Source organism: Vulpes lagopus, chromosome 3 (assembly GCF_018345385.1).
Source record: "Vulpes lagopus strain Blue_001 chromosome 3, ASM1834538v1, whole genome shotgun sequence".
Classification (NCBI taxonomy): Eukaryota; Metazoa; Chordata; class Mammalia; order Carnivora; family Canidae; genus Vulpes; species Vulpes lagopus.
In genome coordinates, this window is record NC_054826.1 from 12,095,111 (window position 1) to 12,167,199 (window position 72,089).

The window sequence follows — 72,089 nt, forward strand, 5'->3', positions numbered from 1 at the left end:
GTTTTAAAAATACAAGTCTAATTTAATCTGCAAACTCTTTTCAAAAACAGTGAATTTCTGAGGAAGAAAGCACGGCAATTTGTAGATAGTTATCACACCAAAAGGAACATCAATTGCAAATGCCATGTTAAACAAATGAAATACAGTAAATTAAATGAAACTACTTTCTGTAACACTTTATGCCTCTATCTGTTAATTTTGAAGAAGGCACCATAGTGAGGTTCATTTTAGTACAAAGTCATACTGCAGATGTACTACATTTATTTATTTTTCTTTATGAAAAAAATATATAAAACTTTACAGCCTGCCCCAGTTCTACATTAGGAATAGCATGAAAAGCTTTTCTATGTCTAACTTCCCCAACCCCTCAGATGTCTCTTCACATTTCCTCTCCTTCACACTACCCGTGTTTCAAACCTGTGTCTGAACCCTGGAAACCAGGGTCAAGGAACAAGGTGTCCTTCCTTCTGCCCTACTTTATACCTTTGACCCGTCTCCTCCAACATCCTCTAAGACATTCTCTCAATTATGCTCCTCTTCACCATCTTCAGTGGCTCCTTCCCCTCAGCCTTTCTATATAAACAAAATGATGAATCTCTTTTCTATCTTAAGAAAAAAACGAAATGTCTCTAATCTCTTTGTCTTCTGGTTATCGACCTGTGCATCTCCTCCTCATCACTGATTTCCTCAGTATCTCCTCCCTTCAGGCGGCTACGAACTAGTTCCACTCAATTCACTCCTTATCCTTTGTCCTCAGTTTGCTACCCCACCACCCTGCTAACAGTGCATAGAACAAGCTTCTAAAGGCCAAATTCAAGGCTCCTTTCATCCTCAAATAACCTGACCTCTCACAGTCTGGGGCACTGCCTAGCAAGCCATTCTTTTTTTTTTTTTCCCCCAAAACTCTTTCCTGTTTTCTTCCCATTCTCCTTCTAGATGTCTGAGAACTTATAAGTCCTCTGCTGGGCCCCTCTTCATGCCCACCCCCACAAATGCTGTTGTTTATCCCAGGATTCTGTCCTGAGCCTCTTTTTCTTCCCAAAGATTCTCTCCTTAATTTTACCCATTCTCTTATCCCTCTTCCCATACCCACCGCAGAAAATGTGTTCCTTCTCAAGATTCCTTGCACGGACCTCCCTTGTTTCCTCAACTACAAAACAGCATTAATAAGAACAACTATTCATCAAGTTGTTAACTTATCAAGTTGTTAGATGATTAGATTAGATGGTGCAAGTAAGGCACTGAGTGTGATGCATGCCACAATGCCAATAATCATTGGCTTTTTTTTTTTATTTATTTCAAGGTAAAAATCTGGCAATCATCCTCTGCTCTTTGCTAACATGGGAATAAGAAAAGTGGTCAATAAATGGGACAGAAAAGAAATCAAGCCCCGAGATACTGCTTTTTAATAACTCTTGAAACCCATCCATTCTTCTTTGGTACTGCTTTGACTGCTTTATATCAGCAACCCCTCTTCTATTTGTCCATTGTGTCATTTTCTAACATACAAATCTAATCCATTTTCTCCCTTACTTAATGTTGTTCAGTAGATCTCTACCAGCCACATTTTTAAAAAAAATTAATCTGTAGATGGCAAAGAAGAACTAATTTTGTATTTCCAGTTTCATCTGACCCACATATGTTTTATGCTCCATACCAAAAAAAAATCAATTCCTTGGAAACACCAACAACTCATCACTTCTCAGTGCCCTTCTAGATACTCTGGTAAATCTTTCTTTTCTCAGGAGGAGTAGGAGTGGTCTGCCCTTTATGCCAGGCAAATCACTACTAGCAGTGGTTTGGTGTTTAGAGAATCAAAAAAGGATTTCAGAGAGAACAGCAAGCCAGAATAGGGTCTACATAGACAACAACAAGTCTGTCACAAAATCCAGAATAAGTTGATGAGGATATTGTAGCCTGACAATGATAAAGTTCACAAGTGGTGATGGATTCCAGGGTAACTAACAAGATGCTTGTGGGTATTTATAACTCATCTTTAAAAAAAAAAAATTAGCTAGTATCTGACATGTGGATGGATTAGGTGGTCTTATGAAAGAAGCAGCATAGCATTCACACTTACCTTATGTCTAGGAAAATATTACTGCTCTTTTATACATCTTCTTATCCATCCCTTTTTTGTAAATACATCCTTAAATTTTCCTCATTCTTCTAGACAAGAGTTCATTCTGTCATAGGTGCTTCAGGCTCTACAAAGTTTTTAGTTCTTATCCAATTGTATGTATGATTGTTCATTAGTTTCATGTTTATCTTCCCAATTTGACTATACATTTCAAATAGTAGACACACCACATTGTTCATAATAGACATCCCATAAATCTCCATTGAAGGGATAAATTAATAAGCACATAAACAAATACTGTTCTCTCTCTGTGGAAAGGGTTAATGTTGAGTAGAGTATTGCAATAGATCATCCATGAACATCCTTTCTGCACTTGAGAGAACTGAGATATAAGTGCATGCCTACTTTGGGGACCGGATGTTTGACAATAAGCCTACCTCCATGACTTGTCATACCAGCTATGCCTTAAGAGTGCCAACATGTCTTCCTTCTCAGCCTAACATAAACAGGACTTCTGAGGTGAGGAGTTCCCTTAATTAAAAACTGTAAAGCTTTCTGGTTTCATCATTATAAATAAAAATGTAAAGAAAATGCATTTTGAATTTGAAGGTAAATGTCTAAAAGTTAACTGTTGTGTGAGTTTTGTTGTTGTTGTATATAATTTCTTTTCCCCTTCTCACAAATTTATGAACCTCCAAAGAATAGTTAGCTCTTGGTTACAAAACTGCAATCACTTCTCAGCCTTTCACACATGCTTTGGGTATTCATTTACCGATCTTGATGATATCGTGTGAAACAACTGTGCTAAATTAGACTCGATTCTTCCACAGAACTTCAGTAGGGAATTGTAACGCATCTGCATAATATGATGTTGGGACTGAATTGGGCCATCCTGCAATACCTTTTTTAAAATTATAAGCAACAGGAACAAACTGTTAGGGAAATGTCCTCTCAATTCCCTCAACTACGCATTTAGCAGATTTCCACTATATGGCCTTATGTTCATTAACATTCATGCCATTGTCTGTAACCTCATTTGTTTCAGTGTTTGCTTTGAATTTTCTTTGCTGAAATATTTGCCTTTGTTCTTTTTTCTTACTGATTCTTCTGGAGCTTTGACTATTCCTTTTGGTTTTAGCAGAATATTCTAGGAGGATAATTACTAAAAATTTACAAACACAATTTACAGATTTTGTTTTCTAAAAAGAGATATACATAGAAGGCCACTTTTCATTGTTTAGGAAAATTTTGTGAAAAATACACCTATTGAATTCAGAGCCCCTCCCCCAATCTCCCAAGTAGAGAATCTACTGTCAATATCTGTATTTCCTGTTGGAATTATTTCCTAATTAAAAGTCTTCTTTTTCAGTCTAAGTATAATCCCAGTGATTAGTCAGTAGGACATGGACTATAGGGTTGGACTTTTTCTATTAAAGATGATTGATTTGCACAGAAATATCTGCAATCTTATTTGGTTCTCCCTTGTTATTGTACAAATTTCTGAGAGCTCACATATATTGGCTGTGGGGATATGAGGCAAAGTGTTTCTGTCTTTTCTTGAGCAGATTTGTTTGACCCATAGGTATATGTTATTCATACACTTGGTTTCACCACTATCATGTTGCAAATAGATGAACAGATACCATAAAGTATCATTTTTATTCCATTTTGACGTTTTGGTGTTTTTATCTATACAGATCACCTAATACATAAGAGATGCACAACTGTTTTGATTGAAAGGACAAAGGATGGATAGATGAATGGAAGGAAGAGAGGGAGGAAAGGGGGGAAAGGGAGGAAGGACAGACTTCGATGAAATGAGGGGAAGGAGGAAAGAAGAATCTCTCATCTTCCTTCTACTTCTTTTCTTACTATTTTTAAAAGTCACCAGAGACTGCTCCACTGATACCTCCATATAAGTAATGTCCCAGATTTCTTCCAGACTCTTCTAAAAGAAGATAAAGATGCATCAGGTGGTTTACCATGACTATTACTGCTAGGACCTTATGGATTATAGTGCTTCTGGTTACAAATTATGAATTTATGCTGTGTTAAACAACATTTGCTAAAGTCTATATGATGACAGGATGAGGACCTAGTCCTCTGTATCAGGGTTTCTCAATAGTGGCACTATTGACTTTTTGAAACATAACATTTTTTGTTGGCTGGGGGGTTGTGGATCCTGTCTCGTGAATTGTCAAATGTTTAGCAGCATCCCTGAACTCTACTTTCTAGATCCCAGTAGTACCTCCTCTCACCAGTCATGACAATTAAAAATGTCTCCAGACACTGCCAGATGCTACCCAGGGGTGAGGTGAAATTGCCCCCAGTTGAAAACCACTGTCCTGTATATATACGTATCTTATAAAACAGCCATAATAGGTCACAGATTTTCTAGTAGACTAAGAAACCACTCTTTAAATTTCTCCCCAAGGGTCAATCATAGATCTCTCTGAACCTGCTAAGGAATCAACCCTTAAGGCAGACTCTGTGATAAAACCCATTTCTACCCTTCCTCAATTCCCAGATTCCTTCACATACATAGCTCTGGGCAGCTCTCCCTTCTCTAGTCATCTACTTCCCATGCAGTGACCTTTCATCAACCACTCATCCACAGTTGAATTTAATTTTGAAAATGTCAATAAACAGGCAAAGTGTATTGGCCAAGCATATATTACTTCCCTGATAATAGAGTTATATTCTAGACTCTGTTGTTGATGATTCTTCCTGACTGGCTCATAGCATTACTATTATCAAGGATCATGATGAAATTCTCATGAGGTGCAAGAGAAGCATGTTGAGGCTGACTTTAGGCTCTAAATTGGGACATCCTGGATCAGAATCCTAGCTTTGAAGCTTATTAGATATTTGTAACGCTGGGCAAATAACTGCTCTTTGCCTTAGTCATGGCTGTTTGTAAAATGGGCATAATAATAGTACCTCCTGCATGAAATTATTATAAAGTTTAAATAAGAGTATATCTGGGAAATCATTTAGAAGAATATTTAATATAGGTTAGCTCATTTTCTTATACCCATGATAATAGTATATCGTACCGTAGTATCTACCCCACACGAGCAGACATACAACACAACACGAACACACACAAGACAATCAAAAACTATCAACAGATTGTAGTCATTAAGTTTGTTATTAAATAACATGTCATATTACATACTGCTTGTCTTACATTGGTGAATGTTTATACTAGCATTCTTGATTTGCTCTAATTTCCATGTCAATTAGTAAATACTTAAGCAGAATGCTACTACTCTTTTCCAAATCTGTTCTTCAAATCTGTTTTTAAAAATAAAATACTTATTCTTTTTGTTATGATTAGCACTGACTTTAGGCTATACTATCGATGGTCATTTCAGTGGCTTTGATTCTCCCACTCCATAGCATCTTACCCAAGACACATTACTCCTCATATCCATTCAAAATTTTGAAAAGAAATATATATGTAATATATATGTGTAAGTAATAAGAGAAAGAAGAAACCAGTGGTTTTTAAAGGTTTATAGATTATAAGCAAAGAGGAAGAAAGAATAAGCTCACAGGAAGAATTTCATGATGACTCTGGTTTCCACCCTATAATGAGTATGAAACAGGAACTTCTGAAGAAGGAAGGAAGCATTTTTGGAGGAAAGATGGCAAATCCAATTTAGACATGTGTAGAGGGAGAAGAGTAGTTGAGTAGGAAGGAGCTCGATGCTATTTTGACCTCGGCTCACAGTAAACACTATGAGCGTTCTCTACATGATTTCAAAAGGCTTTGAAGAAAATCTGCGGAGTCCAACTCAAATAAAGCTTTTAGAGAAAGCCCAGAAAAAAATATTTGGATATTTTTGTTATAGCACAAATAAGTTCCCTTTGATAATTCCGGGTTTCCTAAGGAAAGGTGCAGAGGCAACTTTCTACAACATCGTTTAAATTAAAAAGACTAACAGCCTCATTGCTCATGCAAAACCAGAACAGGTTACCATCACCCCTTTATCTAGTTTCACGCCTAAATATCACCATCAATTTGTTGATAAAAATCAATAAGACAAATGGCATCTATAGTTTTCAAAAGCAGATGAGATAGTAGTAGCTTCATTTAATAGATGAGGAAACAAAATCTCAGTTACTTTAAATAATGTATCACAGGGCAGAGGCCTATAAATGGTAAAGCAGGAAGTAAAAGTCAGGGTTTTAAAATTCTACTTCAATGTTCACCCATTTTCCTTCCTATCATTCATTGCAGTACTGAATATATATTTCCATAAAAAATAAAGAAGTTAACCTCTATGCCCACTACATCAAAACAAGTATAATCTCAAGGAGCAACTTTCTATCATCAGAAAAGTGTTAAAATCCTGCTTTTATCAAAGGCTTTTGTAATAGGACATTTGACAAACTGCGCAAGGGCTCTTGTCCATCAAAATCACAAAATGTCACTTAGGCAAGAATAGTGGATAATATTACAAGTAGTCTAACATAAGCTGAAAGAGAAGAAAAGAAAAGGGAGCACACAGCTGTGCCTCTTCTCATGAGCGAGAGCTGTTTGGAGGTTTTATCATAGACTATTCCTAAGAGACAGGTAGGGAAAGAAAAGCAGCATTATTCCTGTTTCACTGAAAAGAAAACAAAAATCAGAAAACGATAAAGGGATTTACCTAAAATCACACAGCCTGTTGAGGAACAAATAGAACTCAATTGCTTTTGGCTATCCTTTCCAATAGGTTATGCTACCACCTATTATATAAATGTGAACAATTAAATTGGGGAATGGCTCAAAACCAAATGAAATCTCCTTTAATTTGCTACTCTAACTATAAAAAGGACCCATGTTGGGGCTTCACTATAATGGGCTCACTGTGGTGCAGAATTTAATACACTAAGTTCATCTTCAGAATTAACTTCGTTCGGGAGTTTGTCCATTAGAATTCTTGAAGAAGCTGCTTCTAACACAGATTTGACTCACCACTGAGATTAAGTCTAAGAGAACTGCCACAGAGAGAAATAACAGCTTTTCAAAAGAAGCTGGTGATCAACATTTTACTTCAAACCCATATACAGAATTTGAACATTTTATCATTTCCCATATAATGATATTATTTAATATCTAATAATGGCTGCAGATGTAGTCACATCTATAAAACAGGATAATAATAGAATTCGGCCTCACAGTCTTACTCTAAGGATTAAATAAGCTAATATTTTAAGGCACTTAACATACAAGTGTTTGTTGAATTTAAAAAATAAAACAAATAGTTTATTTTCATCCATACTGTGCTTTTAGTGTGCCTCACTATAAAATTTGCCTCTCTTCAGACAGGTTTTTTTTTTTTTTTTACCAACAGAAAAGTAAAAGAAAACATCAAGATAGAAAAGTATTTTTAACAAAGGTCAGTTAAGGATCTGATTGTATGAAAAAGAAAAGCTTTCCTGTGCTGAAGGGATTTTTTTTTTTTACACAAAGGGGGAAGATTTTCTCTATAAATTTCCAGAAATGTAAAGAGACATAATGAGTAATTAACTAGAATTCCTAATTAAGTGTATACAGAGCAGAGGATGATTCTTGCTTTACTTTATCATCCAGTAGCATTTCCAAGAAGTGACATCCTCTTATACAAGGGTCTAAAATGCAAATTTAATTGTAATTATGATGGCCTTGAATCTGAGCAGAGAATGACACAAAAGTGTGAAGTTTCCTTGAATGTCCCTGAGGGCTTAAAGGTGTAGAAGTATTGAATGTGTATAAATAGTACAAGGAAGTTACTGCATCCCATTTTCCTAAATTAGAAATTGACAGGACAAACCCAAGAAGTAGCCCTTGGCGCTAGTTGATATTCAGGGTATATGGTGAGCTAAGGAGGCATGACTCAGAGCTGAAAAATACTAGACCTACTGAAATGCATTCAGGTAAGGAGATAAGAGGAAAAAGCAGGTCTTCATGCTTGAAAACTTTTGAGATTTCAGGGTCTCAGTCCATTTGGGCTGCAACTGCAAAATACCACAGACTGAGAAGTTTATAAAACAACAGAAATTTGGAATCTCACAGTTTTGGAGGCTGGAAGTCTGAGATCATGGTGCCAGCATGGTCAGGTGAGCTCCCTTTTCCTGATGGAAGATTTCTCACAGTGTCCTCACATGGAGGCCAGGGATTCTCTGGGATCTTTTTATAAGGACATTAATCCAATTCATGAAAGGTTCTACTTCCATAGCTAAGAACCTCCCAGAGGATTCACTTACTCATACTTTTTCTTTGGATGTTAGGATTTCAACATATTCATTTTGAAGGGACACACAAACTCAGACCATAGACCTCAGTCTAAAGTAAAGTATTTATTTAAACTATGGTACTAAGCTTCATTTGAATTCTAAATGGCTGAACCATGCTACATAAAGATTGTCCTAAATATAAGGGGCAATTCACAATTATACTACTTTGTGAACAGAAACAAGAGTAGTATAAGGAAAGGAAGATAGCTAAGTTAATCAGACTAAAAAGCAAGTAGAACTCTTTCAATTCATGGTTTTGCTTCATTTCTAACTGACAGTTACATTCACCAAATTAGGGATCTGAAAAAGTCACCTGAAATTTACAAACTAAACCTTTCTTAATTCAGTTTGCATCAAGATATTATGCCTGTGAACCTCACAAATTCAGTATTAAAAGATCCCGATTAATAAGATATTGCTGAAGATGCAGCCAAAACCAATGCCAATGTAGATTTCAGGTACACTTTAAAATACCATCCCACAGAAGATCCTAAGATAATGCATCACAGTAATTACAATATTGGAAATAGTTCAAATTTTGAATTCATACTAACCTGGATCCAAACACTAACTCATTTAACTGCTTATAATTTGGGAAACGTGTTTGAACATCTTTAGCCACAGCTTCCTCACCTGTAAAATGAATGTAATTATATCAACCCATAAGCTTGGGGAAAAAATAAGATAATTTACGCAAAGCATTTATAAACATTCAATAAATGGAAGCTATTTTTATTGACCTAATACAGGGAAAACCCACTTTCCATTAATCAAGTTAGGCTCATCACAATGTGTATGAAATGATGAAAGCATTTCACAGGTTCTTTTAAAATTAAATGAAAGTATTCATCCTCTTTAATTAAAGAAAGATGACATAAAGCCCTTGCTTAGGGACTCCTACCTCCAGATAGCTGTGTTTAATGCCCATAAATACTTCTGGTGGGATTTTCTCTATTATCATCTCTACTGAATATTACACAGTGTTGACTTCACTATAGTATAAAAGCCCTTTTGAGTTGCTTTTGTCTTACCATTTTCATAACAGGCATTTCCTTTCTTATTTGAGTATAGTTAGTTTTAAGTTCAGGAAGCAATGATTTGCCCTTGACCTTTTATCACCCGAGCTATCAAGTTAAGGACAGGTTATCCAGTTTTCTGAAAAGACCAGAAGGCTGGGATGGTCGTAGTGAATCAGGGTCTTCTTCTACTTGGCCGAAGTAATATTCTCAGTATATACACTGATACCTCCAATGGCCTAACTAAGTGTCTCAAAGTACAATTGACACAATGAAAGAAAACTCGTTTCATTTTGGTGTTTTGTTGTTTTACAGGTAACTATGCTACAGATTTTTGTATTGGAAACTGAATTAGGGACCTAATTCTTAGGTATGATGTTGGCTTAATTAGAGCATTGTCCATTACAGTTTGACATATAGAGACCACTGATATAGCTTCTGAAACACAAGCACACAATTTCTTCAAGACAAATGTGGATGCTGCAATAAACTATAAATTGTATATAATTTTTCTGACCTAACTTTTTGTTGTCCTAATCAGGTTCTCCATGAATTTGGCTCTCCAAATTTCCATCTATGTGATCTTATGTATCAAATGGACAGAAAGCTAAATAAGGGGCAATGAATTAAAAGCATTAGCCTCTGTACCTCTGTACTTCTTTCTAATTAAGAAAGATGTTAATTGAAATTAGAGTGACACAGACTCTGTGCAGAAATCCCCAGAGTACTATAATTGGTTTGTGGAGCTGTCGCTCCAGGGTCATTCACTGGAGTGATTCCTGGTTGGGATGGGAGTGATTGAAAATGCTCACCTAAAAAGTAACCTCAAGCTTATGAAATAGGATTGCCAGTGTAAAAGCAAATATATCCACATCCAAATTAGATTTTCTTTAAACATTTACGGAGAAAGTATTTGAGGTCAGATGCTTTTACTAACCCATTCGCTTCAGTGGTTCTCCCCCCACCCTCCCATGCAATTTCCTTTAACTCAGTTTGATCACCCTAGACCTTTTAATGGCTTCACATCACCTACAGAACAAAGCAGAATATTTCAAGACGTCGACACCAGGCTCCACTACCTTTCTTATTCTTCCCCTTAGCTCACAGGACATTTCAACCAAACTCTTTCCCCTGTATGTGCATATCACTCTGCTTTCCCACCACGGTATATGTACATTGTTACCTTCACTGGACAACTCTTCTGCTTCCTTCTTTACTCTGGAATAACGAATGTTTACCAAATCAAACCAAACTTATCCTGCAAGACCCAGCCCAAATGTCATGTCCCCCAATAAATCCTTTACTGTTCCTCTTGGCTAAAAATAAGATCACCCTTTTGAGCTCTTCTATCTCTTTATCTGTTTCCCCCACTGACTCCTCCCTCTCTACCTAGTAGATGCCAAACTTCTTGAGGATGAAGATTATGTCTTGTTAATCCTTGTAGCCCCAGTGTTATCCCATATCAGGCACCAATTGAATAGTCATGAAATAAATCTTAGATTCAAAATAAGTTATAAATTAACAAGTATGAATATGTATTTTAAAATTTTTATTTAAGGTGCTTTGGGGGACAGTGTGTATAATAGCTTCCGTTTGCATTAATTTGAAAAGAGTTTAAGCAAGGATAATTGAAAAGAAACAAGATAAAAGTAGGTATTAACATGACAAAATCAACACTAGAAATGAAAGTTAGTGTTTCACATGTAATACATATAAAACAAAGCATTGGGTATATCTTGTAAAATATATTAATAAATATATGACATAATATAATAAAACTAAATGCCAAATTTAACACACATTTGTCTTGGCTTAATAATATCAAAATAGCTGACAAAGTAATTCTTTTTTCTTGAGTCTAATTAACGGCACTGAATATCAGCTTACTCCAAGCAAGGCTGAAAGTTAGAACTTAAAGTGAAAAAAATATATGATGTAATCCTTACCCTCAAGGATTCCATAAACAAGACACATTCAAACAAACTAGTATTTAAAAAAATGTCCAGATTCCAAGAGGGTGTACAACAAAGACATGAGGGTCTAAAGTCAGGAGAAGAAATATGCTTAGTCTGTTTGGGCTGCTATAACGGAGATAGCATGACTTATAAACAACATCTATTTCTTGAAGCCTTAGAAGCCAGGAAGTCTAAATCACGGCACAGGCAGATTCTGATCTGATGAGGCACATCTTCTGGTTCATAGACGACTCCTTTTCACAGAGTCCTCACTCGGCGAGAAGGGCAATCTAGCTCTCTCGGGTCTCTTCCTAAGGACACTAATCCCATTCATGAACTCCATCCACACGACCTAATCACTCTCAAAGTCCCCACTTCCTACCATATCAATTTGAGCATTCAACATACACATTTGGGTAGTACACAAACATTTAATCCATTTTAGATGTCCTCTTTCGAGAATCTGTGGAACTGACAACAGAATTTGAAGAATAGGGAGAATGGATCTAGATAGAAACTGGGATAGAGAATCCCATGCAAAAATGAACATATGCAAATATACTGAGGCAGGACATTTTCCAGAATTTTTCCAGCTGGCCAGAAATGTAAGATATAATTAGCTAATAATAACGATAATAATACCTAACATCTTTTGAGCAGTTCCCATATGTTGGGTATTATTTTATAAGCACTTTACATGTCTAAATTCATTTAATTTTTCCAAGAGCCATATGAATGGAGGACTATATTTCCATTTAGTAGAGGAGGGAAATGAGAATTACAATTTTTTTTTTGAGAATTACAATTTAAAAGATAGGTTGGAATCATGTTGCATACTGGGTGAAGGAGACACCGCCATAGACCTACTCAGAAAGAATTGGAATGTACTAGCTAGAGGAAGATGAAGAGGGCGGATGCAGTTGAGGGAAAGGAGACACCCCTGTAAAAGGCATGAGAGGCATGTGTATGGGTGCAAAGGGACAGGGGCAAGAGAGAACCGCAAGAAGCTTATTGGAGAGTGCCTTGTGACTAAGTTAGAGAGTTTGGCAGACAGAACATGAAGAGCTTGTACACCAGGCTGAGGGCCTTCCTTTTAGAAGGAGCTTTTGAGGATTTGGAACAGTGTGAAGAAAGATTTACATTTTAGATAGATCATTCTTACAGCTGTGTAAGGAGTAGATTTGAAGAGAATTAGAGCACTGGCAGAAAGACCAACAGATAAGATGCCATTGGCCTGAAGTTTCTAGCAAAAGATGGTCAGACACAGACCTAAAATAGTGATTGTAGGTGAGGAGAAGAGGGAAAATGTGGCAGATTATAGCATCCAAAAGTGGCTGCCACGATGTGACTTGGAGACTTCTCCCATCAAGAGGTAGGGTCAATACTCCCTCCCCTTCCATTACAGCATAAGGGACACTATGTGGTCTTTGAGCTTAGTGATGTGATGCAGATTCTATGTGGCCCTCTTAGGGTACTTGCTCTTGGAATCCAACCGTCTTCCCATAAGAAAACCCAAACTAGCTCCACACAGAGAAACCACAAGGCAAAGCCACAGAGAAATACCAGCTGAACACCCAACTGAGGTCCCAGCCATGATACTCCATCAACTGCCAAATGTGGGAGTGAAGCTGCCTTCTGATGATTCTACAGTCGGCCTTTAAGTCTTCCCAGTTGGGGTTCAAGTGGAGATTCACTGTTCCTACTACTGCTGTTAAGCCCACTAAGTTTGGGGATGGTTTGCTACTAGAAAAGGAGAAAATAGATAAATATTAGAAGGTAAAATAAAAAAACTGTTGATGGTTCCTGAAAACTACAGCTTGACTGGCTGAAGGCTCTGTAGCTGGTAGACGACTAGGGCCAGGGAAGCAAGGGATTTTAAGTAAATGTCTTCAAGTCCTTGTCAAGTTGAATTCCTAATAAAATGGCCCAAAGGGAAAATGAGAAATCTGATCTCCTTTAAAATATAAGAAATCTGGGATGCCTGAGGGGTTCAGTGGTTGAATGAGCCTTTGGCTCAGGGTGTGATCCCCAGAATCCTGGGATCGAGTCCTGCATCAGGCTCCCTGTAGGGAACCTGCTTCTCCCTCTGCCTATGTTTCTCTCTCTCTCCCTCTCTCTCTCTCTCTCTCTCCCACGAATAAATAAAATCTTTCAAAAATAAAATATAAGAAGTCATATTCAAACATATCATATATCTGATAGTAAGTCCCATTCTAATCTAAGTACCTGGCATGTTCCAAAATAGCACTGCAGTAATTATCATTTCAAGCAGGTAACATGATTTTTTTTTCCCCAGGGAACTATGAATATTTGAAAATATTTGGAATTTAATTTGGGGCAGTTTAATGGAAGATTATTTTGTGCTTTGTTTTCCTCATTTTTCATGACTCCTATTTATTATGTAGAAGTATATGTCATGTTTCCAAGAACTCTGTCCAAACTGACTACAGCCAGATTTTTATGATATATGACTCAGTAGCAATATGGTTGGACACCTGAAGATTTTTTTTTTTACCTGGAAGATTTTTAAAATGTATTCCTCAGGATAGAAATTTTAAACAAATGGGCCCAACTGCTAAAATTGCAAAAGAAAGAAACAACTTTTTAAAATAAGAGATTTCATAAATCTTGATTTATTCTTAATGTTTGATTTTTTTTTGTTTGGGGGAGGGGGGAGTCAGTTCTCCTACCTCATTTCTCTTCTTTCAATCAAAAGGTAACATATAATTGTTTTTCCTTAAGAAATTAAGAAAACTGGGGGCATCTGGTTGGCTCAGTTGGTTAGGTGTCTGACTCTTGATTTCAGCTCAAGTTATGATCTCAGGGCCCCACGTCAGGCTCTGCACTCAGTGGGACATCTGCTCGAGACTCTCTTCCTTTCCCTCTGCCCCTCCACTCCACGCTCGCTCACTTTCTCTCTCATTAATTAATTAATTAATTAATTAATTTTTTAAAAAGAAATTACGAAAACTGAAGGAGTATTTTCTCCTTGGTGCCAAACTATCTTCATGTGATAGCCAGCACATGACAAGCATTTTACTGAAAAGCTCTCAGAATTTTCCCTGCACAATAAATCTAATTAAAACCAAATGTAAAACAAAACAAAACAGAAAGAACACCATGGAGGGTGGCTTATCATACAGATCCATGGCACATCAGTTGCTTCAGACTCTGATTCTTATATGCCTTCTCCCCATCTCCCAGAGTAGGGTTTATGACTGTTAAAGCTGCATTTAGTAATCAGTTATTGCCAATAACTTCTGAGGAACAAAATGGATACATACTTAGCAAACATAGAGGATATTACGCTTGCTCACTCCAGGAAGCCTCCTGGGTGAGATACCATACTGAACAATAAGAAGGAATTACATTAAAAAAATCTTTCTCTAACTACTAGACATACAGCAGCAGCAGCAGCACAGTTTCTGCCTCACTCTCCCAGACTTCCTCCTTGCCTAAAACTATCTTGTAACAAATTAACTGACATAATTTAGAGATTAAGTTGATGGGTAATAGTCAAAGCAGTGTACTCATAAAAGTGGTGCGACTCACATGTCCATAAAAAACAGGAAGGTCATTATATGCCACACATAAAATAAAAACTGCGGGGCGTCTGGGTCACTCAGTGTTTGAGTGTCTGCCTTTAGCTCATCTTGGGGTCCTGGGATCGAATCCCACATCAGGCTCTCCGCAGGGAGCCTGTTTCTCCCTCTATGTCTCTGCCTCTCTTCTCTGTGTGTCTCTCATAAATGAATAAATAAAATCTTTAAAAATAAAATAAAAACTGCTTTAATTATACATATTTTTACGTAGGAGGCTCAATATATACCTGTATACATACTCTGTGTGTGTAGGTGTGTGCATCAGGACCTACCTTTTATTTTTACTACTGTATGGCAAAAGGGTAGGATATTGTAGTTTCTATTTGCCTGCTTATTCAAAATCGTGTGCAGCACCCTTTTTAAAAGTAATTGATGGCCAATATTGTACAATGTAACAGGAAACACTTCTTTGTTGCTAAGCTAAATGGACAATTTAGGGCATACATATTCATAAGGCTTTGGAACGTTTCCAATAAATGCTGTATCATGTAGGAGGAAGAATGGGCTTGCATTAAGCATATTTTGGTAATTGGTAATGCAACCTCCCAGGTCCCCTGGGTGTACAGCTCTTGAGTGATCATCTTCCAAGCCATGATGATTTCACAAGCCCTAATGCACTGGTTTTACATAATTAAATTTTAAAGTAAATTTAATGAAATGTTCAAGAATCTCAGAAAATAGGTGTTATGACTGCAAACAGGGTAGCAAAATGAACTTTCCCATGTCCCTTCTTCTTTTAGCCAAACTTAACGTGTACTTATAGCAAACATATATATATATACTCAATTCCACAGAAAGTGACTTCTTTTGTAAATAAAAGAAAACAAGAAAAGAAAGAAAGAAAGAAATGGCAAGGAAAAATAAAATATGTTAGTTTTCTCAAACACATTGAAACTACAGTTTACTGTGGGGAAACACAGTTCAAACTAAAACTTACTTTGGGGGCTTCTACACACAAAAAGATTTAATCTGATACTCCTTTCCTTCCGGAAAAGAAATGAATTGGAAGTCTCATTTAAACTCTTACAAATAGCTAGACATTCAAGTAGTTTAACCAAACTGTCCTGCCAGTTCAATCAAATTACTCTTAAAAAATAATGTTTTGAGAATTTCATGCAAAAAAAAATTTCATGTAAAAAAATGAGTTAAGAATTACATTTTTATTGTATTCACTCATTCAATACTGTGCTAAGCAAAGGATTATCAAAAAATGATTATGACTCTGTACATCGTAACAGCACAGTGTTCTTTGAGGGAAGGGAATGCAAATGACTAAACTTTTTATTCCTGTCCTTGAATTCTCTGATAAACTTTAACACAGCCAGCCTATTGGTCAGTGTTCATCCTCCAGTATATACAAAATCTGTATTATCTTTAATACAAATCTATTTTTTTCCAAAATTTTTAAAAGTTTATTTAAAAATAAATGATGATGGTATTTATGCTCTTTTCATCATATTGGAAGCTATCAAGTTATCAGTATACAAAAATTATCTATTCTAATTAGAGTGATGGAGGATATTTACCCCCCTCCTTATTTACCAGAGATGTTTCCTTCCATAAGAGATGCAATCTTGAGATAGCAGCAGGATTATATAATGGGCAATATTTTTGATGACATATATATATTCAAAGGAAAATTTGCACAGGTAGTTGAAAACAGAGTGCAAAGCATAGGTCTGGGAGCCAGAGATTCATCTCTGAAATCTTTACACTATGGGTTATGTGACTTTACACATAGGTTATTTTATTTGGTTCAGTTCTTTCATTTATAAGTACAGAATATAATATGCCTCTATGGAAGGAACACTGTGAAGATTAAAGAAAATGTATGTTACTGCCAACTATATAATAGATGCTGGCTATTTTTGTTCATTATTGTAGAGAGAGGGGAGAAAAAGTGTGTTGTAACACTGCAACATTGGCAACAGTATTTTTAATCTTTCAATTCAATGCTCATGGTGCAGGAGTGAAGAGAGTCGAGAGGCAAGTAACTAGATATTTTACTTCAGAGTGATAATAAATGAGCCACTAATGAGTTCTGTAAATGATTACTTACCCACCTAGCATCTAGTATCCTCCCCAATATTTGCCCACAGAATATCGTGAGAACGAATATAGGTAATATTTTGAAGTAATGTCTAATATCCAAAAAAAAAAAAAAAAAAGGAAAGTGGAGTTTTTTATTTTGTGCAAACAACAGTAGTTTCCAGTGATCAATGTGTTTTCATAGTTCTCACTATTTCTACCGATCCGTACTAACACCTTTCTTGGGATAGATGTCAAAAATTGGACAACCTATGTAAAAGGAACAAAACCTATTTAAATTATTCCTGTTGTTGGGATCCCTGGGTGGCGCAGCGGTTTGGCGCCTGCCTTTGGCCCAGGGCGCGATCCTGGAGACCTGGGATCGAGTCCCACATCGGACTCCCGGTGCATGGATCCTGCTTCTCCCTCTGCCTGTGTCTCTGCCTCTCTCTCTCTCTCTCTCTCTGTGTGACTATCATAAATAAATAAGAATTTTTAAAAATTAAAAAAAAGTATTCCTGTCGTTAATAATAATATATTGAGTATCATTCAAACAGAAGGACAAAACTGAGTTAGTTATACACTTCAGTTCACACATAAATGACCCTTTAACTAATTTGAAGAGCAAATGTGATAGAGATGGGAGCACAGAATGAAGACCATCGGGCCATGTTGAAGCTACTTGTTCATCTCACACACTCACTTTTTCTAAATCCCCTGCATGGAAAAATTTTGGCCTTTCCTCTACAGGCACTTAGTGGACTCTGAGGTCATCATTTCTTCAGGTTTCAGCTCCACGGTTTCATTATCAAGGATGGATTATCTGCAGAACCAGACTCCACTCTGCCCGGATGCCTTTGTCAGGTGTGAGCAACTTGCAGGTGGAGGCTGTTTCAAAAAGTCAGGGTCTAGCATTAGCAAAGAATCTTTCTGGCCAATCTATCCTGAGATGCTGCAAGACACAGGTGAAACCTCCAGCACTGATTCTTGCTTACTGGAGAATTATATCCCATCTTACCAATAGTTCCTTTTGTGATTTATTTTCTTCTAAGAATTTCATTCTCTACTCCTTTTATACCTCCAAGCATTAGAGACAATCTTGACGCAATATAAGAATATGCAAGATATCTCCCCCCACTAAATAAAATAGGTATCTATGTACATACTGCACATCCATGATGACAAAGTAAATTTAATTAAAGTAATTCCTTCTCTCCCAAGATTACTCCATCAATTTATGGTTAATTTCACCAATTTCAGTTCGTTCTTCAAATGGACATGGAATGAAATATCTGTAGGGAAAATGTCCAGGCATGCTTAGTTGGGGGAACTCCTTCGTATTCTGCGTGAGCCCATGCTTTCTTCACTGAGACTCTTCCAGCCTTGCACAGGAAATAAAAGAGGGTGGGGAAAACCAGAACCAGGGCAGGCTTTTAAAGAATCTAGTGGGTCATGGTTGTGCTGGCCTTCTTGGAATGACATATTCTTAGTTTGAAAGGGATATGAGCTGGGGGTAATTTGCAAATGAATTCATCTGCAAATGAATGAATGCATCAAGCACAATGAAAACACTGTGTCTGAGATTATACCATATTGCTCACTGTGGCCACTTCCACAGAATTTGTTTCTCCACCATCTGCACCAGTTCCATTCCACTATCCAACACGAGGCCCAGAAAAATGCAAGCCACTAAGAATAACTTGTGAAAGGGGCTGTGTGAACAGTTATTATGCTTGTGTTACTTCCTTAATACCCCTTTTTAATGAAAAGAAGAAACCTACATCAGAAGCAGCACTTAAAATTCAGTTTGGAGAGGCTTCTGGCCTCTACTAAGTAGCTTTTCCCCCTAATCTCTTTCTTCTTTTCTTCTTTGCTGTGTAATAATGTGTTTGAACTGAAGGAAAGCTAAGTTCTCACACCCATGTCTGGGGTAAACTGATTACTTTTTTAAGGGAGTAAATGGATAACTTCTTTATCTAGATTTTACAAAAGATGTTTTGTAAGCATGATCGAGTAATACTATTTTATACATATACTATCCAAAATCCACTTTTTTTCACTCCAACAAATTATTCCCCTTCTCATAGCTATCTTGTTTATGAGCAATTTAATTTCACCTGTACTCATAACTAACTGTATTTCTCTTACTATACATATCTAATTTGACAACTGTATATCAAAACTAGCCCAAATGAAGCCAACTAAAATAAGACTGAATGTCTATCTAGTTTGCATTTGGACCCAGGTGAACTACATCAATAAAATGGGAGCAAAGCACCACTAGATTTCACCATGCCTCTCATTTTCAGAACACTTAATGTTAGTTTGCTACAGAACCATGGATCTTACCTCAACGGAGGTCTGGGCTTCAAACCCTGAACTTATATCCTGGGCCTTAAAGCTGTATTTGTGATGACATCTGTGTGCTTCTGTAATTAGATCCACAGCACCTGCAACAAGTATTTTCACCTTTGAAATGTGTCTTCAGAAAAATAAATAATACGTTGAAAATTAGAGAAAGTATACAAGCATGTGTTGCTGTTTCTTTGAAAAAAAAATTCCTCCAGGAGTCTGGGAAATGGACCTAACCAACATATCACACTCTCCAAATTAAGTCCATGGAAAAACTGAATTTCTAGCAAATCTTAAATATTTCAAGGGTTTAATGACTTCTAATCAATGTTCCAAGTATCCCCCAGTACCATTCATTTATTCATTCATTCATTCCTTGATGCTATTAGAAAAATAGTTATGCAGTAGTCTAACCAACACAAAGCTATCTATAGCTATCACACTTTCCAAATACTGTGACCAGAGAGTATTCATGAAAGCACAATTTATGAAAATGCCATCAACATCAATTTATCCAAGAGACATTTACATTTCTGTGTCATGGTACAAAACAGAGAAAAATGTTGTAAGAAAAAAATATCCATCCAGCAGAGACCCAAGTCCTCTCTCTGTGTTTCCTTTTCTGTTGACAGGTGTATTTTCAATGATTCACATAAATTATTCGCAATCCATGTGCTCCACTTTTGGTATAGGACATTTCTCTAAAATTCTCTCAATTTTCTGAAACTTAAGTATCTACACAAACATTAATAACAAAAACAGGAAATGCAGGTAAACACAAATCTTTTCTGCATTAATCTCAGTTAAGATGTTTTTTCCTTCAAATTCAGTTCAAAGTGGATTCCATTTATAAATTTCACTAGCTAAAAAATTAAAAAAAAAATAAATAAATAAATAAATTTCACTAGCTCCATATAAGTGTATAATTCTAACTACACAGAGGGAAAACAACCTAACAAAAATGTGATTTATCTTTGCTAAATTACCACTGTGACATGGCATTACTTTGTCTAAATTAAGCAATTATGACATAATGGCAGAAGAATGCTACAATAAAAAAGTCATCCATTCCAGCTATTTTGTAAATATAGGAACACTTTTAAACGCACCCAATACACAATGTTCTAAATCTGTCAAGAAAAATAATTGACAAAATTATGAATTAATTTTAGAAGACTGTGATATAGTAACCCTGCAAGAATCAGGAGCTTAGAGAGGTAAGCAAATGATTAGATAATCTGCTAGCTTAGCTCAACTGAAAAAAAATAATACTTTAAATATTTTTTATGAGAAGCAACTTTTTAAAAATAGTGTGCTTTGTGCTGTATTAATAAAGCCTTTCTTGAGATGACCAAATTTTAGCTATTTTATTGGTGAGAGGAATTACATAAATTTTACTTGAGAAACTAGGGCTCATGTTAAAAAAATATTTTTTTAAAGTAGAAAATATGTGATGAGTTTAAAATAGGAGATGGAGAAAACAAGTGGGAAATTCTCAATAGAAATGTGATACTGGTTTCTTTTTCTGTCCATGAATCTAATAAAAGTTTTATGAAAAGGTTAAATCCTCTTGAACACTTAGAAATTATTTTAAAAAGGATTTAACGGCTGATGTTTAAGGTAAAATGCATATCTCTTCCTATAATGCCTAAACATCCTTTTACTGACCTTTGTGAAATGAAATTAAATGTTTTTAGAAGCAAACTCTTTCTTAGTTCATAAATATCAAAAAGTTGGTTGCTGTGGATTTCTTTTAAATTGAAATATATTGTCCTTTTATTTCTAACAGATGTTCTGTTGACTAGGCAATGTGATCACTATGTCACCATTTGATCAACTTCCATAGGAATATCTGACAATCCAATGGCGTTGCTGTTGGATTGCACACTACGGATGTGGAAATGCATACTCCCTGCACTGAGGGAATTTGGTGTCTCCTCCTTCCTTGGCATTTTAAAGCAACATGGATGCTGGAACCGTCACACACCCAGGACAAGACCAAGGAATCCATCTCTACCCATTGGCTCTCAGCCAGAAAACAAACCTGGTGCTGTGAGTACATGCACATCAATTTGGTTTTGAGCTCCTACATGAAAAATGTCATTGTCATCTGAACTCATTCTATGCTAAATTATATTATGTAGTCATTTATCCTTTAGTTATTTGATACATTTTTTAAAAGTTATCACATCCTAATTTTCCATGCCCCTTTTTGAGGTTTTCTAAACTCTCATACCCTATTTTTAAAATATTCTTATTTACTAAAGTTTTCTATATTAAGGTAAAGATAATACTTCTTGATGTCTAGTTCTTATTCCAAATCTTATTTTGTTTTCTTTTTAATTTTATTTATTCTAAGAATGGCATGCAGAAAGCAGAGACCAGTGGGGTTCTGCTGTAAGGAGAGTCCCAGACAATTTCTCAATTTACCTATGAGGAAGAACCAGGTTTTTTTTCCTGATATCTGTGCAGATTCATACCTTTGTAAATATAAGAAAAACGAATTTCTGGAAAAACAGAATTATAGGAAGGCATGCAAAATGCAAGATTAAACCATATAATTAGGTGTAATGGACACAGAATTATTTCTTCAGGTTGTTTTAAAAGGTTCTAGACACTTACTCTAAGTTTCTGGATGTGTCTTGTCCTGGTCTGTTGCTGACGGTTTGCAAACCAGCACCAGTCCCCGGATCTGATTACAGCACACGAGCTCGGACTCCTTCTCTCCAGCTGGCCTTTCTTTAGGAAAATCTTCTCTCTGCTGAAGGCTGTCTGATTTCCTTTCTTTATGTTCTCCTACCAGTTCTCTGTACTTCTCTGTCTCACAAAATACTTGAATAATGTATCATAGGACTAGTCCTTTCATTGTGTCTGACTTGCCCATGTTGATACGGAAGTAAACACAAATGGATTTACTTTGAAGCTAATGAATATCAGGTTGTGGTCCATTTGCTAAAGAGGCCCCTGTGAGTGAGGGAAGCTGTAGGAGCTGCAGGATGTCCCAGGTGAGGAGGGAAACAAGGCTGCAGTCAGTACGCATTACTGTGTAAACCTTTTCAGCAAATTCCCTGAAGAGATCCTAGAACAAAGGGACCTGAGGCGTTAAGAATATGGTGTGGCACAGGATGTAATGAGCACTGGGGGTTGTAGGCAACGGATGAATCACTGAACTCTACGTCTGAAACTAATGATACACTATGTTAACTAATTGAATTTAAATAAGTTAATTAAAAAAAGAATATGGTGTGATATCTTTTTTCATCCTAAATAAATAATGACTTGGCACCTAATTTTATATTTGCAATTTTACATCATTTGTCTCAAAATGAGTCGCCAAATTATGTAGGTGTCAAGCCCCAGAAACTCTGGATCTGCCCTCTGTTGAGCGCTTTAGCCCCAACAACTAGCACAATGCCCTAGAGGAGGCAGTCCATAAATATCCTCTGGCTGAATGGGAAATGAATAAATGATTAACTAACTGGTTTAGAGCTCCTCAGCAAGATTTCTGCGTGAAGATCCACAAGGGCCCTAATTAGTCTCCTAGAAACTCTTGTACACTAGCCTACTCTCAATAAAGGTATTACTAGTAGAATTTACCTTTAAACCATATGAGGTTCAGGAGGATCTTTAAAGCAGAGTTTTTCAAACCGTGGATTGTGACCTCTTAATAGTTTGTAAAAATCAACTTGGTGGTTTGGTGTATCAGAATGTAAATGCATCGTAAATACAGTAGAACAGAATGGAAAAGGAACAGAGTGAAATGAAGGAATAAAGTGGAAGGAAAAATAACGAGCATCACAAGAAATAAGGGTGAGTGTTATTTCATAAAACCTTTGTGGCAACGTCTGCACCCCGTGATTGTTTCTGTCTAGGTTCCTGGCCTGGGCTACTGCATGTCTCTTCACTGATCTGTCACTCCTCTCCAGTTTTTCTTCCCATGAGCTCCAGATTGATCTTTTCCAAATACAAACTTGGATCATGTTACACACCTGTATAAAATCTTCAAACTGATTGGGAAGATTGTTTGCAGAGGGCCCAATATCCAGCAGCAAGTGTATGACGGTACGAGGAACTCACCTGACCCAAGTTTATCTGGTACCTCAATGATAAAATAGAAGGAAACTCAAAAAAAAAAAAAAGAAGAAGAAGGAAACTCGACAAATCCTTTACAGTGCATTGTGACGGAAACACACAAAGTATAGGCTCAGTATAATCTGTCACCCAGAATAAGTTCTCTCATGACCTAAGTTGCCCTTAAATAAACCTGCTTAATACAGTCAGGAACCACGGGAGTGAAAATAGTGGGAACATCAGATTTTCTAACAGGATATTTCAAGTGTCAGCAGTTTAATGTTTTCTCTAAGTTTTATTATAGTCCTTATCAAATCTGACAGGAATAAAGAAATACTAGCAGAGGAATGGTGAAACCCATTGTGTGCCAATGATCTGACTCTGAACAATAAACTTTAGAATATTTAAATAAAACTTCATCTATTTTTACTTTTAATTTTGTTCCTTTCTAATATAAAAAGAAAAAAATGATCTATGCATTCAAGAAAGACTTGATGAATGTCAACGATATACTTGTTGCAGCATTAGTTACTAGAAATTTATAAAATGAATGTCACAAACCCTGCCTGCAGAAAGCTCAATTTCAGTCATCAGGATAAAATCAGCAGTTCCTGACTTCAGGCCCCCTCTTCAAGAAGACCAACTAGCAATAGTTCTTAAACAAGGCGCCATTGTGAAAATTCTAGAGCCCACCCCCAGGGGTGAGACAGAAGCACCCACCCTGACCCACAGAGACCAAGAATATCACATTAGAACGGTAAAAGCAACTACACCCTGACCACATCACCCATCTTCAAGGCCAGCACAGTGGTGCTCTGAGAAAGCCCCCTTGGGCCTATAGTTTCTTCAGCAGGAAGAGATTCCAGGGTGGATATCTAGCTCCCCAGGGTTGTGGCACACTTCCGGAGAGACTCACTCAGGTTTCACGTTTCAGGAATCACTGGGAGAAATCTGTGGGGCTTGACTCTGGGGATCAGTCAGAGATCTGGAAAAGGGAGAAGGGCTTATAGCAACCGGTATTCAGATCTTGGCAGATCTTATTCTTCCCTGTAGCAATGCCTGAGCAGAGATCCTAGCTAGAGGCTCGGCCCATCAACAGAGTCGAGTCAGTGATCCCTTCTGACCAGGGACTTTAGTTGGCAGTTTCGTCTGACTTGGGTCCCCAGCCAATGAACCATATCAGCAGTGGAGCTTGTTCTATAGCCTCTCCCAGGAATGGAAGCAAATTTGAGGGTCCACCCAACCTAAGTATAGCTTGCTGCCCCTCCTGACCAAGAAGCCTAGACAGAGAACATAGGAAACTGGAGCACAACTGGCAGGAGCCTAAACAGTGACACTGGGCAGCTCTGGAACCAGGATGATACCACCCAGCCACAGAGTCCAACATACACCACTCGCCCAGTGAATATCCTTCTCAATTACTGAACACAGCCTACAACCATCCCAGACAGGGAACAAATCTAGTCACCACACCCAGTCACATAGCACAGCCTGCAACTCCACCCAAAAAGGGAGCCCAGACAGTGACCCCACCTGACCATAGAGCACAGTCAGTAGTAGCTCCACTCATTTACAAAATATAGCCGAGGGCCCTTCCCAACCAAAGAGGATAACCAGGGGTGCCTGTCTGGCTCGGCTGGTTAAACAACTGCCTTGGGCTCAGGTCATGATCTTGGGGCCCTGAGATCAACCCCCATGTGGGGTTCCCTGCTCAGTGGGGAGTCTGTTTCTTACTCTTCTCTGTGCTCTCTCTTTCTCAAAGTTAAAAAAAAAAAAAAGCATAACCAGCTACTCTGCCAAACAAAAGAGTACAGCCAGGAACCTGATCATGAAGCATGGCTAAGGATCCCACCCAACTTGGGGGCATAGCTTGTGGCCCTGTATGAACTCAGAGCACAGCCTGAGACTCCACTAACCACGACTGGTTGTAGAGACCAGCCCACAGTCCTGTCACTAGATAGATCATCCAGATCTATCCAGATCATCCAGACAGAACCAATAAGGTAAGAGTGGATTTGAACATTATAGACCAAATGGGCCGAACAGACATATAGAATATTTCATCCAACAGCAGCAGAACACACATTCTTCTCTAGTGTACAAAGAAATGTTCACCACAATAGAGCATATATTAGGACACAAAAAGGATCTCAACAAATTCAGGAAGACAGAAATCATATTAAGTATCTTTTCTGACTATAAGAGTGTGAAACTAGAAATCAATAAAAGGAGAAAAGGTGGAAAATTGACAAATAGGCAGAAATTAAACCACATGCTCCTGAACAATTAATGCTTCAAAAAAGAGATCAAAGGAAAAAATTTTTTTTAAATCTTGAGGGAATTGTAAATGAAAACATAACATATCAAAATTTATGAGATGCAGGGGCACCTGGGTGGCTCAGACAGTTAGGCATCTAACTCTTGGTTTTGGCTCAGGTCATGATCTCAGTGTTGTGACATGGATGGCTGGGACTCCTCATGCATTGGGAAGTCTGCTGGAGATTCCCTTTCTCTTTCCATCTCCCTCTGCCCCTCCCTCTATTCACATGTGCACACGTGAACTCTCTCTCAAATAAATCTTTAAAAAATTATACAATGCAGCAAAAACAGTTCTAAGAGGAACATTTATAGCAATAGCTACAACTCAATTGCAAAAAAGTAAAATAAAATGTGATTTTTTTAGAAGGGCAAAGGACATGAATAGTCATTTTTCCAAATAAGATATTCAAAGGGCCAACAAGTACATTAAAAGGTATCAACACTGTGAGGTGCCTGAGTGGCTCAGTCAATTAAGTATCTGACTCTTGATTTCTGCTCAAGTCACAATCTCAGGGTCTGCTTAAGATTCTTTCCCTCTCTCTCCATCTCTCTCCCTCTCTCTTTCTCTCTCTTTAAAATAAATAAATCTTTTTTTAAAAAAAAGGTGTCGGGTGCCTAGGTGGCTCAGCCAGTTAAGCATCTGCCTTCTGCACAGGTCACGATCCCAGGGTCTAGGGATCCAGCTCCATGTCGGGCTCCCTACTCAGTGGGGCGCCTGCGTCTCCCTCTCCTGCCTGCTGTTCCCCTCTGCTTGTGCACTTTCTTGCTCTCTCTCTCTGTCAAGTAAGTAAATAAAATATTTTTAAAAAAAAAAGTGTCAACATTGCTAATAATCAGGGAAATACAAATCAAAACCACAATGAGGTATCACCTCACACCTATTACAATGGCTATTATCAAAATGACAAGATATAATGAGTACTGGCCAAGATGTGGAGGAAAGGGAACCCATGTGCATTCTTGGTGGGAATGTAAATTTACACAACTATAGAGGGTCCCTGAAAATTAAAAATAGAACTACAGTATGATCCAGCAATTCACTTGTTGGTATATATCTGAAAGAAATGAAATCACTATCTCAAAGAGGTACCTGTACCCCCATGTTTACTGCAGCATTGTTTACAATAGCCAAGACATGAAAACAACCCAAGTGCCCACTGATAAGTTAATCGATAAAAACAATGGAATACTAACTTTGGGGGATGATGGGGGAGTAGCAGGATCCTAGGCTCACATCATTCCTTGGATACAATTACATAACGTTTACATCAGGATATATAGCCCAGAAAATGACCCAAAGACTGGCATAAGAGACTCTCCACAGCTAAAAAAAGAAAAGAGGTCACAACAAAGAGGGTAGAAAGGGCAGAGACCCAGTCAGGAGCCAAATAGGGATGCAGAGAAGGGAGAGGGCCACATCCCACACCAGGTATTCCAGGCACAAGAGACCAGCACTGGAGAGACAAATGCCCAGAACACTTGATTTTGAAAACCAGAGGGGCCTAACATCCTTTATAGGTTCTTAAAATGGGCAGGGTTAGAACCTGGAACTGTACAAATCATCAGGCTGCTCTGGGAGGCCCCACAGGGCAAAAGGAAAACGAGAGCCCACCCTTAAAGAGAGAGCACAAGAGCCCCTCTGAGATACAGCAGAGAAGCAGAAGTTTAAAAAGATCTTAAAAACACCTGGGGCATAAGGAAGGGAGATGTGTTTACTTATCTCAGAGCATGTGCTAGAGGAGCAGGAGTGTTCTGAGGTGGTTGCAGATCCCATCCCAAAGGAATTACCATGGACCTTGCTGGCACCACAGGCCCACCCCTGTGCTCTCCGGCCTACTCACCCCTCCAGCCCTGGAAAAGGACTTTTTCTAAAGTGGCTCAAGCTCCCCTCCCATAGCAGATAATTTGTTGGGGCTGCTTGCACACTGCCACACTTGTGGCACAGCTTTGGATGAACTCCTGCCAAGAACAAGTTAGCAAGAGAATGCGAGGGTGGGGAGTGCCATATTAACAAGGTTTACCCAATCTCTTATGAGAGGGGACCCAGAGCCACTTTATTAACATGCTTAGGATCATATAGCCAGTAAGTAACAGAACTAAAATTCAAACCCATATGCCCTGGGTTTGAATTCCACAATGTTATAACGCCTGTCGATAAGTCAAAAATAGAAATATGCATATAGTATAATGGGTAGGGATATATCTAACTTAAATTTATTAGAGGAGGGTTGGAGAAGTTATTTTAACAATAATAATACCTAATATATTAGGCACCAGTTACATACTAATTCATATTGTGCTTATTTACTGTGTTCTAAGTACTTCACATGTGTTGACCCATTTCAACCCTCAAGGTCAGCCTCATTATTATCTCCATTTTACTAACTAATAGCCATTCTCTCCTCCTTCTCTCCTTCCTTTCTATGACATTAGGTGAGATAATCTATTTCAAGCTGATCCCCCTATATTTACTAGGTTTTCTTCAACTCCTGGTTGTAAGGAACCTTGTACTAAATTACTATTACTTAGGGTCCCCACTAAAAATTATCATACTTTCTACCAAAAACATATTTAAAAAGTCAAAATTTCAAATAGTATAAAAATGGCTGACCTGGGGCGCCTGGGTGGCCCAGGCCCTGGGTGGCGCCTGGGTGTTAAGCATCCGACTCCTGAATTTGGCTTGGGTCATAATCTTGGGGTGATAGGTTTGAGCCAAGCATCAGTCTCTGTGCTAGGTGCAGAGTCTGCTTGAGATTCTCTTTCTCCCTCTCCCTCCCCCTGCTTATGCTCTCTTTAAATCAATCAATCCATCAAATCTTGAAAAGAATGAAGCTGACCTTTCCATGGATTCTGTGATTCCCAAGTATGTTTCTTATTCATGTATAAAGAATCAAAGAATGACTTCTTGCTTTTTTCCAGATGTGTGCCAGGTAGTTTGGGTAGATGGATGAAAAACTCAACCTCTGCATGTAAGGAGTTTTTACTAAAATGAAGGACATTGTGTTAATTGGTAGTTAAAACAATATAAAAATAAAGTAAAAAAATGAAAAAACAAATACAACATTTTTTTAATTTTTAAAAATTTAAAAACACAATACGATAGCAGAGATTGGCATGACTTGCTTTGGGTTGCAAATAAACAAAAACCATACTGGCTTAACCAATGAAGGATTTATTTTTATGACATGATGAGAAATCAGGGGGTGGCAGACAGAGAAGGCAATAAAAAACCCAGGATCAATCAACCTTTGCTTTTCTAAACAAGTGACTCTCATCCTCAAGGTCAAAAACTGGCTTATCTATCTGATGCTCATGCTTCGCATTCTTGGCAAGAAGAAGGAGAAAGAGAAAAGGTACCTGCCCCTTTCTATCTAGAAAGCAACAGTCTTCCCATAAGCCCATCTTCTAGAATTTATTACATTTCATTGCCTGGGACTGCTCTTAAGAGTCTGGAGAAGTGACTATATTTATCTGTAGTATGGTCTTCCATTGATAAAGAAAAAAAGGAAGAATGGATATTGAGTAAGTAATAGCAGGATCCGCCACATGAGAAACACATGCATTTCAGAGATGGATAAAGAGAAAGGAACACATACATGAAGGGTATAGAGAGGTACATTATGAGAAGCATGTGACAGCAAGGTGTCACAGAAGCATCAAATGCCACCTCAAGTTTCAACAAGAGAAAGGCAGAAATATACCCACTGATTATGGCAATCAGTACATCATAGGGGATGTTTGAATATAATGACAGTATACTGTTTAAGGGAAGAATTCAAACACTGTAGTGCATTAAAAAATGTGGGTACTAAAATAGACAGCATTAATACACTCGGTGCAAAGAGATACAAAGAGGTTAGGGCCATCATTTATCCTAGGGGGACTAGTGAAAATAAAATTAAGGTTCATCCAGGGAGAACTTGATATGATGCTCCCTGGGCTACTCTACCTAAGTCTATCAAAATGGTCCCTGCTTATAGGGCTGATATGAAAAAAATAAACTCTTTCCTTTACAAAGTCCTGTCCCTGAAAGAAGTATTACCATTCGCTGCAATGACCAAGAATAGGAAGAGCTCTGTCTCTCCTGCAATTACATATGCTGTGGCTATGTTCTCTTCCTTTTGCCTCTGGATTATAGAAATAATTATGAATAGCTAGAATTGCAAGGCAGGTGCTCAACAAATCAGATAGGCTGCTAAAAAAAAAAAAAGATAGGCTGCTTTTACAAAGTATACTGTTTTAACTAGCTCTCAGGATTTGTATCCTAAATAATTATTTATTTCTTATCGTATTCCAAAGGAAAGAGTATTGAGACAATGTCATTCTTATCTCCTGAAAGCATACTGGGAACAAAAAATTTGCTTTTGAGCTTTTTTATGTCTCTTTTGTTGGAAAATGAGCAATCTTAACAAGGAGGATATTTGAAATATTATATTGATTTTCTTGAAGTTATCCCAACTACCGAGGCACAGAATAGTTGCTATATTAACCAATTATTCAAAGTCGAACTTGTCACTTCAAGTATATTCTACACCAAGAAATATTAATAAAGATTCATGTTAGAGATAAAAATAAAGTCACTTCAGTACAACAGGCTCAAATACCTCCTCCAATTTTGAGTCTCTTAAACTTTATCAAATGTAGACTCTTGGTTTCTTTAGCCTTGTATAATAACTAAAATGAAAATTTTATCAACTGATTATTTTAATCTGTTGGGTTTAGGCTGTCAAAGTACCCTTCTGCCTACAATGTTTTTTTTCCCTTCATTATATTTAGGAACAAGTATCTTGAAATATAATAGTATCTTTACAACATTAAATTCAACTAAATTTAGTAGTCCCTTGGGTAAAACAAAATTCACTTGTGAGAAAACAAACAAATTTGCAGAAAAAAAAAATACTAAAATCTACAGAACTATATTCCAGCACTATCCCAGTTTAAGGGAGTTTTGAATGTGTCTAGACACCTTATGAGAAACAATTAGAGAAAAGATTAATATAGCTGATGACGTTCAGATCTCGTAGGGCACTGCTGTTTATTCACATATTTAGATTATTAAATAGGAGAAATAGTAAGAACCAAAAAGAAAAGATGGATTTCTATACACTATAGGAAGAACTTACCACCATTAGAGACACCACACTTTAAAATTGATTAAGTACTGAATCTCTTCTCATTTGAAAGGATCAAACATTTGAAAACCAACTTAGCAATGGTTGGCTAGATGATACATCATAGGAGACCCACTTCCTCACGCAGCCCTTGGAGTACTGCTTACATTTTTGTCTATGTGAATGACATTCCAGTGGTCCATCTCTATGAAATCATTTACAAAATTTTTTTGAATAGAAACTTATTTCTAATATCTCAAATAGAAAATCATTCATTGAAGAGGAAAGAAGGTAATGTGGGTCACAGAAATGGAAGCGATGGGGTTAAAAAAGAGTAAGTTTTGAAAAGGAAGAGATACCATGATGACCTACCAGACACATGGTATAAAAGAAAAGAGATAGAATGATAGATAGAATTCCAAGATTTCAAAAGTGAGTAATCATTTTGAATTTGAATTTGAATTTGAATTTGAATTATTTGAATTTGAATTTGAATTTGAATTTGAAACAGGGGATCAGGTTTTGGAAGAAGTCAAAAATAAGTAATGCTCTCAGATGATGGCATGAAGTCCCCAGGGAAATGTGCATTTTATTATCCAATAAGACTACAATCTTATTTAAAAACCTGACTTTCTCATACGTTTTATTCTATCCCCCACTAGTGCTAAAAAGAAGAGTTTCCACAGAGTAAAATTCAAAACATACTTGCTGAACTGAACTCATCATGTTTTACATCAGGCACTGGTTTAACTCAACGTATGTCTAGCCAGATTCTCAGTGTGTAAATTGTACCATTGGCATAAGAAAGGGACTAGAAACCTGCATTAACTTTTGCCAGCCACTAGGATACCATTCAGAAAATTACAGCTTCCATGGCTGAAATGAGTTAATATCCTGCCAAATAGAAAGAAATGCATTCTCTCCCTGTTGCCAACAGATTAATTTAAATGCTTGTGGCAAAGACCACTGAGCCCATTCAATCAGGATTATGTTTGACCAAAGTTGCGATTTTTCATCAAAGGATATTGTAAACAAGAGCACGAGCAAGATTCCTATTAGACAGAATTAGAGATGTGCAGGGAAATGAAACTTAGATTCTACAAGAGAAAGAAAAAAAATGTTACAGAATATAAAGCTTGAGCTATGTAATAACAGATGCTTCAAATTTTAACCATGAAACTATCTTCATTGTATATATTTAACAAATATGCAAAATATTATCATATTAATAACTAAAATCAAGTTTGAGTCCTGACATGTGCCACAGTATTTAAGAAGTATGTATTCAATGGACATGATGCATTCATTCATTCCACAAACCTATATTGCAAATCATGAAGCTTATTGCTTAGTGAGAGAAATCAAAAACATCCCATAAATGCATAAATATATATATATATTTAGAAATTCTGAAAGGGCTAATGGGGTTAGAAAGAGTTAGTTTGGGGAATCCAGTAAGTTTATATTGTTTTTGTTCTAGATTTAAAGGGTAAGAAAGTAGATATATTTAGCTTACCGTTATATTTTAGCACATAGCACATTGCCAGACACAGAGTATACTGGACTTTGGATTGAAATTTGAGAAGTAAATAGGAATTAACCAGATAAAGTCCAGAGCTGTGAGTGAATGCAATTGAAGAAACTTCCAAGCCAAAGAAAAATATAAAAGATTTGAAGATAGGAAGAAAATGGTGCTTTTGAGTAACCTTCAGAACAACAGAGTAGTTAAAAAGAAAGAGACTAAGAGGAAAAGCATTAAGAAATGAAGGCCATCACTCAGGGCTTCATAACCCATGTTAAAGATTTGTATCATTACCTTAAGAATGGGAAAATGCTTAAATGTTTTTAAGAAGTAAAGAAGCATTATCAGATTTGCTTCTGTAAAAACCCCACTCTAGTTGCAGGGCAGAAAATATGTGTATTGAAAAGTAACTAAATGGATTTAGTAATTAAGGAAGCTATTGCACATGAGAGGATGGTAGCTCAAACAAGAGTAGTAGCAATGGGGATAAAGAGACATGAATTTGAGAACCAAAAAGTAAAACTGACTTGTAGTATTTGGTAGACACTATTTTTGACAGTTATGAACAACAAAAAAAAAAAAACACGTAACTTTCTTTAAGAAGCTTAGATTCTAGTTTGGGAAAATGCAATACATATATAAAAATAACATCACAATAGATATTTATAAGCATAAAAAAGAAAAATAGCAACATGTAGAGAACAGCAGGGGTAGGCGAGCCACTCCTTTAGATAAGGTGCTCAGGGGAAAGTTTCTTTGAGACAGCCACGTTTGAGATGAGAAATGAATAAAGACTTTCCAGGAATAGCCCTGGAAAGATTTAGAGGCAGGACATTCCAGGCAAAAGGAAAAGCAAGTACAGAGGTCTTTTGATGGAAATTTTCTTGGTTTATTCAAAGAATGGCAGACAGGCCAGTGCAGCTGGAGCAGAGCACAGAAGGATGAATGAGATGTGATCAGAGGTATAGATAACATTTACTGCCACAGGAAACACAGGAGGATGGAGTTTGGGACAGAGGCCATGAGTGTAGTTTTGGGTGCGCTGAGTTTAAGGCACCTTAGAAACATCTAAAAAGAGATTTTTAAGTAGGAACAATACATACATGCAAAACCGAAGCCAAGAGAAGTCTGAGATCAAAATACTAACTTCAGAGTTCTTATCATGCCGATGGTAAATTAAACTATGGATGTAAAGAAGACATCCTAGGGGGAATACACAAAAACCAGAAAAGAGTATGATTGAGTCTTAAGGAATTGCAATATTTAATGGTCAAATAGAGAAAAAAAGAGCCTGCAAAGGAAAGGTAGAAGAAAGACCCATATAGCTCAAGTCAATGGAAGCGAGTATTTCGGGGAGAGCGACCAGAGTGTCAGTTGCTCCTGAGAAGCAAAGTATGGATTTAGGGATGAGGATTTCACTCATGATTTCAGAGAAAACTAGTTTGCTGAAATAAAGAAAAGGCTAGACTGGAGTAGACTGAGGAGTGAATGGAAAGTGATAAAATGTTGCCACTTAGGTAGACAAGTCTTGTAAGAATCTTGGATCCGAGTACAAAATTGGAAAAGGCGGAAGCCAGATGAGAAATTGATTGAGACAGGCATTTTGGTTTGATTTGGTGTGGTGTTACATCTTTGAAGAGAAAGACAGCTAAACATGTTTAGACACTGGGAAGAAGTATCAGGATATACGGCTAGAGAAATTAAACCTTAAGTCTTACTAATACCAAGTGTAAATCTATCTTCCCCGTCTTCTCATTGTTTTAGCAATTGCTACCACTACATAAATACAAAATCTAGGGGAAAATATTTTGTATATCATAAATTCCTATTGTTTTCATCATTGTCAAAATATATTTCTTCACCTTTTTAAAATGTTCCAACAAAAACAGGTGGGAAGTATTCGCGTTCATGTATGAGCACTGTAGTACACTGTAGTATGTACTACAATTTCATATATAAAGTCTGATTTCCTGGATTTCCTAGACTTGGCTTTTATTTACTAATTAATATCATCATAACATTTCAGATTGTGTATTCATTTTATATGGTGATATTTTGCTTAAAGTTGCATCATTCGACTTTTTCTTTCCATTTAAATGATCCAAAATTATAGGAAAAAACACAGGGAAAACAATTCTAAATATATGTCAGCCAGCAGTTTTCATTAAAGAAATTTAACTAAAAAAGAAACAATCCATGGATATATTTACTACATTGTCATAATGATTTTATGGTTAATATGACTAAAAATCAATGAAGAGGAAAATCAATGAGAAGGAAAATCTCAACCAGTTGGCTCTCAACATTAAATATTGTAGTCTGAGAAGAGATAATATTCAAATACCTACCTAATATATGATGTTCAAATCCCTCAGCCATCATTAAAAAAAAATATTGTACTATATGTATGCTATTCATATATAATAAGTACATAACAGTTTTAGCATTAATGATTTTTAAAATTTCTCTCTTACTGGGACACAATGCAAGATTAAGAGTATGTATGAAAAAAAAAAAAAAGAGTATGTATGGTGCATACTATTCTAAAACTTGACTGACAAGATAAGGAGTTTGAATATCAGACTGTATCACAGTAAAAAAAAAAACTCTGAAATGTTTAACCAGCAAATGCAGGTGCATGATAAGGGGTGAGGTTGGCTGGCACCATTAAAGATTAATTCAGTGTTCAGTCATTTATTTAAAAAATATCTATTGAGTGTCTCCTACACACCAGACAAGGTTTTAAAAGGTGAATCATGGGCCAAATGCCTGAAATACCACTGTTTCAAATCATTAAGCCAATCCTCTGGATTCTGATTTTTTCTCTCCAAAAACAAATGCTGTAAATATTTCTTATAAACATTCTATGAGATTGTGGGACTCAGAGGTAGAACGAGCAGGGATTAAGTATTGTGCACTCAAAAACAAAGGAATTAGTAAGGCACTGGAGATTCAAGAAGCAAATACATGACACAAGGAAGGCAAAGATTATGTTTGTCAAAGAAACTTGTCTGAGATGCTCAGTGATTAGGAGCATGTACTCATAAACTCACACATGGCTATTGCTTTCCTTATGAAAGCCAGATCTGACCAATATGGAATTTTGTTCATGTATTTTCCCACTAATTGATCAAAGCTAAATGCTAGCGGTGCAACTAGAAAATTGACCAGAGACATAATAGTAACTGCCAAGAGCCAAGGCTTGTGTGCCTCACATTCTAGCAGCTAAAAAATTTGTCCTTGGAAAGACCAACTCAGTAATGGAAAAAAAATCATAGAAAGGGAAAAGCCTCAGATTCACAGAACCAAAAGGTGACTTAGCAATTCTGACTACTGAGACACCCATGTGGGTGGTGTTTGGCCTCAAGGCCAGAGCAAACCCCAGAAGGGTTAGTGTCTGGTCCAGAAAGTTTAGGAAAATTCATTTGCCTCAGGTCTAAGAATTTCCCTGAAATCTAACTAAGATATATCTAACTTTGAAAGAATACAGTTAGACTTACGGAACCTAAATAATTTTTAAACCATGCGGAAATATACAGCTAGGGAAAAAACTACCCAGGACCCTAAAATAATCCATACGTAAACTATAATTCAGTTTTGGAGGGTCATACTCTTCCAAGTCTGAACCTAGGCATACACACCAAGAGCGGTAGAGAGAGATGATTTATCATTATATGCCACAGTGAAAATTTTCATGGCTTCAAAGTATTTTATGAATATTTCTGAAGGATTGAACTGCTTGTCATAGTGTTGACATGAAGTCATTCAAATATTCTTCTGTAGTAATGAATACTGGCAAAAGTTAAGCACAAAACAATGAACTGGCAGCGCCAATATTTCTCCACACTCTTTCTGTTAATCATCACTCACCGGTTATGTATGTTTTTTTATAACTCACCAGTCCAAAAAAAAAAAAAAAAGATGCAAGCACACCCACAGACACTGATGATTAATGACAAGTTCAGATATGTGTAAGGCTAGAGAACAAATGATTAACCACTTCATCATTGCCCCACTGATTTCAAGAGCCATGTCAGTGTGCAGGATTTTCTGAAAACAAATAGACTTACATATCATCAGCCGGTTTCAGACAAGCTGTGGTCCTAATTATTGATTTTTTAAAAGGTATTAACTCTGACAAGTGACCTTAGTGGACTCAGTTACCATGTGCTACAGCCTAATTCCCAGAGTGACCAGGATCAAGGAAATGTCTAAACTTTAGGGAGTCTCCAGAGAGAAGAGATAATTCTAAAAAGTCTATACAAAGCGCCTGACCTCAGACAATGACTCTTGCCTACAATCTAAGTAATGGAGACATGACAACTTATCATGTATAAGCAAAAAAGAAAATGGAACTTATTTTAAATGTAGTGAAGTCCAAGAAAAAAATAATCACATTTTATGTTTATAGGATTCTAAGAGTTCAGTTGTATTCTGTGAGAAGTTTATCACTGTTTCTATATCCAATATGTATCTGTCTTTGAAATAATCCCCTATGTTTGTGATACCTTCACACATGACGCTTCGGTGTCATATACTGTATAGTCTGTTTTCAACTGATTAGCCATTCTTTGCTTTTTGCACTGAGAATTAAGAGACACTGATGAAAGATAATTGTTACAGGCACAAAATCTAGCCATTTTTATGACATCCAAACTTTACCAGAAACTTATAGTTAATCATACTCTTTGACTAAGATTCTAATCTAGACTTTAAAAACACTCTAAAGTTTAAAGTGACTCCTTATTTAGAAAGCTCTTCTGGTTAAGATTTGGCTGGATATTTGTAAAACTCTTCCCCCAAATATGTAACATTTACACATTTCTTCACTTTCTTCGAGGCTCTTTCTGTCCAGAATGTCAGATTTCATATACCTCTTCGTTGTTTTTAAAGTTTAAAGCTTTTCATCCTCCAAATATTTCATCCTAATAGGCTGCCATCCTCCAAGATTGGAGGATTTTACAGAACTTAACTCAAAATACTTGTGAAATTCTTGAGATTAACAATGATTGCTTTAGACATCAGGTGGAGTTAAGAGGTGTAAGAAATAATTGTTTGGGTTTTTTTTATTTCTTTTTTTTAATTTTATTTATTTATTCATGAGAGACACAGAGAGAGAGAGAGGCAGAGACACAGACAGAGGGAGAAGCAGGCTCCCCATAGGGAGCCCAAGGTGGGACTCGATCCCAGGATCTCAGGATCAAGACCTGAGCCAAAGGCAGGTGTCCAACCACTGAGCCACCCAGGCGTCCCTTTAATTTCTGTATGTGGTATCCCCTGGGAATTCTGGCAGAAGAAAAGTGTTATGGAAATACAATCTATTAATAATAATTGTTTCATAACTGTTTACAGAAAAAAAAAGAAAGGGAAAGGATCTGTGAAAAGCAGATTCCTATCTGACCACTCTTCATATCTACCAAATTCCTCATGCCCTACCATCTCACACCTGCTCTCTCCTCACCCTGGTCTGCCTCCAGCAATTGCTAGATCAGTTTAACAAGAATTTCCCCTACCTTTGATGGGTCCTCTTGAGAATTTTCCACCCATTCGCCCCAACCCCTTCCACTCTCTAACTAAATATCACTACTTGTTCTTCTATATGGAGTTGAGCCTTATCTCTCTCTGCCTTGTTGCATCTTAACACCTATGGAGAGAGCTGAATAGGTGTCAAGAATTTAATAAGCAACAGAATGATTTTTTTTCTCTAACACATGACCTTAAAAGGCAAGGACACCGGTAGACTTCTACCTCCTGTACCTAAATTGGGGACCACGCCCATAGGACACCTTTAGAATGGTGACACCATTCTAAAATGTGCAACCTCTCAAGTATTATGAATTTCAACTCCATCAGGGTCCCAGGGGAAAAGTGTGGTAGAAAAGAAAGGATATGTGTGGGTTTTTTCCTCAAAAAAGATAAGATGATTAAATGTGGCCCAGCAGTAAATATTATAGGAATAAAATCCCTTTGGGATAACAGAAATGCAGAACAGTAAAAATGAATAAAAGGTTTGATTGAAGGTTTTGGTTGTAACACAGTATGTATTAATGAGAGAGAGAAAAAGAGGCAACAAAATAAGAAAAGGAAATACAAGCCAGCACTTTTAAAAGAACATGATTTCAGAAAGGGAAAGGAATATTAAAGCTCAGTTCTAAATCCAGAATAGGATATGTAGAGAGGAGGCCATGAATCAGGATCTGTAGGTACTAACACCTTTAATTACCTTAGTTTAAATACATTAATGATTGACCTTGAAATTTAAGATGCAACCAAGCTTACAGCTGGTAAATATATTTACCTCTGTAGCAGACATTAGTTAATGTTTAGCTTTCCATACAATACACACTTAAAATATATGGAAATCACTTTGTAGCATTATTCACATAAAACTCTATAAAAACATTAAAATACATTATATATATATATTTAATTTTCAAGAATAAACTAGAGAATGCAACAGTCTATCCTTACAAAATTAATGTGCGTGGAAGCTGGGGACCTACCCAGATAACCTTGCAAAACCTCTTCCATTTCTAAACCTATCTTTCTTTAGTTCGTCAGCAAGTTTATGGAGCATCTATATTTAGATTTATTTTATAGATGGGAAAATAGAGAAAGTAATGGTAAATGGACTTCCCAAGGTGTTAGAGAGGATGTCTATCTGAGTTAAAATTATAATTTATGGTCCCTTAATTGCCCAACTAATTACCAAGCCTGCTGTTAAAAGCACTAAGTTATACTTTATGAATAGAAAGTTTGATGCACATTTCCTCTGATATCAAGAGAATTACATCAAAAGAAGGCCTTCTCTACTTTGTATGGATATTTAGAGTTCAACGCTGCGTCAGTTACATGTGGTTCTGAGAAATATGCTGCCCACGGTATGTTAAGATAACTCGTACAGGACTAAATGACACAGTCATAAAATCTTTGATCTTTGACCTTTCTGTGCCTTTCAAATTCTCTTTTGGATGCATTAAATGTACAGAATACACCTGAATCAAAATAACTCCAAATCCTGAAACACCAAAACTCTTGGTTATTACATGAAGTTTCGGAAAAAGTAGATAGAGCTACATTTTATTAAACAAATGTTAACACCAATTTGAAGTTTTAAAAGCACACTTAAAACATGCATTCATTCATTAAAAAAAAAAAAAGCCATGAATTAAGTCTTCCTCTATGCAAGGCACCTGATGGGGCTGTGCAAGATGGCAACTGAGAGCTGAGAAATGACTCAGTCTGACTCTTGTTAAGCAAGGATCACCCTGCTTGCCAGCTTGTGAATAGATTTTAGGGAGTATTAAAAGCTGAATTGTGTCCCCATGAAACTCATATGTCAAAGTCCTTAACCCCCTGAAGGAATGCAGAATTTGCCATCCAAAATTTACTTCTTTGGCATATTGATTATTTTGGGCTAAATATTTTTAAGAAACAGTCAAACAACAGAAGCTCTGAAATCCAAATAGGAGTATTCCTTTTGTATGAAAACCTTACATTTATTAGAAAAATTTCCATTTGTAAGGCTGTCTCCCTCTCTGTACCAGGCAGAAAAAGATGACTAAATCTTTAGAAATTCTTATCAATAAAGAAGGCATCATAACAACCACACCTTTGTTACTTGTTGACTATGTTTTTCCTAGTAACCTCCCAACACTGACCTCCCCACCCCCAAACATTTTTTTGTCTTTAGCTGAAGATACTATTTAAGGTGATGGCTTGGCCCACTTCAGAGGTTACTCAGTTTTCCTGGGCATCACTGTGAAGTATGCATGTTATTAAACTTCTGTTTGTTTTTCCTGCTAATTTGTGTTTTATGATTAGAGGTGGGAGTTCTCAGACAAGAACCTAGAAGGTGAAGGGGAAACTATTTTTTCTCCCCTACACCTGAATATGTCCCCCAGAATGTGACTGTATTTGATGATAGGATCTTTAAAGAGGTAATTATGGTAGAAAGAGGTCATTGGGTGGGGCTTAATAGAAAAGGAGCTTAGGACACAGACACACTAAGGGAAAGTACCATGTGAAGGAAGACACCAACCCTGCCAACCCCTTGGCCTTGGATTTCTAGCCTCCAGTACTGTGAAAAAAACAAATTTATTTTAAGTCACCCAGTCTGTGGTACTTTGGTATGGCAGCCCTAAACTAATTCAGGGAGCAAATCCAGTGATACACAAAAAAGGTGAAACTGCCCAGGTACAACTTTAATTATTCCAAAACCGAAAGAGTAAATTTAAATTCAGAAAATTTTATTTCATTGTTTTCCTTAGTTAAAATGAAACAATGATTATACTACAGAGATGCACTATAGTGTCTAAATATACAAAAGAATAGCAAAGGACTTCATTGTGATGATTTTCTTGCTTTTGACATATTTTGTTTGACTCCTGTTGGAATTCAATATTTCTATGTTGAGATAATGATAAACACTATGTAAATGTTTTGAGCAAAATTTTTAAACTAGGAGTAGAAAATGAGTGGACACAAAAAGTCCTGGGACACAGGACTGCAAAAAAATTCAAAGTCTAGAAAGGTAATTTCTGAGGAGGCTTCTCAAGAACCATGCCCCAACATTCTGTGTCTAGTTGTAGCTGGCAGTGTTAGGTTATTATCCTTCTCATTTTGCTGCTTCTGAGCCATCCTCATCTAGGACTATGCAGTTTTTAAATTTACAAGGTCAGTGGAATACTGAGAAGGATGACTGTCCCCAGAGCTGACATTGCTAACAATTTTCTCTCTCATCTTGATTTTGGCTTAGCTTTTGTCCATGATCTTCTGAATAAAGAGTTTAAAAATTGAGGTTTTGAGGGGCAGGATAGGGAAACTGAACCCAGAATTGATTGTTCCCTTTGAAGAACCAAAACTTCAAAATTTGTATCTCTTTTCACTATGCACATTCCTCCCAAATCAAGTAACCAACAAGGAAGAAAATGGGTGGGGAAAGATATCTCCCATACAGCTGGTTATACATTGATAAATAAATCCAATTTTTCTCACATGCCAGATTGTGACCACTGGGGATCTTCCCAGTAAAACATTAACCAACTCTGTCCTTATTGAAACAAGGCAATGAATAACAAGGGAGGACTTTAGCTCTAATCTGAAGCCATAAAACAAAGTGTATGAGGCATGATAATTCAACAGGAAGAAGCTTACTGACCCTTCCTAGACTGGCAGCTCTTTAAATTAAGATGGCTCCTAAGAGAAAAGGTGAGGTTTTTACAGGTCAGGCAGCAGGTTGTCTCGTTAAAATTGAAGTTTAACATTAGTCCATTGAGTTTATAAGGAAAATGAAGCAAATACAAATAAGGAAGAATAGAATTCTCAGAGTAGTTCAGGAGAGTATTCAAAAACCAGACAGACATGTATGGAACTGAGCTCTATCGGTCTCTAATTGTCCTAGACTATGGAAAGTTAACATTTTTGAGCCTTTGCTCTCTCTTATAAAAATGGGATAATATTCAACTCCCAGAGGAACTCCGAAGTCAAAATAATATACCACATGTAAAGCATTTAGTATAAGGCCTGGCACACAAAAGATACAGCAAATATTATAGTTTTATTTCTTTCTTTCTGCCTTTATTGTGAACCTATTTATAGTACTGTCTTCTATCAACTAATATTTATTGAAGAATATGAAAGCCAGATGACTTTTAGTTTGTCAAGGTGTTCTCCAAGCTGGACCTTAGGAGGCCACAGTGACCTGGCAAAGATTTCTAATATTCTTTCTTCTTCCCACTTCACCTTCATCACTGTTTTCTACTTTTCCTATTTGCTATTTCTAAAGTATGAGATCTGGGCCATTCTAGTGGCTGGGTGAGAAAGTACGAAAAAATAAAGAAATACTGGTGGTAATATTTGAAACACTGATATTCATTATATATGAAATATGTCTAATGATCAACTGAACACCAAAATGAAATATAGACTAGATGAAAAATACTTGTAATTTACATATTTTCCTTCTACTCCAAATAGAAGCAGTGAAGCCAGAATGTGTCTTGTTAGTTCAGATGGAAAAATGAACACTAAAGGCTCAATCACCCACAGGTACAGCTGGACCCGCCAAGGAACACAAAGGCCTAGGCTCAAGGGATAGGAGTGCTTATCACTCAAAAGGACCTGTAGAACAAGTAGTTAATCAGCACTAATGAAATCTCTGACATACAGAACAAAGATATTTCTCAGAGATGGAGTGGACCTCTGGGGAACCAAACAAAACGGCACCAGTTATTAAGAAACACCGGCTATCATGACCTCATGGGCCTCCAATCAATGGCATCCACCTTCTCAGGAGACCCCTGCCCCAAAGTTTGCCTTTCAAAACCCTCACTTGCAAACCATTGGGGAGTTCGGGACTTTTAACCATCAGCTTCTTCCTTCACTGCAAAAGCTTACTTGTCAGTTATTACTGGGTAGATGAACTCTCAATTTATTTGGTTTACAAAAGCCCTCCTGAAATACTCTAATAGAGAATTTTATGTGTTACTTGCCAGGCCCCAGTGCTGAGCCTTATAGACTCTGGTTCTCAGAAATTATTTCAAAGGGAACTTAAATGAAGATCAGCAGAAATAAAGTTAATTAAAAGCATGTATTCCCAAATTTCAGGAGAACTGTATCTTGATTTAGACAAAGCATGCAACATAAGCTCAGAGAACAAATAATGACATGTTGAAAAATGCCATTTCCAAAATGAAAAAATAGCTGGGGAGAGAGAATAAATACTAGTAAGAATCTAAAATTCCACCTACTTTTCAGTCTTGTAAGAGATAAATTAAATCTTACCACTAGATTAGGAACAAAGAAGAAAAGCCTGAGAGACAGAAAAGTACAAATAAGGGAAGCCTATAACAGAAAGAAAAATTCAGGAAAATAAAAATGTCAAAAGGAATGAATTAGGTAGAAAAATACCTACCAGGTGATTTGGAACTGGAACTGGAAGCAAAGGTGTGGGAGACTTTTTGAAGCTTGCAGCAACATGGTCACTTCTGAGTGAAGATATTGCTGAGAATGAAAAGGAGGCATTCATCTCAGGAAGTGGCTATGGCTATGCCGGAGGTGCCAGCATGAAGATCAACAAGAATTCCTGACGTTCCATCATTTCTTGGCAATAGGAAGACAAAATCATGACCCCCCACCCCTTCATAGAAACAGCAGGATGACGTCACGGCCACTGTTTCACATGGAGTTGGCCCATAGGGATGGCTACATAATTTGCAGGGCCTACTGCAAAATGAAAATCTATGGTCCTTGCTGGAAACAGGGAAGTCAATCTTTCCTTCTCCTGGGCCTGCAGCCCCACCCCACAGCAGATAGATATACTCTAATGTATTGCAATTTCCACGCTGTGTTTTGCTTGGTACCCGGATAGGCAATGGGAAACACTCTTAGTTTGGGCTTCTATAACAAATCACCACAGACTAAGAGTCTTGAACATTTACTTCTCACAGTTCTGGAGGCCAGAAGTCTAAGATCAGGGAATCATCATGCTTGAGTTGCTGGTAGGTGCCCTCTTTCCAGATTACATAGGGCTATCTTCTTGCTACATCCTCATATGGTAAAAAGAGAACTAGATGGCTCTTTTGTCTCTTCTTGTCTCTAGGCCACTATCTACATTCATGAAGTCTCTACCCTCATGACCTAATTTCCTCCCAAAGCCCTATGTTTAAATGCCACCACATTAGGGTTTCAACCTAGGAATTTTGAGAGGTTTTAACTAACACTCACACATTGTAGGCCCCTTGCCAAGTTGCCTGCAGATTGCACCATGGCACTGCCAGCCTACAAAGGAGATGGTCAAAGTTTTATGCCATCCTAAGACACCATGAAGTATTAGACTAGCCCCTACCTTCTCTGTGCCAATGCCCAAGTTCTCCCAGAATCAGGGCAGTGTCAGAATATAGACATCTCCCACCAATGGGACCAGGAGGGTTACAGTCTTGGTGAGGTGGGGATGGGTCAAGCAGAACCCAGAGAACCAATTGGCTGAGACCAGTAAGCTGAGAACCGATACTAGAGAGGTGAGCAGGTAGAGCTGAGGGGACTACACCTGAGCCAAGTCTCCAAGTCTCCAAGGTTCAGAGCTCCCAGTGCATATACTCTAGCTTTGCACTGGACTCTTACAAAATACAAATTCAAAGATAAAATGATTAAGCATTTCAAGACTGCAGCCTGAGCGTTGAACATTAAGCAAGGAATGCTACTGAGCAGGGGGCCCTGAACAACTACACAAGCAGCCATGAGCCCACTCTGTCTATTACTTCTCCTTTGTGCAAGAGCTAGATGTCTGATCATATCTGTTTTATTTCTAAATCCTCATAACGTATAGAAATTGTTGCGATCTCCAGCTCTCCTTGCCTTCATCCATTGCCATTCTCTAATAATGCTGCCTCTTACTGTTTGCCTTAATCCCTTTCCAGTATTTAAGAAAAATCTGAAACATCTATAAAAGTTTAAAAAGAGAGAACTCTTTGATCTTATGTCAAAGAACATGGGACTTTTTCTTTTCAAAATGAGTTATTTTTGTCATTGTTATCATTATAAGATCATATACTTACATAGTTAAATATATTTCAAGAAATACAGAAAGATAGAAAAGTAAAAACCCCTCAAATTTTACATTCCTAGAATCACTTCCAAGAGTCAGTCACTAGTAGGAGTAGTTTCTTTTAGTTCTGCTGGTAGTTATTAATGTGCTTTTATTTTTTCATTAATGTACTTTTAAATAAAATACTTGTACCTTGAAATCTTGTGTTGTCAACAATAACAAGACTCCCAAGTCCCTTTAAATATTCTTACAGTCATATTGTGCTGTTACCCTGTCTTATGTGTCAACCCATCCTCTTTACTTTTTCTTTTCTCTTAAGTATTACTGGGCAATTTTTATTAATATTGGGCATCATGTATAATGTTCTGGGTATCTCTGTGTTCAAAATATTAATTTTTGGATAATATTTTATGAAAGCTTGAATTATCATTGAGAATTACAAACTGCCTAACATCTTGGTATAATTTTCAAGTCACTGCATCAAAGTATCCAGAGTTGCTAAAATTATTGCTCTTTCCTCCATAAATGAATTATGTTCATGTCTCCAGAGCCTTTAAGAATTTTTTTTCCCCCTCGGGGTACCTGGGTGGTTCTCCGTGGTTGAGTGTCCACCTTTGGCTCAGGCCATGATCCCAAGGTCCTGAGATCCAGTCCCTACAGGGAGCCTGCTTCTCCCTCTACCTATGTCTCTGCCTCTCTGTGTCTCTCATGAATAAATAAATAAAATCTTTTTTTTAAAAAAAGAGAATTTTTTTTCTCTCAGAATTTTTAAATTGAAACAAGACATTTCTACACTTTCTCTTCCTTTTCTTAATAATTTCTCTTAGTATTCAGTTCACCTTCAAGGTCTCCTGAGACCTGAACCTTCTACAACTTTGGGAAATTTTCTCCTATTAACATTAATAATTATATCCTCTTCTTACAGAACTTCTATTAAGACTTGTTTAATATACTTGTATATTTCTCATCTCAAAATTTCATCCTGTATTTGGGAGTTTTTCAACTTTATCTTCCATATGCCAATTTTCCTCTCAGACATGTGCATTCTATCATTATTTGTCCACTTCACTAAATTTTGTACTTTAGCATTCATATTGTTTAATTACCCAAAGTGTTTTTCATTCTATGTTTTCCTATTCTTTTTGGCAAGTGATATTTTCTGAAATCTCTTTGAAACTAACAATTAGCATTTTTAAAACATTTTGTTGGATACTATCTCTATTTCCTTTGAGATAGTTCCACTTGTTACAGCTTTCATCTGTGTGCTCCTCTTCATGCTGTTTTCCTTATAAGCCTGGTGTTCCTGATGCTTATGCATTTATGAATGAACTTCTAATTGATTGGGTTAAATAATCAGTAGGAATTCCCTCTGTATTTATATAAGCTCTTTCTTTTCCCGTACCACAACTTCTTTTAAATAAGATTTGGTTACATGTTCTGTGGAAGCAGGTAGTGTGTGTCCCAAAGCAAGCTTGGTGGGGAAATGAGGGCCATGAACAATCAGGTGGAGGATTTCCACAACTGTGGAAAATCCAGCTCAAAATTCGACAACAGCTCAGTTTTAGTATACTGGGTGTTGGGGTGGGGGGACCATGGACATGTATGTTCATGTGTGTCAACTGGTGAAGTTCCAGAGTCACCTGGACCTCACCATGCTTTTCTTTCAGGTCTCCACATTAGGATTTCATGCCAGGTTGACTGGAAGTTGCACATCTTTAGAGAAGGTTGTAGTCTGAATGGTAGCTTTCTTGAACATACAAGAGAAACAGCTATTTCCAATGCAGTTGCTAATTAATTCTCCCGATAATAGTCCTTAACCAGGCCTATTTGTAAATGCCACTTTTTACTGCAGAGCTCTGCTCTTAGAGCTTCTCTAGATTCTTCTGGGAAAAATAATACTTGTCCTTGATTCCACTGGTTACCATCCTCTCACTTCTGATTTTTCCATCATTCCAATTCCATTGGGTTTCTATCTTCATGGAATTCTTCAAAATGAGATTTTGTTTTCCAATACCATTTTGGTTTCATTATTTTACAAATAAAATGTCTATCATTACAATGAGATCTTTGGCAGGGAGGAAGATAGATGGACATGCCCAAATCATGGTCTTGAATCTTCAACTGCCTGATTAATCTAATGTTAATTGGCATTACACTTGGCTTTAAATTAGTGCCCATTTAACATTTGAATGTTATAAATGCTACAAAATCCCTATCAAAATTATCTCCATTTCAGTCAGAGAATGTGATCCAGTTATGGCTGTGACTGAAACAGTAGATTTATCATATTGAAAAAAAAAGTTTAAAAGTTAAGTATCGACAGACTCAAAGAACAAATGAGATGTCTCATTTTAGAAAGAGGCAACGATGAGATGTGGCCAATAAAGGACAATGACACAAGTTAAACTCATCTGGGGGAGAAAATAAGTTATATCTTTCCTAAAGGTAACAATATTACAATAAAGTAATTACTGCAAGAGATGGGAGACACTTGATTGATTCTAAGAGAGAGAGAGCTCTCTCTTAGAGCTAAACAGGATGGATTAAGAATAAATTATGGGGAGATGGTGGTTAGAACTCTGTGTATGTGAGGGTACATTAATATCTGATTACTGTTCAAAATGCCAGACAGTGGTATAAAGCAGCTACAATTAGACATAGCCTTATTAATTAACAGCTTACATTTTCAAGGTGCCTCATTACTATAATTACAACAGATCAGGGGAAAAAAATTCACACATCTTACAATGAATCAGCATTAGAAACAGATTTGAAACCTCCATTCTTATTTAGTAACTTAAACCATTTTGATCTCATATTACTTGAATATGTTTCCTAAAAAGAAAGAACCAATATATTTATACATTAAGCATGGAATTTCTATTAATTTTGAACATGGTCCACATAATGTAATTTAGCACCACAGTTTCTAATAAAAGGACTAATACAATCCATGTAAAAGAACATAAATTAATAGCTAACAGGTTGAAAATCAGCAAAATTCTTAAAAGCCCATCTGTCAAATATTGTACCATTCATAGACGTATTATAAATCAATGAAATGACTAATATCAAGCTGTTAACTTAGGAAACTTAATACCTTCTATTACACCATAATGGAAATTGGGTCAGTCAAATATCTGTGAATAGAGAAATTGGGGGAGGTGTTGGGTTTTTGTTTTGTTTTTTTGTTTTTTTTAATTTGGAAATCTACAGAGTTTGGTTTTTTGAGTTGTTCTGGAGCTGGGGGGGGTTATTGATTCGTTTCTGTTTTTTTTTTTAATCAAAAAAGCATAATATCCTAGTTTTAAAAGAGTTTTTTTTTTTTTTTTTTTTTTTAAATTTTTTTTATTTATTTATGATAGTCACAGAGAGAGAGAGAGAGGCAGAGACACAGGCGGAGGGAGAAGCAGGCTCCATGCACCGGGAGCCCGACGTGGGATTCGATCCCGGGTCTCCAGGATCGCGCCCTGGGCCAAAGGCAGGCGCCAAACCGCTGCGCCACCCAGGGATCCCCTAAAAGAGTTTTTAAATAGCGTATATTCCTTAATAATGTGTAGAAAGTCTGGGCAGCACGTGATTTCTAAGAGATAGCATTACTGGTAGAGTATAAACCAAACAGTACTTCTAAGTACCTTCTCGCCAAGACAGTTTGATCTCATTATTTTGTTTAAATTGCTAAAGTCATACTTTCATCTTTCTTTGGTCATATTCCCAGAAAATTATGATGTATTTAAGCAAATAAATAATTTGTATCTGTTGTTTCAGAGGAATGAGGAAATGACAAAATTACGCTTTTCTCTGGGTCAACATGTGCTCTGTGAAAACAGGATAAACAGAGGATGACCTGAACAAAACTGGAGGCTGGCCAATGGAAAAAGAAAAAGTCTTTGATATATCTGAATACACATTAAAGAGGAAAAAACTTACTAAAAACACTAGCCCTGCTTTGCCAATATCATGTTTCATGACAAAGAAATTAATTCTTCAATGATGAAAATGATGGTCTTTCCTGAACCTAAAACATGAAAGTCTTTAAGAAATTCAAGACTTTCAGAAACTCATTCTAATCTAGTCCTGAAATATTCCTTCCTTCACCCATAATCATACATTTTTAATTGTGTTGACATCTGAGAAAGATCAATTAGATAAAATCTGTCATGTCCGGAAGATTGGTATAGAATAAAATTAGCCTTGCATTGGTCTAAATTCTATCATGATAGTATAATTAAAAATTTTGCGTGTGTTTTTTTCAGCTTGTTTCATGCCATTAGTATATGATTAAAACAGTTATACTTGTTTTTTCTGGTAGTTGTTTATTTCCTTTAATGTGATAAGATAGAAATTATGCTCTCAAAGATATTAGTTGAATTACATAAAAGGTTCTTGTCAATAATCAAAATTATTTTCTTTGTCCTATCTGACAGCTACTAGAACTTATTTTAGATTAGCTTTCATATACTGTGGGAGAAGGGAAAATTCAATAACAGCAGATACCCCAAGTTATCCATACATACCCACCATTAAGAACATTAAGAATGAGTCTAGACATATATGTGGCACTTTAAACAAACAAACTCATAGATGCAGGAAAACGATTAGTGGTTGCCAGAGGTGGGGAGGTAGTGAGTGAATGAAATGGGTGAAGATGGCCAAAATGTACAGACTTCTAGTTCTAAAATAAATAAGCCCTGAGGATGTAATGTATAGCACATGCCTCTAGTTAATAACTATTAACTCTTAACATGTCCTAGTTAATAACATATAACTATGCAATCTGTGTATTGCATATTTGAAAGTTGCTAAAAGAATAAATCTTAAGATTCTCATCACAGGAGGGGCGCCTGGGTGGCTTAGTCAGTTAAGCATCCAACTCTGAATTTCAGCTCAGGTCATGATCTCAGGGTTGTGAGATCAAGCCCCATGTTGGGCTCTGCACTGGGAGTGGAACCTGCTTAAGATTCTCTCTCTCCCACTGCCACTGCCTTCCCCCTCCCTCTGTCTCTCCTTCTCTCTCTTTCCCTCTTTAAAGAAAAAAAAATATATATATATATATCATCACAAGAATATAAATTTGTAACTATGTGTGGTGATGCATGTTAACTAGAGTTACTGTGGTGATCATTTTGCTATATATACAAATATCAAATCACTATGTTGTTCACCTAAAACTAATACAATGTCATTGCCAATTATATCTCGGTTAAAAAAAAAAAAGAGCATGATGATATCTTAGAATTTAATCTCTTTTACATATGAGAAAACTGAGGATCAGAGATTAGAAATGCAGTTTAAAGTCACACAGCTATTTTACTTAGCAGTTGAGATGAAAACTCAGGACTCTGATTTTTGATTGGTTAATCTTTCCACAATATCATGGTGCCTCCTCTTAATTAATAAAGATTTTCAAATTTCCATTAAATAAGATGGGAAAAGAAATCCAAAGTAATGAAGAGCTTCTAAGGAAGAGGTAGATAAGCACTGAAAAAAAAAAAGATTTTTTTCTACTATATTTCTTATGAAATCATGTTTTAGATTTTAAGTTAGGTAATCCTGTTCCTATCTATAAAGGATCATGATCAGTTTGCTAGATAAGTGACACACAGGATGACTGAGTCCTGAAAGTCAGATTCCTTTGTTTTTGTTCACAGAATGGCTGCTCACATTCTATTTTTTGTGGTGTAACCCACTTTCCAAAGGATGTTACTGCCATAAATAGATCAATGAACCCATCGTAATAAATCATTACCAGGTTTTCAAAAAATAAATCCCAAAAAGACTATAGATAGAATGTCATTCTTAAAGAACTAGACATAAGAGCAGCAGGTAAAAGACAAGCGCTTTTTGGAGACATTAAAGTGTCATGCCACTGGCAGAGCTACTAGTTGATAGGTGACAACACAACTTTAGGATAAAGTAAAATTCTGATGGAAGCTGGTGATATTACCAGAATCCAAATAAGTCATTCAGTTATAGTCACAGGGAGCTTACTGGGACTCCGGACAGAAGTTCTCTGGATAACCAATGGTGATCGGAAGGACAGACAGTTCACGGAAACGGAGCTCAGAGTGAGAAGAAGTAAGGATTACATCTGGCAGGTGACACCTGGTTCATCTGCTTTCCTCTCTAGAACCCCTTATAAATTTCATACTCGAGCATCCTTGTTTCAGTTATTTACTCTCTGCCCTGAGATTTTGGAGACTAGGGCTCTAAAAGTAAATAAGTAACCCAGTGACTCCAATAAAGACAAAGTTCAGGATGGAAAATAGGAAGGCAGAGACTCATTGGAGGAAATGCTAAGAGGGTCAGAGACCCTTTCCAGCTCAGAAAGTCTATCAGTTCAACGTCTGAAGCTAAAGAGAGATTTTATGAAATCTAGCAGAATTTAAACCAAGAAGGAAGGAGAATAACGGCAATAAAGCTATTTCTCTTGTTTGCTCTTACTGAAAAATCCATAAGTAAAGACACAATAGAAATACAATGATGGAAGTAATTCAGTAAGTCTGTGTAAGAAAGAATATAACAAGTAGGAAGATATAATAGAGAATTCAGCTTTAAAATAAGAATTTGGGGGGGAACCTGGGTGGCTCACTGGTTCAGTGTCTGCCTTTGGCTCAGGTCGAGATCCTGGGGTTGGGGGATCCAGTCCCACATCGGGCTCCCTGCAGGGAGCCTGCTTCTCCCTCTGCCTGTGTCTCTGCCTCTCTCTGTGTGTCTTTCATGAAGAAATAAATAAAATCTTTTTTAAAAATAAGAATTTTTTTCTCATGTACTTATGATCTGATAAAAGAAGTGTAATTTGTAATCAACCATTCAGGTTTTTTTGTTTTAATTTTAGTCACTGATTTGTGACAGAAATAAGCATTGAGGAAAAAACTCAAATAGTATCTTTGTTCTTCAGGTTTTTATTGAGCAGAGATCTGTGACTTTAAACCCCCTCCCCCACACATCTTTAATACATACATCAATAGAGCTAAAATCAAAATTGCTTTAAATAACTATCTGGACTGTCTGAAGTGTTTAGCCAAAAATGTAAATTAAGTCAATTTAATATCACCTGATTCTTTAAAATAACTTCAGAGCCACAGTGACCAAATAGAAAAGCATTTGCAAAATAAACAGTAAACACAAGAAAACAAAGGAACTAACAGGAAGATCATTTTTCCCTGAGATAAATTTCACAATATTAAAGAAATAAAAAGAGGCTTCCAACACACACACACACACACACACACACACAAAATAATTTCTATTAACCAAGAATATACAAAAAATAGTGTTCAATAATATACAAATAAAATAAACCCAAGAAATCACTTTTGGAAACAATAAAAGTAGATATAAAACTGCAAAAAAATATTAATTCAACAGTATAAGAAAAATAAACCAAGGATTAGGAGGAGAAAACTAAATGGAATGAGGAGGGAGATACCAGGCACAGAGAGGAGAGAAAACAGAGATGCAAAGTGAAAACACTATACTTCCCTAGTGAAGTTACCAGAGAAAACAGTTTAGAAGTGATAGTCAAAGATACAGACAGAAACATTCCAGATGAGAACAAACTTTTAAAACCTGAAATTTTGCCTGCACATATTTAAATACATGTCAACAACAAGAAATATCCCAATAAAAGCTTAAATTTTGAGGATAAATAAGTAATCCAAGAAGCATCTTAGAAGAAAAAAATTAAAATAATGTTAGCCTCAGCCTTCTCCTCCATAAGAACAAATGTCTGAATGTAATTATATGTTTAAAAACCTTCATCTTTTGGGCAGCCCAGGTGGCTCAGTGGTTTAGCACTGCCTCCAGCCCAGGGCGTGATCCTGGAGACCCAGGATCGAGTCCCACGTCAGGCTCCCTGCGTGGATTCTGCTTCTCCCTCTGCCTGTGTCTCTGCCTCCCTCTCTGTGTCTCTCATGAATAAATAAATAAAATCTTTTAAAAGAAACCTTCATTTTCAAAACAAGTGTTTCACTGAATAATTTTAGCCTAGCTAAACTACACTTTATATCAAAAAGATAACTGAAACTTATTGTAAAATCTGAAAGACTCAGAGTATTTATCACTATTTTTCTGTAGGAATCATACTTTTTTAGTTTATGTCCCATGCAATATCTGAGATACATTTATATAAAATAAAATTGTTTACTGAAATTTAAATTTGACTGAGCACCTTACATGTAATCTGGCAACCCATATTATGCATAAATGAACTGGACTGGAAAAAAGGAACCAAACTGGTTAATACTAAAGAATTTTAAAAATAGGTATGAATTTACTCTATCTAGAAACTATCACGTTGAAGTCACCATGGTGATACGAAGTAGCAACCTTTCCTCAATTAATTCTAAGACATCCAGATTCCCCCACCACCACCACCACCAAGTATGGTTCTATTTTGCCTGGAATTTCTGAGCATTTAGGGTTTCCCTACACATTCAGGAATTTATTAAGACATATGAGAGAGGGGCGCCTGTGTGGCTCAGCAGTTAAGCATCTGCCTTCCTCTCAGGTCATGGTCTGGGGGTCCTGTGACCTGGTGGCATCAGGCTCCCTGCTCAGCGGGGAGTTGGCTTCTCCCTCTCCCTCTGCACCTCCCCTCCCACCCCCGACCTCCACTCATGCCCTCTCTTCTCTCAAATAAATAAAAAATCTTAAAAAAAAAAAATGTATGAGAGAGCCTTACCCTAAATCATAGTCAGTTATCTGGAGCTGACTCCGAATGTCCAGAATTTGTTTTACCTCCTACAGGACTCCCATGCTACATCATTGCTTTATTTCAGACAAAATTCTTAACAGAATCCACTTTTTTTATCTAGCACATCAGTCACGTTATTCTGAGTCCAAAGTAGAGCCTATACCCTCTTGCTTTCAAATTGAATATTCCCAAGGTCTTAATGCCTAGTTTACATTTGAACTACGTCTGCATCACCAGGTTATAACCTCTTCCCCAAGGGGAAGTCTGTGGCATTTTTTTTCTGTTTCCTGATAACTCCCCAAAGCCAAACTCACTTCGTTCTCAGCATGCACCGAAGCACATTATCCCCACCGAGTGGAACAAGTGCCAAACTATAGAAATAAATAAATAAGGACTCCAACCAAAAGCTACTACAAAGCTCATTATACAGTCCACGTCATAACAAAACAGCATCAAGCATCACAGCAGCTGTGAGTGTGCATTAAACTAAGAAAGTAAACCAAAACTAAATGCCAGGAATTTCACTTAGTTAACATAAAATTCGCTCTAACAATCATGCTTTACTGTAACATGGGGGGAAATACAGCTCTAATATTACTTACTCAAGAGGCTTGTTCTAAGATTGCATTAAAATAATACTTTGCAGCTTTTTTAACATATAAGTATAATTTAACAAGATGAAAAAAACTCAATAAAATCATATGCTTTCTATAATACTGTACATTCTTAATTGATTAGATAATGATAATCCAGAAACTCTCTAAAATTTTGAAGTTTAATTCACTCAACATATACTGATCACCTGCTTTGTATGTAGGACTATGCTATGATCTTCAGAGATATCAAATACATGGCACTGCAATACAATCTTCCTTTGAATTATAATTATCAAAAGAAGAATGTATTATGATATGAATAAAAAGTGTCAAAATGTAAAATATCTTCAATGAAGTGCAACATGTTTCTAAAACTTTAAACTTTGGCTCTCAATATTTCCTACACAGGAGCTTTAAAAAAGAGAGATGTTAAGAAAAATTAATTAAGGATGGAATTAAGAATTCAGCAATGCACTTGCACCCTGCCATGCTTTCTGAAATGAGCTCTTCCTAATCTTACATATGCTTTTCTTCTTGCTCCTTTTGCATAACCAAGTTTGCTCAAGCCATAATTACTACAGAGTTTGCTACGTGGCTGCTGTATTGTGTCTGCTATTTTTCACAACATCTCTCACCTTTTTTACAGCTGATGAGTTCGTCTTCAAATGTCTACATTTTCAATTCTGTTCTGTCAGGTTCAATTAACTACTGCTGGTAACAATATTGGATCTCATGACCTAGTTGCTTCTCCATCTCCTTAGTGACTGCCAAATGGAACAAATACACATAATCAGAAAATAAAGACTAGAGAACCTATTTGAGCAGCGGATAAATTAAGGGATAATCTACTACCAAACAGAGTAAGGAAAGCATCAGCATGCAGAGAATGCACTAATACCTTCTTAGAACTCCCTTAACATTTTCTGTGCCTCAAATGCCCCCCATGTGCCCATAAGGACCTCCAACATTTTCATGCATAAGAAGATACTTTGAGTCTTTCTTGAAATTGAGGGATGCTTTTGCTTCTATCATCGTGTCTCCTACCCAGTACTATGTACTCAGAGGTCTATAGAAAATGTTTAAATTGAAAAGCTTTCCTGAGAAAAAAGACTATTGTGAACTGAGTAATTTAATTCTTTGATTTCCGGAAAAGTTTTAATTTTAAGGACAAATGGAAATGTGCATATCACATTTCATGGTGTGATAAAAGACATTTGTCTATGCCCTTCAAAAATATATGTTTCATAATGCAAAAACGAAAAGGTTTTTTTAATAGGTCACTTTCATGGCACTATCTCACTGTGCTCAGATCACACATTAGTTGGTCCCTGTATAAGTATTCATAGCCAGAAACTCACCTGTCAAGGTTAATATCCTAAATCAATTAAACTGTGAGTAAAACTCGGGCTAAATCTTACTGCGAAGCAGGAAAATATAATAATGTAATAAAAACTTCATACTTAGCTATAAAATTGCTAAATTTTCAAGTGCTCTAGTTGTTTAATGTAAATAAACATAACTCAGGCCCAAGCTCCCTCCTTTCACTCAACAGTATGATTTTTATCTAACTTACAGAATAATTGTCTTCCTCATTTCAAAATGCTGCTGGAGTTTGACTTAGCCAATTTTCACAGTGAGAAAATTTCTAAACTCCACTGGCCATATTTCAAAACAATAAAAAACAAAAACCAACCAAACAAAAAAATCTTCTTTGATAGTGATAGTACTTTTCTTAAATGTCATGCCATTCAAATAGTTAAAGAATCATTTAATTTACAGATACACGGATGCCATACCAACTTAGATTCGCAGCTGTAGTAAAAAGCAAACAAAAAGAAATGTTTTGCATATTTTAAAAATTCTTTTTGGAAGAGAACATGGGGGTCACAGATAGAGTCTAAGTTCTGGTGTCCAAGATGACATAAAACATTCTTTGATGAGGATGTTTATAAAAACATCAAAAAGTGCAAAATTTTCTACACAAGCTTTTTATTTATTATAGTAAAACCCAACTCATTTTAAAAGAGGAAATTCAGGACTCTCAATCAATGAAACAATTCTTGTTTTGTAAAAAAAAAATTTGAGCTTTCACTTTTTTTGAAAGGATGGAGCATTGCAAAGTTCACAAGGAGCAAATGGTATTTGAAGCCCTGGACCTCTTTGAAAAGTCTCCCCAGGAGCAGGGCAGATAGGCGCCTGCCAGTACCAGTTAGTGATACCATCCTACTGTGATGTTAATAAGATGAAGGATGCTAGTACAAAAAAGCCACAGTAATTATAGAGGGAGGTAAATACTTTTTTTTATTTTATGGACTGTCTCTCCATGTAGTCTGTACTTTAAGGCAAGAGCTTTTGTTATACTAAATGTACATGTTAATTAAACACTTTTTAAGAATTTTGCTCTTCACTAATAGGTCAGAGAAGAACCATGACAGGGACAAACCACTGTCAATTATATAAGATATTTAAAATTGCCTGACCTCTAAACCTTCTCATTTTTTTCATTCTGCCTTTCAAGAAAGTCGTTCTGCCACCAATTTTTCGAATACCTGTCACAAATGCAAATGCCAATAGGTTACCAGAAACAGCATGCAGATTAAAGGGGTAACAGACTAACTGGACAATTTTATGTGTACCTGGAAGTAAAATAAAGGATATGGGAAATGGAATACAGCTATGGAATTCCTATAAAAAATTATCTGGCTCTTGCATTGATTCTCTTCTGCAGGAAATTTATGTCAGAAAAGAGAGAGAGACAACCCTGGCAATCAGCCAAGTGTGAAATTCTGTATTTAGTCATTCTAAATTGTCACAATAATCACATGATTAGTTAGCTTAATATGGTTTCCCGAATATATAACTGAAAAGGAAAGAAGTGAATTCTGATTTGCTGAATCCAAGAATGCCTGAAATTCTAAAATGAAGTTCTTGTGCAGAATCTTGGCATGAGTGTATTCCCTAAATGTATCAAGTGAGAAGTTTGGGGATTGTCAGGAAGTAGGGATTTTTTGCAAAAGGAGCAAGCATATATTTAGATCCCCAGTTGCTTTGACTAATTGGTGTGTTGTGAAGTAAATTAGTGGCCCTAATGCAGACAGTTCAAAGCCTGATGATATGGGAGCACACAGGTTATGATCTGATGCTATATAATAGTAGCTGTGCCCTAGATACACATTCTGAAAAGACGTTAGATATAAAACAAGCATGTGTCCCTGACCCTAAGGAGAATCACTTCCAGTTCACTGTTTCAGGCCTCTACATATAGGATTCCTTTAATATTGCCTGCCTTACAGAGCTTAAGAAATAGGATTTTTTTCTCTTCAATGATAAAGGTTGAGTCACAGAGATGTGACCTGCTATAGATAATAAGTGAAAACAAGGGCTCGATACACCACAGACTCTCTCGCACAATTCTTCAGGAATGTGCTCTGTGGTGTGCAATTGCTTCATAGGGTCAAGCTCAGAGGAGAAAAAGTATGGGGGTTACACTCAGGGCGAAGAGGTCAAAAGGAATGCCATTCTCATAGCAAGTTTCTTATTTCACTCTTATTGTAAGGACAGCACATCTAGAGTACGCAGACATATAGAACCTCTTTAGAATAAAAAAAAAAATTAGAATTGGAAAAGAAAGCAGTTGTCACCTAATCCAATCCCTCCCCATGAGCTGAAAATGACCGTAAAACATCCAGGATTTTATAGCACTTGTCACCCCCAGTGATGAAGAGCTCTCTGCCACTAACAGGCCCAAACCATTTTTGGACAATTTTAACCATGAGAAAGTGTAACCTTTTACAGAACAAATATCTGCCTCCCTGTGGCTTCTCGCCATTGGTTTATTCCCTGGACTTCATCCAAATTGCTGATGAAAGTATTGAACAGGGCAGGGTCAGTGGCCTCCCTCCAGATATGCAATGATCACTTGGTCAACATTCATTGCTTAATCACCTGCAGCTCACCTAATTGTACCGTTCTCTGTGTGAAAGCAGCTCCCTGAAATTCTTGAACTTCAGGGTAACAACCCTATCAGACTCAAGAGAGGGATTTGGCAAGACCATTCTGAGCAATTTCACTTTGGCTGTGAGTTATTAGCACTTTCTCTTTTAAGTACCAGTAGACCATCTTTCTAGAATTTGGCTGGGGATAAAGAAAGGGTGCCAAAACTGATTTCATACACTTCTCAATGTAGTCAGGGCTAACCTTGGGTGTACAAAGAAAGGAAGAAAGATAGAAAGGGGGAAAAAAGCAAGCCAGCTCACTCAAATATCAGCATTCTTACAAAGTTGTATTTATGGCATGGCTTGAGCATTTGAGAGAAAAAATTAATTTGACACTCAGCGTTTCCACATGGGAAAAAAATATCTTACAAGACTTTTAAGATGTCTTAAGATATTCTAAAACAATAACAACAAAAAATAAAAATCCTTCTGTGTTTTGGATGACCAAGTTTTCAGGATACTGGTTTAGACATATCTGCACAAAATATACATATCAACTGCTTGTTTTCTTCAGGCTCTCCCCTAAACTTCAGCATGTCTAGTCCTACTATTCTCCAGACTTTGCTTTGTTAGTCTCTCACTACCTTCTCTTCCTCCAACTATTCATTATTATTTTCTCCACATTCTTTCCTTCAAAGATGTCTTCCTAGAGCTCCAAAAGTACCAAAAAATCAATAAATCCCCAAATCTGTATTTCCAACCCCGACTACACCCAAAGTCCTAGACTCATGAGTCTAAAATCCAATGCTGCTGGAGCACCTGGGTGGCTCAATGGTTGAGCATCTGCCTTTGGCTCAGGTCGTGATCCCAGGGTCCTGGGATCAAGTCCTGCATCAGACTCCCCAAAGGGAGCCTGCTTCTCCCTCTGCCTATGTCTCTGCCTCTCTGTATTGCTCATGAATACATAAAATCTTTAAAAATAAAATAAAATCCCATGCTGCCTACAAAAAATAAATAAATCGAAATAAATAAAATAAAACAAAACAAAACCCCATGTTGGTCATCATGCTGGTCTCTTTATGGAAGGCTGTTTCCTCCTCTCCTACTAACATAATTTACCTCACTCTTCATAGGCAGCATAAATACGTCCATTCACACATTCACATTTTTAAATTGGCTAATTCGTATCTCACTGCACTGTATCTACTATACGAATGCTTTTCTCACCCCCAAACCGTAAACATCTTGAGGGCAAGAGCTGAACCATATTCATTTTTATATTTCTAGGACGCGTAGCAATGAATGAATTATACTAGGGGCTAAATAAAATATTAGTTGAATGAAATAGAATATGAAATGAGTTTCTCATGAAGCAGTCAAGGAGCTACTGCTTACAACTCAATCACTGCAAAGCAAGTGCTTTTTCATAAGAGTATTTGGTGTGCATGCCTACAAAGCATGCATGGTTTATTCTATCAATGGCCTGTGCTTAATGCTCCTAGGTCCCCCGAGGCATGGTAATCTGTGAAAGCACTGCACCAAAGTTAAAATTCTAGCAAGCGTGCACAGATAATGGCATTTAAAGCTAGACCTTCGCCTTTCCATTAGAATAACCCAACTACCTCATTCTCACAGTAAAACAGAATGTTTGTTAAAGTTCATATGATTTCTTGTGATATTCTGCAAGCGATGAAATGTAGCTACCTCTAAGTAAACAAATTGTTGCACTGAATCTCAGAGTAAAACAGAACCAGTCAGTATCTTTCAGGCAAGTTAACATTGAGAATCCTCTGTCCTGTTAGACTCATGCTTTCTAAAATCCCAAGATTAAATGTTCCCAGTTTTTGTTTAGTGGATGGAAATCACTGGATGTTAGTGACAGTGTTACAGTGAGAAACATGATAGCTCGGAGAGGACTCCAGGTCCTGAAGGGGCCACAGTGAAATGTGTGATGAGAGGTTGTAGGACAAGCTATTAAGGGCAGATGCTAAAATGATAGAGGAGATTTTCCAGGAAAAAGAACAGAAAGAGAGATTTGTGGCAGGATGAAGAGCATAAAAACAAAGAAAACCCACAGGTTATCCTAGGAAAGAATGTCATATGTAATATGGGGCATATCATATGCAATAATGGGAAACACAACAAAGTAAAAAGATGAAGGGGTTCGGAAGCAAGAACAGTGGTGCTGCAGTTATGTGCTGGGCATAGACTGGGTGCTCGACACAGAGGCTCCGTTTTTTTAAATGAGAATATTTCTTTTGAGAATAGCAACCTCCTCTCTAATAAATTTTTTTACAAATGTTTGTGTTTCCTCAAAATTTGTATATTAAAGTTCTTGTCGCCACTGTGATGGCATTTGGGGGTGGGGCCTCTGGGAGGTGTTTATACTTACTGAGGTTATGAGGGGGGAGCCCCTCATGATGGGATTTGTGCCCTTCTAAGAGTAAGAAAAGGTCAGAGCTCTCTCTCCCTCCTGGATGTGGGGACACACAGAGAAGGTGACCATCCACAAGGCAAGGAAAGGGCTCTTACCAAGAACTTAATCACTCTGACACCTGATCTTGGATATCTCAACCTCTAGAACTGTGACAAATAAATGTCTGTTGTTTAAGTCATCTAATCAATATTTTGTTATAGCAGCCCACACTGACTAAAACAAATCCTCTGTATCCTACTGTTTGAGAAGCATGCTGCAATAGAAGGAAGAAGCCAATCAGTGTTTCTCTACCTCACCTCCTTCCAACGTAGAGCTGGATATCTGGGTCATATCACAACTTTTCTTTCCTTTAAATTATGTCTATCTGGACAATATGGAAAGTCCATATATATATACATGGCGGAGGATGAACAAGGTTATACATGAGCAAAATATATTCACTAGGAAAAGAAGTTTACCATGTAGGGTCAGCAATATTAGGTGGAACAATAAAATTAATGAATATATATATATATAACAGGAGGAAGTATTTCATTTTTTTCTATTCCTTTTGGAACTTAAGTACACAAGGAATATTCTTTAAAGTCAGTGAGTGTCATCCATATTTGGAGGACATAGTATTAAGAACAATGCAAGAAAAAAAAGAACAATGCAAGAGCAGTTTTATTTTCTAAACTATAGATGAATAGCTTAAGAAATTAATAGTGTACACAACACCACAGGTAAAAAATGAACAATACAATTTAAAAACTTGAATATGCCATTATATGGCTTCAGATTTTTAACAATTATGCCTTCTTCAAACCTCGTTAGGGTTTAGATATAATTGAAATGGCACTTATTGACAACAGTGATATTTTCCATCAAACATATGAAACAGCGGCAACGTAGTTGAGAATATACATAAAAGTTATAATTAAAAGTGTCACATTCTACTTCATAGGAGGATAACTTCACATGATATTTCACAGATGGATAACTTTTTTTGAAAAAAAGTATCTCGGTGTGTACAATAATCAAGTAAATAAACATAAAACTTTCAGCTTAAGAATTCTCTAAGTGAGAAGAATGAATGCTGCTGTCAATTCTGTACTCCATGTGACATTAGCAACCCTCTGAAATATGATGGCACTGGATTTTTCAACTTGATTTTATCAGCTTTTAGTGGTCCAAATGGAAGGAAATCCACACTAGGCCACTCTTAGACCAGGAATCCCTGGGGCCCAAGCTCAACTGTTGGCTCAGGATAGATGATCTATTCCACTGTATTCTCTTCCAACCCATACCTTTTCCAGTTCTGAAAAGAGAGCTAAAATATCTAAGGCCAAAGTGAGCATGTTGCTTGCTTCTAATCAAGGTCTTTCATTGCTTTCTGAAACATAGACTGACCCCAGTTCTCCCTTCAAAAGGACACATCTTTCCTAATCTGCTTGTTGAAGCCATCACCATCCTCTACTCCCCACATCTTTCTGGGACAGGTTGACATCATTTCACAGATAGCCCAGTACCAGAGAGCCTTTATGGATTTTCAACAAGCATCACAGAATTATATTACCAAGGCTGCAAGCATGGTGAGGAAGTGCAAAGGCTAAATCTCCAGCCTACTGCCATTTCCTTTTATAACAACTTGCAGTTGTGCAAATTAGTATAACTCCTACATGCCTTGAAAGGAGCAGATAGGAGTTTAGTGGGAGTTGTGGCTCATTGACTTTAGTGAGAGCGTATGACTCAAATCCTCTGAGTTTTATAAGGTGATGAGTTAGGTTAGGTTAAAGCAAACCTTGGAGCATAATTTGATTGGTTTTTCCTCCATCAGTGATGGATGCCTGATAATCACTTTCTGCCTATTATATCAATAAATCAACTGCAATTCAATTTTAATCTGTAAATAAAGTTAAATCAGGGCTATGAGGATATTACACGCCTGCATTAGCTACTTAGAGGTGTCATTACTGTCTGTGGTTATTGAGCCAAATGTAGTCATTTGAGTTTTTAAGTTCTAGCCTTAAAGAAGCTGAGACGAATTGGCTAAATGGTATCTTACAAGAAACACCATACACTCTGAGAAATTTGTACCTGCCTGAAATTGCAAACATAAATTATATAATATCAGAACAAATAAGGGTTTCTAGCTTTAAGCACCAAGTGATATTATCTTCAGACTGTCAGCAGGTATGCAGGGAACACAACTTAGAATAAAGTTAAATGCTCCTCATGGAGAAGTGAAAATATAGGCCAATACTCCCATCTCAACCTAAGAAATTAAAATTAGAAAAAAATCCAGTCTGTCAACCTGCCACGCTATGCTATACTATGCTAGACACTGTCATGAGACAGTATTAAAGCATGTAGCACATTACGGATGCCTGATAAATGCCCATGGAACGCCATTAACCACTCCTTATACCATCGGTCAGGCACTGAGAACTCTAACTCTCTAACATCATGGGATACGTCTATATAAATGTTCCATACAGCAAGCTGGATGGAAGCAAATGTCAGTGCAGGAGACAGAAAGAGAGACTAGCCAACCCTCCATGAGGATGGTGAGAGAAGAAACAGCCAGAAGACAACGGAGACCTCTGCATTTGTCTCTGTCTGTGTCAGTGGATCAAACAACCTCATTTCTCAGCTAGGAAGATATCAAAGCAGAACTTTATACCTTTGACTCACTACACTTTTGTATCAAATTACTAAGAGGTAAGCATTTTTTTTTAAGATTTATTTATTTATTTATGAGAGAGTGTGTGCGCACACACAGGGAGCAGGACAGAGGGAGAGGGAGAGAAAAGTCTTAGGGAGACTCTGAGCTGAGTACGGAGTCCAACATGGGGCTCAACATGGGGTTCGACCTCATGACCCTGAGATCACAACCCCAGCCGAAACCAAGAGTCCAATGCCCAAATGACTATGCCAACCAGATGCCCCACTAAGAAGTAAACATTCTAGAATGGTAAGTATTTTGCACCTAAACTGGGCTATAGAAAGTCACACACTCACATTCAGAATAGGAATATAAACATTATATCATATGAATAAAATATTAAAAGATATCACCTATAACATCTGTTAAAAAGCTGAACAGCATAAAACTGATAAACCTCTAGCCAGACTTATCAAAAGGAAAAGAAAAAAGATCCAAATTAATAAAATCACAAATGAGAGAGGAAATATAACAACCAAAACCACAGAAATACAAACAATTCTTAGAGAATATTATGAAAAACTATATGCCAACAAACTGAACAACCTAGAATAAATGGATAAATTCCTAGAAACATATAATCAAAACTGAAACAAGAAGAAATAGAAAACTTGAACAGACCAATAACCAGCAAAAGAATTAATCTGTAATCAAAAAACTCCTAACAAACAAAAGTCCAGGACCAGATGGCTTCACAGGTGAATTCTACCAGATATTTAAAGAAGAGTTAATACCTCTTCTCAAACTACTCTAAAAAGTAAAAAGGAAAGAAAACATCCAAATTCATTCTGTAAGATCAGCATTACTCTGATACAAAAACCTGATAAAGGGGGATCCCTGGGTGGCACAGCGGTTTAGCGCCTGCCTTTGGCCCAGGGAGCGATCCTGGAGACCCGGGATCGAATCCCACATCGGGCTCCCAGTGCATAGAGCCTGCTTCTCCAGCTCTGCCTGTGTCTCTGCCTCTCTCTCTCTCTGTGACTATCATACATAAATAAATAAAAATTTTTAAAAAACCTGATAAAGATACAAGATGGAAAAGTATAGGCCAACATCTCTGATGAACATAGATACAAAAATTTTCAACAAAATACTAGCAAACCAAAGCCAGCAATACATTTTTAAAAATCATTAACCACGATCAATTGGAATTTATTCCTGGTTACCAGGGTGGTTCAATACTTGAAATCAATCAATATGATACATCACATTAATAAAAGAAAAGATAAGAACAATATGATCATTTCAATAGATGCAGGAATAACATTTGACAAAGTACAACATCCATTCATGATAAAAAACCTTCAACAAGTAGGTCTAGAGAGACTATATTTCAAAATAATAAATGCCATATATGAAAACCCACAGCAAATATAATATCATCCTCAAGGAGGAAAAACTGAGAGCTTTTATTCTATGAATAGGAACAAGACAAGAATGTCCACTCTGACCACTTTTATTCAACATAGTGTTGGAAGTACTAGCCACAGCAATCAGATAACAAAAATAAATAAAAGTTATCCAATTTGTCAAGGAAGATGTAAAGCTTTCATTATTTGCAGATGGCATGATACCATATATAGAAAACCTTAAAGACTCCACCAAAAACCTGCTAGAACTGATAAACGAATTGAGTAAAGTCACCATGATGCAAAATCACGTAACTTGCATTTCTATACACCAATATTGAAGCAGTAGAAAGAAATATTAAGGAATCAGTTCCATTTACAATTACACCAAAAACAATAATATACCTAGGAATTAACCTAACCAAAGAAGTGAAAGACCTGAGCTCTGAAAACTACAAAACACTGATGAAAGAAATTGAAGATGACACAAAGAAATGGAAAGACAGTCCATGCTCATGGGTTGGAAGAACAAATATTGTTAAAATATCTACACTACCCAAAGCAATCTACACATTTAATGTAATTCCTATCAAAATACCACTAGAATTTTTCATAGCAGCTAGAACAAAGAATCCCAAAACTTCTAGGGAACCACAAAAGGCTCCAAATAGCCAGAGCAATCTTGAAAAATAAAAGCAGAGCTGGAGCCATCACAATTCTGGACTTCAAATTATATTACAAAGCTATAATCATCAAAACAGTATGATACTGGCACAAAAACAGACACATTGATCAACAGAACAAAATAGAAAACCCTGAAATTAACCCTCAATTATATGGTCAATAAATGTTTCACAAAAGAGGAATATCCAATGATAAAAAATACTCTTCACAAATGGTATTGGGAAACTGTACAGCAACATGCAAAAGACTGAAACTAGATCACTTTCTTACACTAAATACAAAAATAAAATTCAAAATAAAGACCTAAATTACCTAAATGAGACTTGAAACTCCAAAAATTCTAAGAGAGAACACTGGCAATAACTTCTTTGACATCAGCCATCAGCCAAAGCAGCTTCTTTCTAGATAAGGCCTCCTGAGGCAAGGGAAACAAAAACAAAAGAAAACTACTGGGACTTCACCAAAACAAAAAGCTTCTGCACAGCAGAGTTTAATAAAACTAAAAGGAAACCTACAAAATGGGAGAAGATATCTGTAAATGGCATACCCAATAAAGGATTAGTATCCAAAACATATTAAGAACTTCTACCAAAATACCACCAGCATTTTTCACAGACCTGGAACAAATAATTCTAAACTTTGTATGGAACCAGAAAAGACTCCAATTAGCCAAAGGAATGTTGAAAAAGAAAACCAAAGCTAGTGGCATCACAATTCCAGACTTCAGGCTATATTACAAAATTTTAATCATAATGACAGTATGGTACTGGCACAAAAATAGATACATAGATCAATGAACCAGAGACCCACAAATGGACCCTATCGTCGACTCATTTTTGGCAAAACAGCAAAGAATATTTAATGGAAAAAGACAGTTTCTTCAATAAATGGTATTGGGAAAATTAGCCACATGAAGAAGAATGAAACTGGACCATTTTCTTACACCACACACAAAAATAGACTCAAAATGGATGAAAGACCTAAACGTCAGACAGGAATCCATCAAAATCCTAGAGAAGAACATGGCAGTAACCTCTGTGACCTCAGCCACAGCAACTTCTTACTAGACACGTCTCCAAAGACAAGGGGAAAAAGGCAAAAATGAACCTTTGGGACTTCATCAAGGAAAAAAGCTTTTGCACAGCAAAGGAAACAGTTGACAAAGCCAAAAGACAACCAACAGAATGGGAGAAAATGTTTGCAAATGCCTTGTCAGATAAAGGACTAGTATCCAAAAATCTATAAAGAACTTATCAAACTCAATGCTCAAAGAACAAATAATCCAATTAAGAAATGGGCAGAAGACATGAACAGGTATTTCTCCCAAGAAGACATACTAATGGCCAACAGATACATGAAAAAGTGCTCAACATCACTTGGCATCTGGTAAATACAAATCAAAACTACAATGAGATCACCACTTATGCTGGTCAGAATGTCTAAAATTAAGTCAAGAAACGACAGATGTTGGTGAGGATGCAGAGAAAGGGAAACGCTCTTATACTGTTGGTGGGAATGCAAGCTGGTACAGCGACTCTGGAAAACAGTATGGAGGTTCCTCAAAATGTTGAAAATAGAGCTACCTTATGACCCAGCAATTGCACTACTAGGTATTTACCCCAAAGATACAAATGTAGTGATCCAAAGGGGGACCTGCATTCCAATGTTGATAGCAGCAATGTCCACAATAGCCAAACTATGGAAAGACCCAAGATGTCCATCAACAGATGAATGGATAAAGAAGAAGTGGTGTATATATGTACAATGGAATACTAGTCAGCCATCAGAAAAATGCAATATTGCCATTTGCAACAATGTGGATGGAAATAGAGGATATGCTAAGCAAAATAAGTCAATCAGAGAAAGATAATTATCATATGATCTCATTCATATGTGGAATTTAAGAAAGAAAATAGAGGCTCATAGGGGAAGGAAGGGAAAAATTAAACAAGATGAAATCAGAGAGGGAGAACAAACCATAAGCCACCCTTAATCATAGGAAACAAACTGAGGCTTGTTGCAGGGAAGGGGGTAAGTGCTTGATGGACATTGGGAGTGCATATGATATAATAAGCACTGGGTATTTATAAGACTGATGAAACACTGAACTTTACCTCTGATACCAATAATACACTATATGTTAAATAAATTTAAATTTAAAATATATATATATAATATTAAGAACTTCTAAACTAAACACTCATAAACCAAAAAAAGAACAATTAAAAAATGGACAGAAGACATGAACAGATATTTTTCCAATGAAGACATACAGATGGCCAACAGACACATGAAAAGATTCTCAACATCATATATCATCAGACAACTGCAAATCAAAACTACAGTGAGATATCACCTCACCCCTGTCAGAACAGCTAAAATCAGTAACACAAGAAACAACAGGTGTTGATGAGGATTCAGAGAAAGGGGAACCCTCTTCCACTGTGGGTGGGAATGCAAACTGGTAGAGACACTTTGGAAAACAGTATGGAGTTTCCTCAAAAAGTTAAAAATAGAACTACCCTACAACCCAGCAATTGCACTAGTAGGTACTTACCAAGAAATATAAAAATACTAATTCAAAAGAATTCATGCATCCTGATGTTTATAGCAGCATTACTTACAATAGCCAAATTAGGAAATAGCCTACGTCCATCAGTTAATGAATGGATAAAGAAGTTGTAGTGTGTTTATGTGTGTGTATGGGGGGGGGGGTGTATTATAGCTCCATGGATGGAGCTAGAGAGTATTATGCTAAGAGAAATAAGTCAGAGAAAGACAAATACGATTTCACTCATATGTGGAATTTAAGAAACAAAACAAATGAGCAAAGGGAAGAGAGAGAGAGGTAGGCAAACTAAGAGACATACTCAACTACAGAGAACAAACTAATGGTTCCCAGAGGGGAGGTCAGTGGGATAGGTGGTTAAATAGGTGATGGGGACCAAGGAGGGCACTTGTGATGAGCACTAGGTGATGTATGGAAGTGGTGAATCACTATATTATACATCTGAAACTAACATAACACTGTATGTTAACTGAAATTTAAATAAAACCTTTTTTTAAAAAAAAAACAGGGACTTCTGGATGGCTCAGTCAGCTAAGGGTCTGCCTTTGGCTCAGGTCATGATCCCAAGGTCCTTGGGGGTCCTTGGATCGAGTCCTGCATCAGGTTCCCTGCTTAGCAGGGAGTCTGCTTCTCTCTCTCCTACTCGCCCTGCTTGTGCTTGCTCTCTCTCTCTCTCTCTCTCTCTCTATCAAATAAATAAATACAATCTTTTTAAATTTTTTTTATTTTAAAAACCAGAAAAGAAAAAGCTGAATGTAGCACATTTATGTTCCAAATTATACTTGAATAAGACTTCATTCAGATTTCAGCATATTAACTAGAATTTATGTTGAAAAGAAAAATAGATCTGGATAGACAGTGAACTTTTAAGATAAATGTAATTTTCCTATATCCTATTTTGTTTAAGATTTTATTTATTTATTCATGAGAGACACAGAGAGGGAAAGAGAGGCAGAGAGAGAAGCAGGCTCCATGCAGGGAGCCCAATGTGGGACTCGATTCCAGGTCTCCAGGATCAGGCCCTGGGCTGAAGGCTGTGCTAAACCGCTGAGCCACCTGGGCTGCCCCATTTTTCCTTTATCCTATTTTAACTTTCATGTTGTCAGAACTATTTCTCATTGAACTAATTATTTATCAAAACTTATACTTTGTTGTTGTTACATTATGAGCCAGAGTTAAGAAAAATAGAGCTCTGGAGATCCCTGGATGGCTCAGCGGTTTAGCACCTGCCTTCAGCCCAGGGTGTGATCCTGGAGTCCCCGAATCTAGTCCCACGTCGGGCTCCCTGCATGGAGCCTGCTTCTCCCCCTGCCTGTGTCTCTGCCTCTCTCTGTGTGTGTCTCTCATGTCATGAAAAAATAAATAAAATCGTGAAAAAAAATAGACCTCTTTAAAAAAGAAAAAAGGAAAAATAGAGCTCACCACCAGTATATTGGGCACCAACGTCAACATACAGAACATCTAATTTCAATGTTAAACCAGCAAAGAAAACAATGACTTATGTGCAGAGTCTACAGCACAGGATAGAGAGCTTCTTTAAAAGAAATTAAAGAGTAGACTCAAAAGGGATTCACATCATCTGTATCTGGCTCTCTGGGTTACATGTTAATATGGATTCATGAATAAATCTTTAAGTGTATCTGTTGAAGACAAGCGGTTTTTATCCTAGGGCATGAAAAAAATAGTGGAAAGAAATGGAAAACATTATGTATATATAAAATCATATATATTTATATGATGTATGTATACACATATATGCATATGAGGGATAGATATACATATATTGGGAGATACATGATGAGATATTGAGAGAAACAAAAGCAGATAATCAGATATAATGATTAAACAAATTACAAGGTTCAAGTGACCAACTCCACAACATTCAAGACAAGGTACATCCCTCTCACCCCACAGAAATTCCTGGAGTTGATGTCTCTAAGTTCCTGCTCAGACTGTTTACAAGCACGGCCCCTTTTTAAAATGTAATCAAAACAGCCAAAGCCCCAAAACAGCATTTGAAAGAGCAAATTTAAAATAGGATCATTAGAATTGTCCTAAAGCTGTGCCTCCCAAATTACCAAGGTCACATTATTATGTTAGGATTCCGTACTGTTTGGGTACCAGGTATATTCAGTTTCACAGTCTAGGATACACCGTTAAAACCCTGGAATTACTAAGTCACCAGTGGGGCAAATCAAATTCCTTAGTTTTACATTCACCAGTGGGAGGAAGGTGAGGCTCCCAGAGAGAAGAACCACACCCCAATTCCGCTCACTTCACCTACATTCAACAAATGTCAACTGTGTGATTTCTTTTTTTTTTTTTTAATAAATTTATTTTTTATTGGTGTTCAATTTGCCAACATACAGAATAACACCCAGTGCTCATCCGTCGAGTGCCCTCGACTGTGTGATTTCTATGCATCAGGCTCGGTGCTCAGCACTGTCAGCGCCTCCTCCCCCCCACCTGTCCTGAAGTCCACCCCTCAGACCCCAGATCTCCACAGTGATTTCTTCGGGAAACAAACCATTCTTCAAACTAAGATGGGGCCACTTTTCACATCCAGTATTTTTTAGTTAGCTAGCATGTTAGCTTTGCCAGAAAACTCCAAAGCTTCAACTAATTTTGGAAAACTGGTATTTAACAAATTCATTCCTATTTTGCTTATCTGGCGTTCCTTACGCTCATGAGCAACCACAGCTTATATTCAAAATCTTCCATTCTCCTTCCTGGGAAAAGTGCCATAGAAAAAGAATCAATATACAATCTCCTTTCAGAGAAAAGAATATGATAATGCCCTCTGTTTCATGACACTAGCCACCAATCTTTGTCAAGTGTGGAACATTAACGAAAGTGGAAATGTCATATTCCATCTACATGATAGAACAAACTGAGAAAGGGTTCTAATTTCTCTTTACCATTACTCAAGTGGTCTCTACTCTGATATAAGAAAGTTAATGAGCAAAGGATATTGAAATCCCTCCCATTGGAGACCTCTCTGTTGCCTAGATATTCCAGCAACACTGAAAATAATAATTGCTTGCTTACAGCTTAGCTGATATGTACCACACTCTTAATTTTTTCCTTAAAATAATAATGGAAGTAATTCATAGACTGAGTTATAGCACAAAACCTTAATTTTTACCAGAGATGTAGAATTTAAATATTGAAAGGGGCTGTAAAGGTCATCTTGCCCACATAATAACCCCAATAAGTTGTGGTTCGGCTCGTCTAGGCAGGAAAATACTTCCCAGAAACGTCGATCGTATCACTGGACAGCTTTAGTCACTAGAAGTCCTTTCCTTGAACCAGAATGCTAACTGTGGTTACCCCTAGGGAGGTGGGGTAGGGGAGCCCTGTGAAGAGGGCTTTCACTTATATATTATTTTAATTTTTCAGAAGGGTAATATAGTAGTAGCCTGGAACTCAAAATAAGTGACTCAAAATCCGACTTAATTTACTTTCTACTCATTTATCCTTGTTTTACCTAATGAGAGCTCCAGGAAGCACAGATGAAATTCCACTTGGTTGCATGAAGACAGACATCAGATTCTCCTCAGTCTGCTTCTATATAGAGAAGAGTCTTAGTTCCTCCACAAGACATTTTGCTGGGTACTATCGGGAGACGGTTCTCTGTGGTTCTCGCACATTTCTGAACATCTTGCAAGCAGAGGCACTTGCTATAGCTGTTCCAGACAATTTTTTCCATAATGTTTGTATAATGAAGAATCTTAGAAGATAGAAACAACGCCTCCCTCCAGGACAAAAGGCAGGCATCCTCACTAGCCATTATAAAAAGTTTGGGTCCCCTGACCTTAGCGTTCCTCTCCTGTAAAGCAACACACTGTAAGTGCAGGTATTACCTGGCCCTCTCTGCATTGCCCTGTGGGAACTGGGGTCTGGGGAAAGTGCCAAAAAAAATCGATATTCTGGGTGCTACTACTCCCTTTAGTCATAAAGTCCTTTATCTCCAGCCCAGGAGTCTCCCGCCTTCTGCCAGTATCCATGAAACTGTCAGGCTAACAAATAAGCTTGCAAGGATGGTAAAGTCTCAGACCTTTCCCAGTTTCAGGCAGGTGCTGTGCACGGTTGAGCTGAAAATGTGTTCTTGTTCTCTAGGAGATTCTAATCTAAAAATGTCAGACTTGTAAATTTTTGAGTGAGATGCAATTGAGAAGCTTAAAATTATACCTGAGCACTTTAAAAGTAAGCAAAGTACAAAGAAGGTGCAGACTCATGGTGGTCAG

General features: G+C 36.9%; 1 long non-coding RNA gene across 3 annotated transcripts; it reads right to left on the reverse strand.

Moving 5' to 3' along the window:
• Positions 1–17,372: 17,372 nt before the first annotated feature.
• Positions 17,373–51,020, reverse strand: LOC121487206. 3 transcript variants are annotated; one of them, XR_005986793.1, is made up of 5 exons: positions 50,862–51,020; positions 43,239–43,327; positions 21,923–24,356; positions 19,298–19,398; positions 17,373–17,836 (listed from the first exon to the last, which is right to left on the reverse strand). It is a non-coding gene; the product is annotated as an uncharacterized LOC121487206 (long non-coding RNA). The 3 variants fall into 3 exon arrangements; XR_005986791.1 differs by having other exon boundaries at positions 17,373–19,398; XR_005986792.1 differs by lacking the exon at positions 43,239–43,327 and having other exon boundaries at positions 17,373–19,398.
• Between the last annotated feature and the right edge of the window lie 21,069 nt (positions 51,021–72,089).